This window comes from Dendrobates tinctorius, unplaced genomic scaffold, assembly GCF_039654945.1.
Source record: "Dendrobates tinctorius isolate UK_male_01 unplaced genomic scaffold, ASM3965494v1 ptg000274l, whole genome shotgun sequence".
Lineage (NCBI taxonomy): Eukaryota > Metazoa > Chordata > Amphibia > Anura > Dendrobatidae > Dendrobates > Dendrobates tinctorius.
Window position 1 is genome coordinate 769952 of NW_027361941.1, and position 72089 is coordinate 842040.

The following is a 72089-nucleotide window of genomic DNA, read 5'->3' on the forward strand; positions in this document are numbered from 1 at the left end:
TGTCACCAATATGTCACAATCACACCACTGACACGGGTGTATCAGCGGACGGAGGGATGCGGCACACGGCTATCACAGGCACAGTGGGGGCTTATCTTAGTTATCCCACCACTGGCACCATGTGACAAAAATGCAGCAAGCTAACCTTGCTCTAACAATTTGCCGCAGGGGGGGTTTATTTTGGGTGCCCCACCACTGCTAACAACCTTCTAAGAACTGCGGGGATTTATGTATGTCCCACTTTCTCAGTTCCACTTTGGAACTCGCAGCTCTCCGGCGTCCCCTTACCCTCAGGTCAGTCAGGGAACTGCACCTAGGATAATTAGTCACCGGACGGGCTGCTTGTTGTGCACGGGCAATTAGGCTACCGCAGTAAGGGAATTATCAATGCTGTGGCCGCAGCCCCCCTTTAGCAATATAAGACCCTTCTGTCCTGCCAACTAGCCTAATCAATCACACACACCACGCTGCCACCATCCACGGTTTATTTAATCAAAGAGTTAATTAAGAGGGTCCGCGGCAAGCCCCTTGAATTAGTAGCGATTATCTAAACAAGGCGTATAGATCGTTTCTAAGAGCATGAAGACAGACTGAATTATTATATCATTTATTCCCCAAAATGAGGGCAGTGATTATATAGATAAAAGTTGTTATAAAATTGAGATATAAAATATGTACAAGTATAAAACAAAAATGGATGAAAACAGAAAGTACACTCACGGTTGCTTATGACTCTTTAGGCATCCCATGTGGCTTGGGGGAGGGGCGGCAACCAAACATCTCAAGAAATGGGGGTTAGGTCTGTTCAGCATCAAAACTCAGCTCCAAGTGGCATGGGATATGGTAGGGAATGCTTATAGACTAGGGTTTGTGACCTCATGAAAGGGGCGGTCTGGAGAGGACCACCCTCCCTCTCTTTAAGTTATGATTTGGCTACAAAACTTATGAGGATCATATCTTAGCGAGGGGAGCCTGCACAAACACATATATGGTATCATTGGTTGTAGCTCATAGAATAGAGTGAAACAACTCCAAGCATGCAATAATTACGACATTCCATTTGGGAGCAATCCATATCTCGGTTTCTGGAGGTCCGAGAACTTCACCAGAGGCACCGTAGCGAAGCTGGGTCCACTCAGATAACGGAAATATCACTATTATATCTCTGTCATGAGCGGAGTACGAGCTAGGCTTCTTTTAATATTTCCTATACGTGTAACCAGCCTTTGGTTTTAAACAAAGGACCATCTTTTCACTTAGCTAATTAACATTCCTAGCTCACAGGAAATGGACGGTTTCAGGTTTCATAGAGCTGTGCAAATGAAGACACTGGTGTGTATGGGGGGAAGAGAAGGGGCGTTTGCAGCTACACAGCAGGCTGCAATGTCCTGATAAGAAAAGGGGAGACTTCTAGAAGTTTCTAGAAACATCTTTACAGTACATTACTCCCCTCTCCGGTGAGGTCTGACCCAGTGTCAGGAGATCAGACACCCCAGAGTGCTCCACACAGCCGCTGGCCGCATGGTGAATGCTGCGGTGGCCATCTTGGATTTTCTTGGGCGCTGGCACAAAGACCGGTATCCTGACCAGCGCTGCTCCCCTGCTCCTCATTGCATGCCCCATCAGTGCCCGGACCCCGTCTGAGGTCGTGGTGAGTGGAATTGCTGGTTTCCCTGACCGTTAGTTGCTGCTGGGGCATGCAGCTAGTGTTGCCTGCGCCCGCTCAGCTCCTCATCCAGACACGCCCCCTGTGTCCTCATTATATAAGCTATTCATTTATAAGTGCACAGTATCTATTCACCTTTTAAACTGATACCAAGTGATATATCTACAATCCGTTTACATATATCTATGTATGGATTTATCTTATACTCAATAAATACGGTGCACTTAATCTCATTTCCACCTTGATAGTGACGCTCTTTTAGGATACATTTTACTCTATGGTGGCACTTTTGCACATAGCCACTAGATGGAGCTACAACATTTGACATTTAAAAACATATGTGACATGCACAAGTGTGAACAAGTCGGTCAGACAGTGTTCACGCCACCCACTGGCTGAAACACAACAAGAAAACACAAAATGACAAATTTACAAAAATACTCTGCAGTAAAAAATATCACAGTAATCAGCAAGTGCTGGATAACAAATACAGGGTATTTAGTCGATACATTTCTTGCAAAAAGTGTATAGCAAGCTGCTCCACCACGTCACGGTAACCCTTCATGGAGCAGTCCCTATCTAATGTATTTAAAACCTGAACATGTGAACAGTGTCTAAATGAACAGGATACAGACAGGCGCCCCCCAGTATGGGCTCGTGGTGCAAGGCAGCTCATTTATGTGCATGTTACACAAGAGAGGGGAGGAGTCTCCCAAACCATGCTAAGCAAGGAAAAATCGGATTAAAAACATATGTCACATGCACAAGTGTGAACAAGTCGGTCAGACAGTGCTCACGCCACCCACTGGCTGAAACACAACAAGAAAACACAAAATGACAAATTTTTTTGCAAAAAATGTATCGACTAAATACCCTGTATTTGTTATCCAGCACTTGCTGATTACTGTCATATTTTTTACTGCAGAGTATTTTTGCAAATTTGTCATTTTGTGTTTTCTTGTTGTGTTTCAGCCAGTGGGTGGCGTGAACACTGTCTGACCGACTTGTTCACACTTGTGCATGTCACATTTAATAGAATAATAGAATAGAATAATAGAATCGTAGAGTTGGAAGGGACCTCCTGGGCCATCTGGTCCAACCCCCTGCTCAAAGCAGGATTCGCTAAATCATCCCAGTTAGATGTCTGTCCAGCCTCTGTTTGAAGACTTCCATTGAAGGAGAACTCACCACTTCTCGTGGCAGCCTGTTCCACTCATTGATCACTCTAACTGTCAAAAAGTTTTTTCTAATATCTAATCTGTGTCTCCTCCCATTCAGCTTCATCCCATTGCTTCTAGTCTTTCCTTGTGCAAATGAGAATAAAGTTGATCCTTCTACAATGTGACAGCCCTTTAGATATTTGTAGACAGCTATTAAGTCTCCTCTCAGTCTTCTCTTTTGCAAACTAAACATTCCCAAATCCTGCAACCTTTCCTCATAAGACAGGGTTTGCAGACCGGTCACCATTCTGGTCGCTCTTTTCTGAAGTTGCTCCAGTTTGTTGATGTCTTTTTTAAAATGTGGTGCCCAAAATTGGACACAATATTCCAGATGAGGTCTGACCAAAGAGGAGTAGAGGGAAATAATTACTTCACGTGATCTAGACTGTATGCTTCTGTTAATACATCCTAGAATTGCATTTGCCTTTTTTGCTGCTGCATCACACTGTTGACTCATATTCAGTCTGTGATCTATTAGTATACCCAAGTCTTTTTCACATGTGCTGTCACTTAGCCCTATTCCTCCCATTCTATATATGCTTTTTTCATTTTTATTGCCCAGATGTAGTACTTTGCATTTCTCCCTGTTAAAAACCATTCTGTTAGTTGCTGCCCACTTCTCCAGTTTATTTAAATCTTTTTGAATCCTCTCTCTCTCTTCTCTAGTATTAGCTATCCCTCCTAGCTTTGTGTCATCAGCAAATTTAATCAGTTTACCCTCAATTCCTTCATCTAAATAGTTGATAAAGATGTTGAACAATACAGGGCCCAGGACAGAGCCCTGTGGTACCCCACTTGAGACATTCTTCCAACTGGATGTGCAGCCATTTACGACCACTCTTTGGGTCCGATCACTAAGCCAGTTATGAATCCACCTAACAGTTGCCTTGTCCATTCCATACTTAGTCATTTTTTCAATAAGGATTGTATGAGAGACTTTGTCAAATGCTTTGCTGAAGTCAAGATATACTATATCTACAGCATTTCCTTGATCCACCCAATCAGTAATACCGTCATAGAAGGAAATTAAGTTAGTCTGACATGACTTATTAGTTACAAACCCATGCTGACTCTGTTTAATCACTTCATTCTTATCCAGGTATTGACATACATGTTGTTTAATAATTTGTTCAAAGATCTTTCCTGGTATAGAAGTCAGACTCACCGGCTTATAGTTGCCTGGGTCCACCTTCTTCCCCTTTTTGAAGATAGGAACAACATTTGCTCTTCTCCAGTCTTCTGGCACTTCTCCTGTTCTCCAAGAATTTTCAAAGATTATGGAGAGGGGTTCAAAAATTTCTTCTGCTATCTCCTTCAGTACTCTGGGGTGTAATTCATCTGGACCTGGAGACTTGAATACATTTAGGTTAGCTAAGTGTTTCCTCACTATCTTTCTGTTTATAGATATCCTGGATTCTTCTATTCCCTTAATAGGACAGTGAATAACAGTTGATGTTACATTTCCTTTCTGACAGAAAACAGATGCAAAATAGGAATTTAAAAGTTCAGCCTTCTCAACATCCTGTCTTACCATTTCATCATTTTCATCCTGTAAAAATCCTATAGCATCTTTGACTTTTCTTTTACTTTTGACATATCCCCAAAATCCTTTATTATTGCTTTTGACATCTCTTGCAAGCCTCAATTCATTTTCAGCTTTAGTAATCTGATTTGTGCCTTGCAGGTTCTGCAGACAGCATTATATTCTTCTTTAGATATGCCTCCTTCTTTCCATTTTATAAACATTTTTTGCTTCCTTTTTAGCATGTGCTTAAGTTCTGTGTTCATCCATCCTGGTTTCCTTAAATGCTTCCTATTCTTCCCTCTTTTCGGAATTGTTAACAACTGTGCTTTGAGAATTTCATTTTTCAAGATTTCCCATCCTTCCTGGACATTTTTGTCTTTAAGGATATCCAGCCATTGGATCCCTCCAATTCTCTTTCTGAATCCCTTAAAATCTGCCTTTCTGAAATCTAACCTTGACGTCTGAGTCTTCACAGGTCTTCCGCCTCTAGTTATCCAAAATTCTAAAATAGCATGGTCGCTACCTCCTAGGGTCCCAGCCACTTTTACCTCCTCAACCATTTCCTCCCTGTTTATAAGGATTAGATCCAAGGTAGCAGTTCCCCTTGTTTTCTCCTTTACCTTTTGGAAGATAAAGTTGTCAGCAAGAGAGGATAAGAATTTCCTTGACCTGTTAGTTTTGCCTGAGAGAGATTCCCAACAAATGTCTGGATAGTTGAAATCTCCCATGACAACTATGTCAAATTTTTTGGAGAACTTGGCCATTTGATGCATAAAGAGTTCATCCATATCTTCAGCTTGCACAGGCGGCCTGTAGTAAATGCCTACAATGGTGTCCTTTCCATTGTTCTGTCCTTGTATTCTTACCCAAACAGTTTCCACAGAACTCCCAGTCTCTGAAGCTTCAATCTCTGTGCAGATATACGCGTTTCTAACATACAATGCGACACCCTCTCCTCGTTTATCAAGTCTGTTTCTTGCAAATAAGTTGTATCCTTCTAGTCTTGTATTCCAATCATGTGTATTGTCCCACCAAGTTTCAGTGATTCCAATGACATCATATTTCTTTTCCTGTGTTAGTAGTTCCAATTCTCCTTGTTTGTTGCCCATGCTTTGTGCATTAGTATAGAAACATTTTAGTTTGTGATTGATTTCTCTTTCTCCAATATTTTTTTTAATTAGATTCTTTCGTCTTTGTTCTTCCTTTCCACTTCTAATAGCAGAGTTCTCAGTAGCATTTGTCAGGTGTATGGCTTTTTCTGGTCTTTTGCTTCCCTTCCCATGTTGTTCTAGTTTAAAGCTCTCCTTACAAGTGTAGCAAGGCGACTTCCAAATACCTGCTTTCCAGTCTTCGTAAGGTGCACCCCATCTCTAGCAAGTAGTCCATCGTATAAGTAGTTCACTCCGTGATCCAGAAATCCAAATCGTTGCTGACGGCACCATCGATGTAGCCAGTTGTTCACCTGCAGAATCTTATTCCACCTCCTTGTTCCATGGCCATCCACTGGGAGGATGGAAGAGAAGACCACCTGCGCTCCCAGTTCTTTCACTTTCTTGCCTAAGTCTTCAAAGTCTCTGCAGATGGTTTCCAGGTCGTTTCTTGCGGTGTCATTTGTCCCCACATGTAGTAGCAGGAATGGGTAGTCATCTGTAGGTCTGAAGAGTCCTGATATCCTGTCAGACACATCTTTAATTTTTGCACCTGGAAGACAGCACATTTCTCTTGAAGTTATATCCGGTCTGCAGATAGCGGCCTCTGTTCCTCTCAACAGGGAATCCCCCATGACCACCACTCTCCGTTTCTTCTTCACAACATTTTTCTTTCTCCATCCAGGAGCACTCTGAAGGCGTACAAGGTTGCTGTTTGTTGGCAAAGTCTTATCCTGATGTATTTCTTCATCATTTTCCTGCGTGAGAGCCTGGTACTGGTTTCTGAGCAGTATGGGTGCTGACTGCCTCCTGATCCTCCTGCTTCTCTGGGTCACATGTCTCCATTCCTCTGTTTCTTCAGGTGCACTTCGAATTTCTTCTCTTTCTGTAACATGAAGAGATAATTCTGCTCTGTCCAAGAACTCTTCACCTTCCTTAATGATCTTCAACGTAGCTAACCTCTCTTCGAGATTTTGCAACTTTTCCTCCAACAGGGTCACAAGCTTGCATTTGTGGCATGTGAAGTTTGGCTTTTCCACTGGTAAATCTGTGAACATGTAGCAAGAAATGCAGCTCACCAAATGGCTCCTGGCCTGTTCCATCTTGAGATTTCTTAAAAAGATAAAAGATGAGCCAAAATATGCAAATGATCTCCTCAAGACTCTTCCCCTGGTTTCTCCGATTTCCTCTTTTCAGCTGCAACGGCCAAAACCCAGTGATCGTTGAGCTCGCGGAGACTCTTCACTTATCCCAGAAGGCACTGGGAATATGCAAATGATCTCCTCAAGACTCTTCCCCTGGTTTCTCCGATTTCCTCTTTTCAGCTGCAACGGCCAAAACCCAGTGATCGTTGAGTTCGCGGAGACTCTTCACTTATCCCAGAAGGCACTGGGAATATGCAAATGATCTCCTCAAGACTCTTCCCCTGGTTTCTCCGATTTCCTCTTTTCAGCTGCAACGGCCAAAACCCAGTGATCGTTGAGCTCGCGGAGACTCTTCACTTATCCCAGAAGGCACTGGGAATATGCAAATGATCTCCTCAAGACTCTTCCCCTGGTTTCTCCGATTTCCTCTTTTCAGCTGCAACGGCCAAAACCCAGTGATCGTTGAGCTCGCGGAGACTCTTCACTTATCCCAGAAGGCACTGGGAATATGCAAATGATCTCCTCAAGACTCTTCCCCTGGTTTCTCCGATTTCCTCTTTTCAGCTGCAACGGCCAAAACCCAGTGATCGTTGAGCTCGCGGAGACTCTTCACTTATCCCAAAAGGCACTGGGAATATGCAAATGATCTCCTCAAGACTCTTCCCCTGGTTTCTCCGATTTCCTCTTTTCAGCTGCAACGGCCAAAACCCAGTGATCGTTGAGCTCGCGGAGACTCTTCACTTATCCCAGAAGGCACTGGGAATATGCAAATGATCTCCTCAAGACTCTTCCCCTGGTTTGTTTTCTATTCGTTTCTTCCTTGCTTAGCATGGTTTAGGAGACCCCACCCCTCTCATGTGACATGCACATAAATGAGCTGCCTTGCACCATGAGCCCATACTGGGGGGCGCCTGTCTGTATCCTGTTCATTTAGACACTGTTAACATGTTCAGGTTTTAAATACATTAGATAGGGACTGCTCCGTGAAGGGTTACCATGACGTGGTGGAGCAGCTTGCTATACACTTTTTGCAAAAAATGTATCGACTAAATACCCTGTATTTGTTATCCAGCACTTGTTGATTACTGTCATATTTTTTACTGCAGAGTATTTTTGCAAATTTGTCATTTTGTATTTTCTTGTTGTGTTTCAGCCAGTGGGTGGCGTGAACACTGTCTGACCGACTTGTTGACACTTGTGCATGTCACATATGTTTTTAATCTGTTTTCTCCTTGCTTAGCATGATTTGGGAGACCCCACCCCTCTCTTGTGTGACATGCACATAAATGAGCTGCCTTGCACCACGAGCCCATACTGGGGGGTGCCTGTCTGTATCCTGTTCATTTAGACACTGTTAACATGTTCAGGTTTTAAATACATTAGATAGGTACTGCTCCATGAAGGGTTACCGTGACGTGGTGGAGCAGCTTGCTATACACTTTTTACAAAAAATGTATCGACTAAATACCCTGTATTTGTTATCCAACACTTGCTGATTACTGTCATATTTTTTACTGCAGAGTATTTTTGCAAATTTGTCTTTTTGTGTTTTCTTGTTGTGTTTCTACATTTGACATTTGGGTGAATTTGTATATCTACACATGGTTTACACAAACTATATTTTCTTGTCTTAACTCTATACTATTTAACATTATAAGTTGTATACATGATTGATTACCACTTCTTTCTCTGTAAAGAAAATCCCCTTTAACCCCTTTCCGACATCAGGCGTAAATGTACTTCCTCTCTTTGATGTGGGCTCCGGCAGTGAGCTTACATCTTTTCCGGTACGTCAGCTGTCTTGAACAGTTGCCATTTGCCCCTAACAGCCTCTGACAGCAGCATTTAATGCGCACTTCCAGCAAGCGCGCCGGAAATCCGCCCATCGGTGACCCCGTCACATTATCATAGGTCACGGATGGGTTGGCATGACAACCAGAGGTTTCCAGCAGACCTCTATGCTTGTCACTGCCGGAATGCTATGAGCACTGCCCGCTAGCCAAAACCACATGAACTAGGGATCATCCTGCCGAACTCCAGCTCTCCTATTAGCATGGGCAAAATGCTACTCAGACAACACAGGGTGAGGGTAAAACAGTGTGGCAATGCTTTATTGTACCACAAAACAGGCAGATAACACAAAGAACAGTTTCAGAAAAATACCCAAGATGGGGCACATTACAGAGTCTCACCCTTCCATGGACCCGCCAGGAAAATAGCTTCTGTGACTTCAGATCTTCCAGGGTCACTACCCCATTTGTGGCACGCACACAGAGAGGAGGTAACGACAAGCGTAGGAAGATGACAGTCCATACAAGGCCAGCTGAACCGAGGATCATAACTTGGCTTCATATTCCAGGGTCGGATACTCCACCTGTGGCATGCACACAGAGAGGAGGTAACAACAAGTGTAGGAAGATGACAGTCCATTGAGTCCATACAAGGTACAAGGCCGGTTGATCCAAAGATCACAATCTGACATCTGCAAACGTATCCATGGTTCAGTGATGGTCAATGGAGCAGATCAGTATTCTTCCAACCGAGACTGAAAACCCCTAGGTTGTTTCCTATAGAATGATAGATCCATGTCCCTTGTGATGATGTTGTGGCTGCTGTCCTGTCTCTTGTCCTTAGGATGAATAGATGTCTTGGCAGAATCTCTCTGGCTATTTCTCTCTCTCAGTCTCTTTATACAGAGGCATGTAACCTATTTTTAGACTTAACAAGTGTCCCTCATTCAGTATTTACATAAAGGGTAAGAATGGAGGTGAGATTATTATAGCATTACTTGATTATTTAAACTATTTGCATAGTTTTTCCCTCTCTGCTTTAGAAGTCAACAAACTGGCTCCATAACACAATGCATAATTAGCATATCAGCAAACATCACCAGTGATCAAGGATAAGCGCACAATAAAAGTCAATATTCCAGGCTTACACAAACAAAAGTCTATTTTCTTGACCAACCAGAAATCAACACTTAAATTTAAAGCCAACATACAGATAACATTCTATTATTCTTCGTTTGCTAAAAAATAGTCATCAGGTTAATTAAGATACAATGCTGTATGACTTCACAATGCCAAAAGTAAAAAAAGAAATGTTTTTAAAATTATAAAAAATAATAAAAGTACAAATTATCCCCTTTCGCCCCTTTCAAAATAAAATAAAAAATCAAACATACACTTATTTGTTATAGCGGCGTTCAGAATCGCCTGATCTATCAATATAAAAAATAATTAACTCGATCGCTAAATGGCGTAACGAGAAAAAAGGTCAAAACGCCAGAATTACTTTTTTTTGGTCGCTACAACATTGCATTGAAATGCAATAAAGGATGACCAAAAGATCGTATCTGCACCAAAATGGTATTCATTAAAATCATCAGCTCGGCACACAATCATCAGCTCGGCACACAAAAAATAAGTCTTCACCCAACCCGAGATCATAAAAAATGGAGACGTGACGGGTATCAGAAAATGGTGCAATTCTTTTATACTTAACCTAATAAAGAGGAGTTATTTTTACTGATACAGTGGATATGGAAAGTATTCAGACCCCTTTAAATTTTTCACTCTTTGTTTCATTGCAGCCATTTGGTAAATTCAAATTCATACCATCTATTCCTGACACTGGAGCGGCTTATAAACTTCAGAAGTATATAGTTTGAGGTGTGGGATCTGCCAATATGGGGCTAGTTTTCTGACTGTTTCGAATAACATGATACATGATTTTAGTTTTTTTCTTTTTTCGTTTAGTCTCGCTTGAATATAGGTCAATGTTAAATAGTCTCCTGATGAGTCGCCTTTGGTGAGGACGATGAAACCCGTAGAAATGAGAGGCTTGGAGAGTGAGTGTGTAAACATCACCTCACCCTATATACTGAGATATGGGGTACATGTTTTTTCTATTAGTCACTTTCCAACTAACCTTCAGGGGGTGAATTATGGGTATAGTTTTACATTTGCAATTAATAAGGTTTAGTTTTTTCCTTTCGTCAGCAAACATGAGGAATGACAAGAGACAACCCATTTAAGAAGGTGGAATTTTGGTTAAAACTATTCCAACACTATGAACATAAAAAAGGCTTCTCCCCTATGTGACATCTCTGATGTTTATTAAGAGTTGATTTCCAAGTAAAATATTTCCCACATTAAGAAAATGAAAATGGCTTCTCCTCTGTGTGACTGCTCTGATGGCGTTCAAGATGCGCTTTCTGGTTAAAATATTTCCCACATTCTGAACTGGAAGAAGGCTTCTCCCCTGTGTGAGTTCTCTGGTGGGTAAGAAAATGTGATTTCTGTGCAAAATATTTCCCACATTTTAAACATGAAAAAGGCTTCTCTCCTGTGTGAGTTCTCTGGTGCTTAACACAATTTGATTTAGTGTTAAAACATTTCCCACATTCTGAACATGAAAAAGGTTTCTCCCCTGTGTGGATTCTCTGGTGCTTAACACAATCTGATTTATTGTTAAAACATTTCCCACATTCTGAACATGAAAAAGGCTTCTCTCCTGTGTGAATTCTCTGGTGCATAACACAATCTGATTTATTCCTAAAACATTTCCCACATTCTAAACATGAAAAAGGCTTCTCTCCTGTGTGAGTTCTCTGGTGCATAACACAATCTGATTTATTCCTAAAACATTTCCCACATTCTGAACATGAAAAAGGCTTCTCCCCTGTGTGAGTTCTCTTGTGGGAAAGAAAACTTGATTTCTGTCCAAAACATTTCCCACATTCTGAACATGAAAAAGGCTTCTCTCCTGTGTGGATTCTCTGGTGCTTAACACAATCTGATTTCGTGTTAAAACATTTCCCACATTCTGAACATGAAAATGGCTTCTGCCCTGTGTGAGTTCTCTGGTGCTTAATACAATCTGATTTATTGTTAAAACAATTCCCACATTCTGAACAGGAAAAAGGCTTTTCCCCCGTGTGATTTCTCTGGTGTCTAACAAAATGTGATTTCTGTGCAAAATATTTCCCACATTCTGAACAGGAAAAAGGCTTCTCCCCTGTGTGAATTCTCTGGTGTCTAACAAAATGTGATTTCTGTGCAAAATTTTTCCCACATTCTGAACAGTAAAAAGGTTTCACTCCTGTGTGAATTCTCTGGTGAGTAACAAAATGTGATTTCCATGTAAAACATTTCCCACATTCTGAACATGAAAATGACTTCTTTGCTTTAGGAGCAGTTTGGTTTTTATTGCCTCTTTTGTGACTTTGATTTTCCTTAGTAGTCAGTAATGAATCAGAAGATGGGACCTGTTTCATAGGATCAGATGACAGATCTTTGCTGTGAATGGATGATGATATATCTGGAGTAATAGCATTCACTTCAGTTGTATCTTGTAGGATCTCAAGATCATCAGATTTAAAAGTTGAAGATGTCAGCTGTCCCTCTGATCTCCTGTTATAGTCATCTGCGAGATAAAAAAACTATTATTTTTTAATAAAATATCCTTGAGTTTTATATTTTTGAGCATTTCTACTTAAACTGTCCATAAAAATGGCAAGCTATGTAAAAGCTTTAATTATTTACCAAGACAATGACAGTTCACAGTCTAATAGAAAACCTTGTTGGATGAACCAGTAGTGTGCGGTGTTCAACTGTTGGTTCATTCTGCCTCCCAAATATCGAATAAAAAGAAACCAATCAATGTTATGTAGGTGAAAATAATACCAATTCTCATCTCACAAAAACAAGTCCCCACTCAGGTCCATCATCTATCACTGGAAAAACAGAGATTCCCGCACTATTAGTGGCTCAAAGGCTGTTGAAAAGCAACAAGGTTTCCATAAACCAATCCAGCAAAATCCGCTCTCACTTCGGAGTCTTGCAGTGTGCGCAAACAACATTTAGGATCCCTGTATTTAGCAATATTATAGTGAGAAGAACCCACTTAATTTGCGGTGTCTCCTGGAGCACAATCTGGGCACTATGTGCTGGGTAATAAAATGGCAAATGTGTAATTTTCACTCTCCAACATCCACTGTGTGTTAATTTCCGGAAAGTGGCTGTGGAGTCAAAATATTCACTCCTCTTAAGGATTATAACCCTCAGTGAATTAATTTATAAAATGGAATCGCTTTATGGGGATTTCGACTATTCTGGTTTTCTGTCATTTAGTTATATTAGGGCTTCTGCATATGGTGTGTCCAATCTCATCTGGGATCTGTTCCTGCTGTCCAGCTGGAGTAATCTGCTCCCTACTTCAGCCAATTGGAAAGTAGCACACCCTACTAAAGCGCAAAGCACATGGCCGGAATCTGCCAGATACAGCGCTGTTCTCCTCTGGTTCAGTCCTCTGTGCTCAGCTTGTGGCTTGTGTATTTGTTTCCTGCTGTGACCGTGGCCCGTTTACTGACTACTCTTGTGTCTTCTGATTCTGCATTCTGTCCTTCTGGTTCTGACCCAGCTACCTGACCATTCTTCTTGCCATCTAATACCACAGAATAGCAGGTAACACCATGGTCCAAGCCTAGGGGTCCCTGTGTAAGTCCAGATTCCATGTAATGGTGTTAAAGGGCGATGAGCAAGGCAATCCTTGGGATATGGAAAGCAGAGAAGATAGAGCCAAGCATGTTCATGGTGGACATCTTTTGAGCTGCCAGGTGACCACGAACAGTGCTCCCAATACATTGTGTCTGCAAACTATTCCAGCTAGATCTGCATTCACATAGCTAAATGGCGCTCCTTCCCTTCTGAACACTGCCATGTGCCCAGACAGTAGAGTACAACCGTATATAGAGTATAGTGCGAAGCTGGAAAATAATTTGTAAGATCCATTTGTTTTCTATTATCCTTTGTGAAGAATTCCAAACTTACCACCACATAAAGTGACACACGTCAGATATTAATAATGGGGCCTGATTAGGAACTACTGAAATGATCAAACTCCACAGTCTCCATCAGTAATAAATGAGTAACTAGTGGTGAAACCTCTCTGGTGTAATTAGAGTATGGGGCTCGGTGACGTCACAATCTATACTATCCTAAGCTCCAATATTTTCTGTCAGATGAGTTTCAAGAAGAAATATTAGTCATTTAAAGAGAACTGTGTATAAGGCCGGTTTCACACGTCCTGATATTTCCGGTACTGGAGATGTCCGTGTGTGTAATACTTGTGGCACACGTGTGACAACTATGTCAGCATCCGTACCACATGGACGGCCGTCAGGGAAGAAGCGCTACATTAATCGCTGTTCCCCGGTGGCGGGTGCTGAAGACGCTCTCATCATTCTCCTCTGCTCTGCCGGCAGGGAGAATGATGAGAGTTATATTAAAGTGAGAATGATGATAGTAGGTGCGGGCGTTTGGGACTATTACTCCCATCAACCTACACCTGCTGCTGCCAAGAACAGTGACAGCAGGAGCGGATGATTGGAGTATTCCTCACCCACTGCCTGCGTTATAACTAAATAAATGAATGAAAAAAACGGTGTGGGTTCCCCTGTATTTTCTATAACCAGTCTGGCAAAACTCACAACTGGGGGCTGCAACCCTCATCTGTCAGCTTCAGCAAGGCTGGTTATCAAGAATAGAGGGGTCCTCACACTGTTTTTTTAATTATATAAAGAAATAATTTAAATACATGGCATGGAGTCCCCCCATTTTTGACAACCAGCCTTGCTAAAGCTGACAGTTGGGGGCTGGTATTCTCAGGCTTGTAAAGGGCCATGGATATTGACCCCCCAGCATAAAAATAACAGCCTGCAGCTGCCCAGAAAAGGCACATCTATTAGAGGCGCCAATGCTGGTGCTTTGCCCGGCTCTTCCCACTTGCCCTGCGTTTTGTTTTATTTCTAATAAAAGACTTTATTCTGGCTGCATCTTTATTTATCATATAATTATAGGATTAGTTATGGATAGGTGTCTTACTTTGATACCTGGCGATGAAATCTTTATTTGTAGCTTTCCGTTAGTGAGACTCTCGTGCTCTGGGGCCGGGCTGTGGTGGCCTGTGGGCGGGGCTTTATGTGGTCTGATTACATATTTATCTGTACTGGGTTATGACAGGTCGCTGATCCCTCACTGACCTGCCCCCCATTATTACATAATGCATATAATAGCATTGATATTATTGGTGATAATGCCTATAATATTGTGGCTATTGTGAGGCTTAGAAAAAAATTACATCCAGTAAAATGTCACCAGCGGCGCCTGCACAGTAGCCTCTGTCTCTTACTTATAGATGCTACTGTGCAGGCGTCGCCATCACCGGTGACATTTTGCTGGATGTAATTTTTTTCTAAGCCTCACAATAGCCACAATATTATAGGCATTATCACCAATAATACCAACACTATTATATGCATTATGTAATAATGGGGGCAGGTCAGTGAGGGATCAGCGACCTGTCATAAGCCAATACAGAGGAATATGTAATCAGAGCACCACATAAAGCCCCGCCCACAGCCCCGCCCCAGAGCACGAGAATCTCATTAACTGAAAACTACAAATACAGATTAAACAACAACCACAAGACGGATTTCATCACCAGGTATCATTGTAATCAGTATAACGGTGCTGACCTGACAGTGTCTGTAGGTTACTGAGCACAATCCTGCTGACAGGGGCACTTTAAATTTAGCTCTTAGGCATTTGGAAGAGGCAATGGAGAGATTTTTTGAAGATCATCAGGGAGTTACTGACTCACATTAGGCAGGAAGGCCGATCCCACCACAATCAAACCATCATACAGAATGAACAGGTTAAAAAAAGACAGAATAAAAAAATATGTTACATCCCCAACAACAACGTATGTACGAGGGGAGAACACTAAACTGGAGTTGCCCTCATTTATGGTGGACCATTGGAGCCACTATGGATCCTGAGCAGAAGAGCAGAGAACGTATTTGTTCTCCCCATTTCAGGAGAGATTGTGCAGTAATCTGAATTCCTTAGGATGGAAAACATAATGGAATTCATGACGTTTAGTAAATCTATGAAACCAGGGCTGGAGCCAACACATCTCCTGCAGGCGGGAATAACTGTATATTACAGCCATCAGCCACGCACAGCTTAGAGATCTATCATGGCACAGGTGTAATGTTTGTCCTGTAGATTATCACAATCCTCCTTGAAATTACTGTATATTTTGGACCATAAGACGCACCTAGGTTTTAGAGGAAATAAGGAAAAAAAATTGAACCAAAAAATGTGGTCAATTCTGTACTTAATATCCCCTATCCTGGTATATATGGCCCCCTCATCCTCATTCTGAAACACATGGCCCCCTCATCCCTACCCTGGTATGCATGGCCCTCTCCTCCCCATTCTGATACACATGGCCCCCTCATAATAATAATAATAATAATAATAATGATAAATTTTATTTCTATAGCGCCGACATATTCCACAGCACTTTACATTTCAGAGGGGATTTGTACAGACAATAGACATTACAGCATAACAATAATCACATAGATCATAACAGATAACAAGAGGAATGAGGGCCCTGCTCGCAAGCTTACAATCTATGAGGAAAAAAAGGGGAGACACGAAAGGTGGGTGGTAACAATTGCCCTGATTGTATGGACCAGCCATAATGTTAAGTGTGTAACAGTACAGACACAGAGGGCTAATGGATGCATAAAGCATGTGGGAACATGATGAGGGGAACCTGGTTATGGTAAAAAACTTTTGGCTGTGCCACATAGGGATAGATTAGGTTAATGTGTTGAGGCGGTAGGCCAGTCTGAATAATTGCGTTTTCAGGGCACGCTTAAAATTGTGGCCTCATCCCCCCCCTCATCCCTATCCTGGTATGCATGGCCACCTCATCCTTATCCTGGTATGCATGGCCCCATCCCTACCCTGGTATGCAGGGTCCCTATCTCATCCTAGTATGGAAGGTCTCATCTCTATCCTGGTATGCATGGTCCCATCCCTATCCTGGTATTCAGGGCCCCATCTCGTCCTGGTATGCATGGCCCCATCTTGTCCTGGTATGCAGGGCCCCATCTCATCCTGGTATGCAGGGCCCCATCCTTATAAGTGGGCCCCATCCACATTCCTATCCTGGTATGCATGGCCCCAACAGAAAACATAAGAAAAACCAAACCATTACACTTACCTACCCGACGCTCCCTTGCAGCATCCTGCTCCGGTGCCAGCAACTGCTTTATGCTTGTAAGCAGCACTGATAACAGTGAGTATTCACAAATATTCATTTCTCTTAAGTAGCGACACACGTGACCGCAGGTAGCAGCAGGAAGCCGGTGGCTGACACTGCGCGCTACTGAAGAGCAAAGAATACTCACTGCCCTTTGCGTGCACAGTCCTGGCAGCTGTGCTCTGCTTGGGAGCAGCACATGACGTTCCTGCCATGCACTGCTTACAAGCATATAGCAGTTGCTGGCACCGGAGCAGGACGCTGCGAGGGAGCGCGGGGTAGGTAAGTGTAATGGTTTGTTTTTAATGTTTTCTGAAGGGGCCATGCATACCAGGATAGGGATGGGGATGGTGGTGTGGGCCAATTATAAGGATGGGGCCATGCATACCAGGACCGGGGTTGGGGGCCAGTCATATCAAGATACTATTATTAAAGAGAAATGAATATTCATTGCCCTCCAAGCCCATTGGCGTGGAATGCAGTGAATATTCATTTCTCTTTAGCAGCGGGAACAGGAGTTAGCCGCAGCCACCTGCTCCAGCCTCCTGTGACCCGCTGCTCCGCCGATGCCGTTCCCCCACCTCAGCCAGAGCCGGTACATCTGGACTATAAGACACCCCCCATTTTCCTCCACATTTTCGAAGGAAAAAAGTGTGTCTTATAGTCCGAAAAATATGGTAGTTTTAACACAAATTGAAAAGTCAGGAAAAAGGGAAACTCTGCTGTTATTGTACAGAAATTCACACTTGGCCTCACTGCACATTTACTGTTGTCGCTCATAAAAGGGAAGTTTGGCCCGAAAGACTGGACCTGGTCTTGTAGGGACCATGAGACATTCAGCAGCACAGAAGGGAGAGAAGATTTATCCGATAAGATCTCAGGGATCTAGGAAGCCAACAGCATCATTACCCTCCGCTTTCTCTTACAGGCCCAGCATAATATTTTTCTTCAAGTGATTTTCTAACTTTTCAGCACATTCTACGTACGCTGTCATTTGGCTTTATAGTTACAGATCTGGGCAGGTAACGGTCAGTGTCTTCTAATCCCAGAGGGGTAGGTGGATCCTCCATGTCATAAGGTCTATAGAAAAGGGCTTTCAATGCCCAAAGTCATTTGAACAGTTTTAGGTGTAGGAGAATGTTGTGGTCTAGAGGCAAAATGGTGATCATGGTAATACGGCCGGACTACACCACCGATAAAGCATCCACAGCCGGTGACTGAGAGGAATCTGTGACTTCTCTGCATTCAGTGGTTACTACTCACCTGGGTAGTCATACGTGGGAATCTCCTCTTTACACCACTCATCATCTCTCACATATGTCTCTGTAGTATTAACATGGGTCAGATCTTCACCCTGAAACAAATATTGTAAAAGTCACCGACAGATGGAGAAGTCCCATCTATGATCAGCTCTAATCCTGCCATCTCCACCGTTCTCATTACACAAGTATAAAACATATAATACTGGTGGATAAAACAAGACTGAGCACAAGACCTTCACAGCCGTCTACACATCATAGGGGAGATCTCCTGACACCTTCTCTCCATCTACCTGATGATCCTGAGGAGCACTGGGATCTTCTGGGTTACAGTCCTGTGGAAGAAGAGGATGGGGACATCTCTCTGGTGTTGTCCTCTTACTGGATAGATCAGGAGGAAACACATACAGGGACTGAATTCATTCTCTACATACAGATAATTATAGGCCGTGTGTATTTATTCCTGTCTATTACCTGGTGATGTGAGGGGCTCGGGAACCTCCATTATGACATTCTTGTACAGATCTTTGTGTGCTTCTAAATACTCCCACTGCTCCATGGAGAGATAAACAGCGATATCCTGACACCTTATAGGAACCTGACACATACAATGATACCGTCATCCCCCCGATCCCTTCATAGTGTTACTGTATAATGTCCCAGCATTCCCAGCAGTGTCACCTCTCCAGTCAGCAGCTCAATCATCTTGTAGATGAGTTCTAGGATCTTCTGGTCATTGATGTCCTCATGGATCAGGGGGTGAGGTGGAGGCCCCGTGATTGGGCTCAGGGGTCTTCCCCATCCCTCAGACACAGGGTCCTGACAGCGATCACTAGAGGTCTTCTTCACCACTGTGTAATCCTGGTTATGGAGAGACACATTAATAAATCTCACTACAGACATTTCCAGAGTCCTCACCTCTCCAGTTCTGTCCATCTGTTATTCCCATAGATAAGAATGATGTAATGTGAGGTCTTCAGAATCTCTCACCTCTCCAGTGAGACGGAAGAGGATCTCTAGGGTGAGGTGTAACATCCTCTCCGCCATCTTGTCTCTGTCCATATCCATCCTTGATGGGTAAATCAGGAATATTTTCTTTTGCAGAAGATCTTCACTGAGAGGATCTGATATTGTAGAGAACTGAATGAGAAGAAGATGATGCGATGTAACACTGTGTTTGAGAGCGGGCCCACCTGGAGCTACTGTCAGGGCTGGCGTTTGTACTTCACATGTATCAGAGTGCAGGGAGTGAGTCATGTGACCGCTCTTCAGTCTGTGGAGGAGAGGGGGAAGGAAGGTCACCCACGCAATCCAGGATGAGCACGCTCTCCTTCAAAGCTCCCTGATGCAGAGAAGTCATCAGCCCCAAACGCCTGGACGCAGCGGGGCTTGCTCTGCCTCTGACTGTGAGCTGAGCTCACTGTCTGCACTCTTCTGCCTGGAAGGAGCCTGACAGCCAAGGAGGCTAGGAGCAGCACTGAGGACCAGGGACACACTGGACACAGCATGAGGACTGATGAGTATCTTGGCACATGTCATTTACTATTTGATATGTCTAATCTGTTGGTCGAATATATACATACAGATATATAAAGCAATGAAGGTTCTTAAAGGGGTTGTTCACTACTTTAAATTAAACCCCCAATGTATCCCCCTGGCGCCCCTAATGAATTTTTGTAAATACCTCATGTTGCCTATTCTGCCTGTGAGCGTCGCTATCGCTGGCCGCTCACAGGCAGCACATGACCCCTGGCTGCAGCCGGCTCTTGCTTCCGCTGACGTCCCGACAAGTGCTGGCAGCAGCCGGGGGTCCATCTTCCTCCTTCCGCGCTGTCTGCCAGGCTGTGGGCAGGGATATCCCCCCGCGTCACACCCGGCATCTACCAAGCGCCCATTCATTGATAAAGCGTGCAGTGGATGCTGGGTGTGACCTCGGGGGTAACCACGCCCACAACCCAGCAGCCACTGCGGGACCCAGCGCTGAGTCACGCCTCACTTGTGACGTCAGCGCTGGGTTACGTGCTGCCTGTGAGCGGCCAGCGATAACACCGCACACAGGCAGTATAGGCAACATGAGGTATTTACAAAATTCATTAGGGGCCCCGGGGGGGTACATTGGGGGTTAATTTAAAGTAGTGGACAACCCCTTTAAACTTTTATGTCTTGTTTATCCTGCAAGCTGGACAGAGACTAAGGGTATGTGCACACGTTGCTTATTCCATTGTGGATTTTTCTGCACGGACTCTGCAGAATCCGCAGGTAAAGCGACCTGTGTTTTACCTGCGGGTTCCTGCGGATTTAGTGCAGATTTGATCTGCGTTTTTACACTGCGGATTCCTATAATGGAATAGGTGTAAAAACGCTGCGGAATCCGCACAAAGAATTGACATGCTGCAGAAAATAAACCGCTGTGTTTCCGCTCTGAATTTTCCGCAGCATGTGCACAGCGGTTTTTGTTGCTCACTATGGGCCTGATTCACCGTCTCTCCTGCCTTGATTGACATGGCTGACGTCTCCTGTGTCATCCACTGTCTGTCCAGCTCTCGCACCTGCACAGGAGGGAACAGGAGCTGCGCAGCGCAACAGACTGGATGACATAGGAGGCGTCAGCCACGTCAGTAAAGGCAGGAGGATGGCAATTGTGGGGTCAGAGGAGGCGCTGAGCAGGGACCATAGACACTCATCCGACTGGACGCTGCCGATTAGCTTACGAGAAGGAGAATGATTATTTTCTTAAGTTTGCGAGCGGCTGGAATCTTGCAGGATGGCTTTTTAAATGTGGCTAAAAGGCGGTGGCTACAGGTCTTACAGATTAAAGGGAGCCTTTCAGCATGCTGTCCCCATATAAGGTCCGGCCAGCATCGCCCTCACATACAGTGTTCTAGAATGCTCTCTATATGTCCCCAATCCTCTATGCAAGGCACAAAAAAGAGCTTTTATTATACTCACAGACGGCGCGGTCTGGGCATCTCTAGTCTTGATCCGGTGCCTACCCTCTTCTTGTGATCGCTGTCCTGCTTCGTGTGGAGGATGCGTCCTACATCATGCATTCAGTGTCCTCTAGCGCACTCCTGTGCAGGCGCACTTATCTTTGCCCTACTGAAGTCAGAGCACAGTATTGTAGTGCGCATGCGCCGGCTTTACTTCCAGGTCATCAGCGCCCTTTAGCCTTTCCCAGCGCATACGCACTACAGTACTTAGCTCTGCTTTCAGCAGCCCAGAGAAAAGTGCGCCTGCACAGGAGCACAATGGGTGACACTGTGTGGATGACTAAGGACGTGTCATCCAGATGATGCAGTTAAGGAGAATGGCGATCTTAAGTCAAGACCAGCTATGCCTTGGTGAGCGCCCTTGGTGAGTATAATGAGAGGTCATTTTTATGCCTTGCAGAGGCGATTGGGAAGCATTACACTATAGAGTCTGCCTATGGGGAAGCATTACACTATAGAGGCTGCCTATGGGGATGCATTACACTATAGAGGCTGCCTATGGGGATGCATTACACTATAGAGGCTGCCTATGGGGGTGCATTGTACTATATAGTCTTCCTATGGGGGTGCATTACACTATAGAGGCTGCCTATGGGGATGCATTACACTATAGAGGCTGCCTATGTGGATGCATTACGCTATAGAGGCTGCCTATGGGGATGCATTACACTATAGAGTCTGCCTATGGGGATGCATTACACTATAGAGGCTGCCTATGGGGATGCATTACACTATAGAGGCTGCCTATGGGGATGCATTACACTATAGAGGCTGCCTATGGGGATGCATTACACTATAGAGGCTGCCTATGGGGGTGCATTATACTATATAGTCTTCCTATGGGGGTGCATTACACTATAGAGGCTGCCTATGGGGATGCATTACACTATAGAGGCTGCCTATGGGGATGCATTACGCTATAGAGGCTGCCTATGGGGAAGCATTACACTATAGAGGCTGCCAATGGGGAAGCATTACACTATAGAGGCTGCCTATGGGGATGCATTACACTATAGAGTCTGCCTATGGGGAAGCATTACACTATAGAGGCTGCCTATGGGGATGCATTACACTATAGAGGCTGCCTATGGGGATGCATTACACTATAGAGGCTGCCTATGGGGGTGCATTATACTATATAGTCTTCCTATGGGGGTGCATTACACTATAGAGGCTGCCTATGGGGATGCATTACACTATTGAGGCTGCCTATGGGGATGCATTACGCTATAGAGGCTGCCTATGGGGAAGCATTACGCTATAGAGGCTGCCTATGGGGATGCATTACACTATAGAGGCTGCCTATGGGGATGCATTACACTATAGAGGCTGCCTATGGGGATGCATTACACTATAGAGGCTGCCTATGGGGATGCATTACACTATAGAGGCTGCCTATGGGGATGCATTACACTATAGAGGCTGCCTATGGGGGTGCATTATACTATATAGTCTTCCTATGGGGGTGCATTACACTATAGAGGCTGCCTATGGGGATGCATTACACTATAGAGGCTGCCTATGGGGATGCATTACGCTATAGAGGCTGCCTATGGGGAAGCATTACACTATAGAGGCTGCCTATGGGGATGCATTACACTATAGAGGCTGCCTATGGGGATGCATTACACTATAGAGGCTGCCTATGGGGATGCATTACACTATAGAGGCTGCCTATGGGGATGCATTACACTATAGAGTCTGCCTATGGGGAAGCATTACACTATAGAGGCTGCCTATGGGGATGCATTACACTGTAGAGGCTGCCTATGGGGATGCATTACACTATAGAGGCTGCCTATGGGGATGCATTACACTATAGAGGCTGCCTATGGGGTTGCATTATACTATATAGTCTTCCTATGGGGGTGCATTACACTATAGAGGCTGCCTATGGGGATGCATTACACTATAGAGGCTGCCTATGGGGATGCATTACGCTATAGAGGCTGCCTATGGGGAAGCATTACACTATAGAGGCTGCCTATGGGGATGCATTACACTATAGAGTCTGCCTATGGGGAAGCATTACACTATAGAGGCTGCCTAGGGGGAAGCATTACACTATAGAGGCTGCCTATGGGGATGCATTACACTATAGAGTCTGCCTATGGGGAAGCATTACACTATAGAGGCTGCCTATGGGGATGCATTACACTATAGAGGCTGCCTATGGGGATGCATTACACTATAGAGGCTGCCTATGGGGTTGCATTATACTATATAGTCTTCCTATGGGGGTGCATTACACTATAGAGGCTGCCTATGGGGATGCATTACACTATAGAGGCTGCCTATGGGGATGCATTACGCTATAGAGGCTGCCTATGGGGAAGCATTACACTATAGAGGCTGCCTATGGGGATGCATTACACAATAGAGGCTGCCTATGGGGATGCATTACACTATAGAGGCTGCCTATGGGGATGCATTACGCTATAGAGGCTGCCTATGGGGAAGCATTACACTATAGAGTCTGCCTATGGGGAAGCATTACACAATAGAGGCTGCCTATGGGGATGCATTACACTATAGAGGCTGCCTATGGGGATGCATTACACTATAGAGGCTGCCTATGGGGGTGCATTATACTATATAGTCTTCCTATGGGGGTGCATTACACTATAGAGGCTGCCTATGGGGATGCATTACACTATAGAGGCTGCCTATGGGGATGCATTACGCTATAGAGGCTGCCTATGGGGAAGCATTACACTATAGAGGCTGCCTATGGGGATGCATTACACTATAAAGGCTGCTTATGGGGATGCATTACACTATAGAGGCTGCCTATGGGGATGCAATACACTATAGAGGCTGCCTATGGGGATGCATTACACTATAGAGGCTGCCTATGGGGATGCATTACGCTATAGAGGCTGCTTATGGGGAAGCATTACACTATAGAGGCTGCCTATGGGGATGCATTACACTATAGAGTCTGCCTATGGGGAAGCATTACACTATAGAGGCTGCCTATGGGGAAGCATTACACTATAGAGTCTGCCTATGGGGAAGCATTACACTATAGAGGCTGCCTATGGGGATGCATTACACTATAGAGGCTGCCTATGGGGATGCATTACACTATAGAGGCTGCCTATGGGGGTGCATTATACTATATAGTCTTCCTATGGGGGTGCATTACACTATAGAGGCTGCCTATGGGGATGCATTACACTATAGAGGCTGCCTATGGGGATGCATTACGCTATAGAGGCTGCCTATGGGGAAGCATTACACTATAGAGGCTGCCTATGGGGATGCATTACACTATAGAGGCTGCTTATGGGGATGCATTACACTATAGAGGCTGCCTATGGGGATGCATTACACTATAGAGGCTGCCTATGGGGATGCATTACACTATAGAGGCTGCCTATGGGGGTGATTTATACTATAGAGGCTGCCTATGTGGATGCATTACACTATAGAGGCTGCCTATGGGGGTGCATTACACTATAGAGGCTGCCTATGGGGAGTGCATTACGCTATAGAGGCTGCCTATGTGGATGCATTACGCTATAGAGGCTGCCTATGGGGGTGCATTACACTATAGAGGCTGCCTATGGGGAGTGCATTACGCTATAGAAGCTGCCTATGGGGAGTGCATTACGCTATAGAGTCTGCCTATGGGGGTGCATTATACTATAGAGGCTGCCTATGGGGGTGCATTACACTATAGAGGCTGCCTATAGGGAGTGCATTACTCTATAGAGGCTGCCTATGTGGATGCATTACATTATAGAGTCTGCCTATGGGGATACATTATACTATATAGTCTGCCTATGGGGATGCATTACACTATAGAGGCTGCCTATGGGGATGCATTACACTATAGACTCTGCCTATGGGGAGTGCATTATATTATATAGAGAGGTGTGACAGGGAGAGGCGGTGGCATGACAGGGGCAGATGGCGGCAGCATGACAAAGAAAAGGGGTGCGGGGAGGAATCTGAGGTACCGGCCATGGTAAAGTGCCCGAGTCAGCTGGTTGTGGGGCAGAACGCTGCTTACAGGGGCATAATGGGGGCATTACACTGTGTGGGGCCAAGAAAGGGGCCCTGTACTATGGGAACACTCCGTCTCCTCACTGCCTGTCCTCCATAGTGGGGTCGTATGTATCTATTACAGGAAACAGCACAGAAACGTGATGATTCTTATAAAGAGTCTCAGTGCAGAAGGGGTTAATGTCCCCCCCGCGCTCAGTAATGGGGGGAATCTCCACATACCTCCACCTGCAGAGCCGCACTCCACATATATGGCTGCTCTGTGCACAGGACCTGTGATGAGGTCACAGGAGGGGAGGAGTCAGGGGTCACATGATCTCCGGAGTGCAGACCTCCATGGAGCCTTCTCCTCAGTCAGTGACATTCCTGCCATTATTCCCCCTCACTACTGGCACAATTACCCCGCGCCGCCTTCTCTACACAGTGTTATGTGTGGAATGTGACGTGTGATTTCTCTGGAGGGAAATAGACCCCACACAGGAGGGAATTCTCACCAGTTACCGGCCGTCTACTATATGGCGGCATATGATTGTGCTATCGACTCCACACCAGGAGCTAAAATGCCCAAATCTCGGTTATTTCCCCCCTTCCAGAGTCCGGCTGAGGCCGGGGTCACACATAATGTATAAAAAATCGGTCGGTGTTTCAGGGCCGAGAATCACAGAAATGTTCCCTGATCAGTGATCCGTGTGTCCTCCGTGTGCAGAGCGAGGATGCGATCTCCTCACATCAAAGTGTCCGTGTGGAGAGATTTTACTGCAGAATGGACATTTCACTGATCCATGGCCTGAAATATTATAGGTCTTTATAGTTCATACAGATATAGATGGCAGAATCGCCGATAATTCTGTAAAATCATTACAGAACCCGACAGGAGAGGAGACATAGTTCACATACAATAAACCATTGCAGAACCATTAGATTTATAGATGTCAGTGACTAATAGTGTCAGTACTATGTGTACTATGGCTAGAGGAGCGCTAGGGTGAGGGCAAAGGACACTGCTTCCGAGACACGGGAAGCCTGCCCCTCTAGACCCATTACCCCGGAACCGCTACTGCGGAGCCAGGGAAGGTTCCCCCTGGAACGCTGTGCCCTGTTAACCGTCACAGGGCGCAGCACACATTAGACTGCCGCTCTGAGCATGTACTGCCTCTGCACTTACAGTCGCCACTAACCAGCCTGAGCTTGGTGCTGGAAAGCACACTATCTGTGCACGGCGCCGTACAGACGGACACTGCTACACAAGCGGTACTGTGATGCCTGTGCTGACTGGCACTAACGGATGAGAGAGCTGAATGCACTGCGGCATTAGGCAGTACCAGTACTAGGTGCTGACTCTAACTCTGTGACCCTAACTCATACACAACCGAGGGAGGGGAGTCATAATGAGTCATTCACCTGTCTCATACAGCCATCATCACATACACCACTATAACAATAAGAATTAATCTCTATCAAACCACATAGCGGGGCGGCCATGTGAGGCTTTTATAGCCACGACCTTCCGGGACCTTCCTGATGGTCGAATCAGAGCAGGAGCTGGACCTAAGCATGTGACCTCCAATCTTCAATGAGAGATCGTCCCACAGGCATTCTCAGTGGAACGAAAGGAGGACTTAGTCCCTGGAGTAGCTCGCTGCTGACCAGCATGCATTGCTATAGCTGGACCAGAGGTGGCAGCAGCAACCAAACCCACAGTGCTAATCTGAGCAGGGCACTGGGATTGACGACCCTGGTGAGCAGCCTCCTCTGTGGTAGGAGAGTAATGGGAGACCGCAGAAGGCAAGGCTCAGGATTCCTCCTATGCAGCAGCAGGAACCTGATGCCTAACATTACCGCCCCCTCCTCCCTGAGCCTCGCTATGTTCAAATGCCACAATGAGATGGGGAGCGCGGATGTTCTCCACTGGCTCCCAGGTTCGATCATCTGGGCCATGACCCTTCCAGTCCACCAGATAAAACTTTTTTCCAAGTACCACCCTGCATCCCACGATGGCATTAACCTCAAACTCGTCCGAGGACAAGTCTGATGTCCCGGCAGATGACTCGGAGAACCGGGACATGTGGACAGGCTTAATAAGGGACACGTGGAAGGTGTCAGTGATAGCCAAGTGTGGCGGAAGGGCCAGACGGTCGACCACAGGGTTGATCTGCTCAAGGACCTTGAAAGGGCCAATGTAGCAAGGTGCGAACTTAGTGGACTCGACCCGCAGCCTGATGTTATGGGCAGAGAGCCACACTAAGTCACCAGGAGCAAAGGTCGGAGCAGCATGCCGGTGCATGTCAGCGGAGACCCACATTTTCTCCTTGGAGGCCTGGAGGGCATCCTGAGCGGAATCAAAAAAAATTTCACGAGCCTCCACCACCCAGTCTGCCACCCTGGAATTGGTGGACAACACGGGCATAGGGACAGGGACGCGCGGAAGCTGGCCATAATTAAGGAGGAATGGGGTCTAGCCGGTGGAATCGGCCACAGCATTGTTCAAAGCAAACTCCGCCCATGGTAGCAGGGATGCCCAGTCATCTTGCCTGGCCGAGATAAAATTTCATAGGTATGTGACCATGGTCTGGTTGGCTCTCTCTACCAACCCGTTCGTCTCGGGATGATAGGCCGAAGAGAGATTTAGCTCAAAGCTGAGCAGACTACAGAGTTCTCTCCAGAATCGAGACGCAAACTGGGGACCCCGGTCACTGACTATCTTGTCTGGCATTCCATGCAAACGAAAGACAAGTTTAACAACGCTGCCAGGTCTTGTGCAGAAGGTAGCCGCGAGAGTGGCACCAGGTGCACCATCTTGGAGAAATCATAGAATCGTAGAGTTGGAAGGGACCTCCTGGGCCATCTGGTCCAACCCCCTGCTCAAAGCAGGATTCACTAAATCATGCCAGACAGATGTCTGTCCAGCCTGTTTGAAGACTTCTATTGAAAGAGAACTAATCACCTCTCGTGGCAGCTTGTTCCACTCATTGATCACTCTAACTGTCAAAAAGTTTTTTTCTAATATCTAATCTGTGTCATCCCATTGCTTCTAGTCTTTCCTTGTGCAAATGAGAATAAAGATGATCCTTCTACAATGTGACAGCCCTTGAAATATTTGTAGACAGCTATTAAGTCTCCTCTCATTCTTCTCTTCTTCAAGCTAAACATACCCAAATCCTGCAACCTTTCCTCATAAGACAGGGTTTGCAGACCGGTCACCATTCTGGTCGCTCTTTTCTGAACTTGCTCCAGTTTGTTGATGTCTTTTTTAAAATGTGGCGCCCAAAACTGGACACAGTATTCCAGATGAGGTCTGGCCAAAGAGGAGTCGAGGGCAATAATGACTTCACGTGATCTAGACTGTATGCTTCTGTTAATACATCCTAGAATTGCGTTTGCCTTTTTTGCTGCTGCATCACACTGTTGACTTATATTCAGTCTGTGATCTATTAGTATACCCAAGTCTTTTTCACATGTGCTGTTGCTTAGCCCTATTCCTCCCATTCTGTATATGCTTTTTTATTTTTATTGCCGAGATGTAGTACTTTGCATTTTTCCCTGTTAAAAACCATTCCATTAGTTGCTGCCCACTGCTCCAGTTTATTTATACCTTTTTGAATCCTTTCACTTTCTTCTCTAGTATTAGCTATCCCTCCTAGCTTTGTGTCATCAGCAAATGTAATCAGTTTACCCTCAATTCCTTCATCTAAATCGTTGAAAAAGATGTTGAACAATACAGGTCCCAGGACAGAGCCCTGTGGTACCCCCCCTTGAGACATTCTTCCAACTGGATGTGCATCCATTTACGACCACACTTTGGGTCCAATCACTAAGCCAGTTATGAATCCACCTAATAGTTGCCTTGTCCATTCCATACCAAGTCATTTTTTCAATAAGGATTGTGTGAGATACTTTGTCAAATGCTTTGCTGAAGTCAAGATATACTATATCTACAGCATTTCCCTGATCCACCCAATCAGTGATTCTGTTATAGAAGGAAATTAAGTTAGTCTGACATGACTTGTTAGTTACAAACCCATGCTGACTCTGTTTAATCACTTCATTCTTATCCAGGTACTTACATACATGTTTTTTAATAATTTGTTCAAAGATCTTTCCTGGTATAGAAGTCAGACTCACCGGCCTATAGTTGCTTGGGTCCACCTTCTTCCCCTTTTTGAAGATAGGAGCATTTGCTCTTCTCCAGTCTTCTGGGACTTCTCCTGTACTCCAAGAATTTTCAAATACTATGGAGAGGGGTTCAAAAATTTCTTCTACTATCTCCTTCAGTACTCTGGGGTGTAGTTCATCTGGACCTGGAGACTTGAATTCATTTAGGTTAGCTAAGTGTTTCCTCACTATCTTTCTGTTTATAGATATCCTGGATTCCTCTATTCCCTTAATAGGACAGTGAAGAACAGTTGATGTTACATTTCCTTTCTGAGAGAAAACAGATGCAAAATAGGAATTTAAAAGTTCGGCCTTCTCATCATCCTTTCTTACCATTTCATCATTTTCATCCGGTAAAAATCCTATAGCATCTTTGACTTTTCTTTTACTTTTGACATATCCCCAAAATTCTTTATTATTGCTTTTGATGTCTCTTGCAAGCCTCAATTCATTGTCAGCTTTAGCTAATCTGATTTGTGCCCTGCAGGTTCTGCAGACAGCATTATATTCTTCTTTAGATATGCCTCCCTCTTTCCATTTTATAAACATTTCATTCTTCCTTTTTAGCATGTGCTTAAGTTCTGTGTTCATCCATCCTGGTTTCCTTAAATGTTTCTCCTATTCTTCCCTCTTTTCGGAATTGTTAACAATTGTGCTTTGAGAATTTCATTTTTCAAGATTTCCCATCCTTCCTGGGCATTTTTGTCCTTAAGGATATCCAGCCATTGGATCCCTCCAATTCTTTTTCTGAATCCCTTAAAATCTGCTTTTCTGAAATCTAACCTTGACGTCTTCCTCCTCTAGTTATCCAAAATTCTAAAATAGCACGGTCGCTACCTCCTAGGGTCCCAGCCACTTTTAGCTCCTCAACCATTTCCTCCCTGTTTATAAGGATTAGATCCAAGGTACAGTAGCAGTTCTCCTTGTTTTCTCCCCTACCTTTTGGAAGATAAAGTTGTTAGCAAGAGAGGATAAGAATTTCCTTGACCTGTTAGTTTTGCCTGAGAGAGATTCCCAACAAATGTCTGGATAGTTGAAATCTCCCATGAAAACTATGTCATATTTTTGGAGAACTTGGCCATTTGATGCATAAAGAGTTCATCCATATCTTCAGCTTGCACAGGCGGCCTGTAGTAAATGCCTACAATGGTGTCCTTTCCATTGTTCTGTCCTTGTATTCTTACCCAAACAGTAAGTAAGTCCTTGTATTCTTACTCTCAACAGGGAATCCCTCATGACCACCACTCTCCGTTTCTTCTTCACAACATTTTTCTTTCTCCATCTAGGAGGATTCTGAAGGAGTACAAGGTTGCTGTTTGTGGGCAAAGTCTTATCCTGATGTATTTCTTCATCATTCTCCTGCGTAAGAGCCTGGTACTGGTTCCTGAGCAGTATGGGTGCTGACTGCCTCCTGATCCTCCTGCTTCTCTGGGTCATATGTCTACATTCCTCTGTTTCTTCAGGTGCACTTCGAATTTCTTCTCTTTCTGTAACATGAAGAGATAATTCTGCTCTGTCTAAGAACTCTTCACCTTCCTTAATGATCTTCAATGTAGCTAACCTCTCTTCGAGATTATGCAACTTTTCCTCCAACAGGGACACAAGCTTGCATTTGTGGCATGTGAAGTTTGGGTTTTCTACTGGTAAGTCTGTGAACATGTAGCAAGAAATGCAGCTCACCAAATGGCTCCTGGCCTCTTCCATATTGTTATTGTTAAAGAGATTTCAAAGCAATGAAAAATTAGCCAAAATTTACCGATTTCCTCTTTTCAGCTGCAACGGCCAAAATCCAGTGATCGTTGAGCTCGCGGAGACTCTTCACTTATCCCAGAAGGCACTGGGAATATGCAAATTCTCTCCTCAGGACTCTTCCCCTGGTTTGCTAATTTCCTCTTTTCAGCTGCAATGGACAAAATCCAGTGATCGTTGAGCTCGCGGAGACTCTTCACTTATGCTAAAATTTTGCCCGTTTGTTTCCCTGCCAGTAATATTTGGCTTTACTATTCCGTAGATTGTGCTCGTATTTGTGTTGGAGCAGTTGGTATAGTTCATACCTTAGTTTCTGTAATGTTTGGAGGATTGTTTGTGTGACTACGTTTGTGTGCCTCTTCTAGTGCGCTATGTTTTGATTAATTTTCTCTATTTGGTGTAGTGTCGCTTTTTTATTCTGGGACGCTATTTTACCCTGGATGTCGGCCTTGTGGGCGCACCATACTGTAGATACGGACACATCAGGTGTGATATTAATTGTGAAATATTCTGATAATGCTTCCTGCAATTGGGGCCTAATTTTATGGGATGTGATTCAGTAGTTATTTACTCTCCATAGGGAATATGTCAGATAGTTGTGTCCCTCTGTAATTTAACAGGAATCATAGAATCATAGAATCGTAGAGTTGGAAGGGACCTCCTGGGCCATCTGGTCCAACCCCCTGCTCAAAGCAGGATTCGCTAAATCATCCCAGTCAGATGTCTGTCCAGCCTCTGTTTGAAGACTTCCATTGAAGGAGAACTCACCACTTCTCGTGGCAGCCTGTTCCACTCATTGATCACTCTAACTGTCAAAAAGTTTTTTCTAATATCTAATCTGTGTCTCCTCCCATTCAGTTTCATCCCATTGCTTCTAGTCTTTCCTTGTGCAAATGAGAATAAAGTTGATCCTTCTACAATGTGACAGCCCTTTAGATATTTGTAGACAGCAATTAAGTCTCCTCTCAGTCTTCTCTTTTGCAAACTAAACATTCCCAAATCCTGCAACCTTTCCTCATAAGACAGGGTTTGCAGACCGGTCACCATTCTGGTCGCTCTTTTCTGAACTTGCTCCAGTTTGTTGATGTCTTTTTTAAAATGTGGTGCCCAAAACTGGACACAATATTCCAGATGAGGTCTGACCAAAGAGGAGTAGAGGGAAATAATGACTTCACGTGATCTAGACTGTATGCTTCTGTTAATACATCCTAGAACTGCATTTGCCTTTTTTGCTGCTGCATCACACTGTTGACTCATATTCAGTCTGTGATCTATTAGTATACCCAAGTCTTTTTCACATGTGCTGTCACTTAGCCCTATTCCTCCCATTCTATATATGCTTTTTTCATTTTTATTGCCCAGATGTAGTACTTTGCATTTCTCCCTGTTAAAAACCATTCTGTTAGTTACTGCCCACTTCTCCAGTTTATTTAAATCTTTTTGAATCCTCTCTCTCTCTTCTCTAGTATTAGCTATCCCTCCTAGCTTTGTGTCATCAGCAAATTTAATCAGTTTACCCTCAATTCCTTCATCTAAATCGTTGATAAAGATGTTGAACAATACAGGGCCCAGGACAGAGCCCTGTGGTACCCCACTTGAGACATTCTTCCAACTGGATGTGCAGCCATTTACGACCACTCTTTGGGTCCGGGAGACCGGGGCGTGGTCCGACCAGGTTATGTTCCCTATCGTGGCCTTTTGGATGTCCTGTAATAACCATTTATCTTTGACCATTAGGTCAATTCTGGAGTCACCTCTATGGGAGTGTGAATAGAAGGTGTAATCCCGCTCGGAGGTGATGGTAAAGTCCCCGCAGACTAACAGGGCGCCTTTTTTAACCTTTGCTACTACCACCAGGGTACCTTTAAGAAATGAAATCTGCTTGGAGTTAGGGGCATAAATAGAGACAATTGTGTAGGTCTCGTTATTTATAGTGCAGACTAGGATGACGTATCTGCCCTCGTCGTCCACTAGGCTGGTGATTAGCTGGAAGGTGACGGTGTTCTATATCGCGATTACTACTCCTCTTTTTTTGTCAATTGCAGGGGAATGAAAGACATTTGGGAAATTTCTATTCTGCAATCTATGGACGTCAGTGCTATTTAGGTGGGTTTCCTGAATGCACAATACATCTGGTTTTAGGGATTTGGCCTCTTTCCATAGAAGGGATCTTCTGAATGGACTATTCTGTCCCTTTACATTAATGCTAGAAATGTGAAGAACCATGTACAGATTACAGATACAATCTATGTGTCACCACTAGACAATTAGGAAAAAATGGGGGAATAACAAAAAGCAAATTTTAATTTTGTGAAAAAACTGTAACAGCTTCAAAAATAGAGTTTGGTTCTAAGTGAACCTCCTGGAGATGCTCCTCTATCCAGTATATAGTGGGGGCATTGGAGGCTGATATGCTCCTCTATCCAGTATATAGTGGGGGCATTGGGGGCTGATATGCTCCTCTATCCAGTATATAGTGGGGGGTATTGGGGGCTGATATACTCCTCTATCCAGTATATAGTGGGGGGTATTGGGGGCTGATATGCTCCTCTATCCAGTATATAGTGGGGGCATTGGGGGCTGATATGCTCCTCTATCCAGTATATACTGGGGGGTGAAGAGAAACAAAAAAACCTCTCCTCTCGTGCCTCCGCAGGCCATGGTGAAAAATAGTCTTGTATTCTCTTCTTTTGTTCATGTCCACTCCTTCATCAGGGTGGGTGGCATCTTCTTCAGCGGGGAGCTGGTATCCTCATCCACCGTCGTCAGCGACCACTTCTGCAGAAGAGGCATGGCCTCTCAGGGGGAAGTCAGGACCTGTGTGACCCCATTCTTGGTGAAGATCACCGGGTAGCCCCACTTGTGCGGGATCCCGTTGTCCTGTAGGATCTTGGTGGCTGTGGAGAACTTCCGCCTTCTGTTCAGGGTCACGGCGGATAGGTCAGTGAACACCATGATGTTCTTGAACCTCTGGGAGCTCCGGTCCACCCGCTGCAGCTTTGCTAATGGCTTCTTTAAAATGATAAAAATAAAGCCTGGCAATTACATCCCTGAGCACAGAGGCGGGGGCACTTTTAGGTTTTGGAGATCCTGTGCGCTCTATTATGAGGTCTCGCTGCTCCGCCTCAGGAACTAGTGCGGTAAAGAAATCTGTTAGGAACTCCTACAACGCGTCCGCAGCAACGCTTTCCGGTATCCCCCTGAAGCGCAGATTGTTGCGCCTGGAGCGGTCCTCCAAATCCACCAGCTTTAGTTTTAGGGTGGTGGTCTCCTCATCTGCCTCATAATCAGAGTCCACTAAATGGTTGTGGGCTGTGGTGAATTCCTCCAGCTTCTCCTCAATATGGGCTGTTCTATCCCTTATGTGCCCAATGTCTTTCTGTAGTGCAGTGAGGGCTGAGGTAATGTCACTATCTATAGCCTGCTTTAGATCTCCGAACAGGGACTTCAGTGTGGCCTCAGTGATGGAGGTGGAGGGGTGCCCTGTATCAGGTGCACATACTTGCAATTTGTTGCTCTGCTTCTCCGGGCTCCTGGATGAAGAGCTGCCCAATCTCTCCTGTGCCTGCTCCACTGCACTCATGCCCCTCTCCGGTGAGGTCTGATCCAGTGTCAGGAGATCAGACACCCCCAGAGCGCTCCACACAGCCGCTGGCTGCATGGTGAATGCTGCGGTGGCCATCTTGGATTTTCTCGGGCGCTGGCACAAAGACCGGTATCCTGACCAGCGCTGCTCCCCTGCTCCTCGTTGCCTGCCCCATCAGTGCCCGGACCCCGTCTGAGGTCGTGGTGAGTGGAATTGCGGGTTTCCCTGACCGTTAGTTGCTGCTGGGGCATGCAGCTAGCGTTCCCTGTGCCCGCTCAGCTCCTCATCCAGACACGCCCCCGTGTCCTCATTATATAAGCTATTCATTTATAAGTGCACAGTATCTATTCACCTTATAAACTGATACCAAGTGATATATCTACAATCCGTTTACATATATCTATGTATGGATTTATCTTATACTCAATAAATACGGTGCACTTATCTCATCCCCACCTTGATAGTGATGCTCTCTTAGGATACATTTTACTCTATGGTGGCACTTTTGCACATAGCCACTAGATGGAGCTACAACATTTGACATTTAAAAACACATGTGACATGCACAAGTTTGAACAAGTCGATCAGACAGTGTTCATGCCACCCACTGGCTGAAACACAACAAGAAAACACAAAATGACAAATTTGCAAAAATACTCTGCAGTGAAAAATATGACAGTAATCAGCAAGTGCTGTATAACAAATACAGGGTATTCAGTCGATACATTTTTTGTAAAAAGTGTATAGCAAGCTGCTCCACCACGTCACGGTAACCCTTCACGGAGCAGTCCCTATCTAATGTATTTAAAACCTGAACATGTGAAGTGTCTAAATGAACAGGATACAGACAGGCGCCCCCCAGTATGGGCTCGTGGTGCAAGGCAGCTCATTTATGTGCATGTCACACAAGAGAGGGGTGGGGTCTCCCAAACCATGCTAAGCAAGGAAAAAACGGATTAAAACATATGTGACATGCACAAGTGTGAACAAGTCGGTCAGACAGTGTTCACGCCACCCACTAACTGAAACACAACAAGAAAAAACAAAATGACAATTTTTTTTGCAAAAAATGTAACGACTAAATACCCTGTATTTGTTATCCAGCACTTGCTGATTACTGTCATATTTTTTACTGCAGAGTATTTTTGCAAATTTGTCATTTTGTGTTTTCTTGTTGTGTTACAGCCAGTGGGTGGCGTGAACACTGTCTGACCGACTTGTTCACACTTGTGCATGTCACATATGTTTTTAATCCATTTTTTCCTTGCTTAGCATGGTTTGGGAGACCCCACCCCTCTCTTGTGTGACATGCACATGAGTTGCCTTGCACCACGAGCTCATACTGGGGGGCGCCTGTCTGTATCCTGTTCATTTAGACACTGTTCACATGTTCAGGTTTTAAATACATTAGATAGGGACTGCTCCGTGAAGGGTTACCGTGACGTGGTGGAGCAGCTTGCTATACACTTTTTGCAATAAATGTATTGACTAAATACCCTGTATTTGTTATCCAGCACTTGCTGATTACTGTCATTTTTTTTACTGCAGAGTATTTTTGCAAATTTGTCATTGTGTGTTTTCTTGTTCTGTTTCAACATTTGACTGAATTTTTATATCTACACATGGTTTACACAAATTATATTTTCTTGTCTTAACTCTATACTATTTAACATTATAAGCAGTATACATGATTGATTACCACGTCTTTCTCTGTAAAAACAATCCCCTTTAACCCCTTTCCGACATCAGGCGTAAATGTACTTCCTCTCTTTGATGTGGGCTCAGGCGGTGAGCTTACATCTTTTCCGGCACGTCAGCCGTTTTGAACAGTTGCCATTTGCCCCTAACAGCATCTGGCAGCAGCATTTAATGCGCACTTCCAGCAAGCACACTGGAAATCCATCCCATTGGTGACCCCGTCACATTACCATAGGTCACGGATGGGTGGGCATGACAAAAAGAGGTTTCCAGCAGACCTCTATGCTTGTCACTGCCGGAATGCTATGCGCACCATCCGGTAGCCAAAACCACATGAACCAGGGATCATCCTGCCGAACTCCCGCTCTCCTATTAGCATGGGCAAAACGCTACTCAGACAACACAGGGTGAGGGTAAACAGTATGGCAATGCTTTATTGTACCACAAAACAGGCAGATAGAACAGTGTCAGAAAAATACCCAAGATGGGGCACATTACAGAGTCTCACCCTTCCATTGACCCGCCAGGAAAATAGCTTCTGTGACTTCAGATCTTCCAGGGTCACTACCCCATTTGTGGCACGCACACAGAGAGGAGGTAATGACAAGCGTAGGAAGATGACAGTCCATACAAGGCCAGCTGAACCGAGGATCATAACTTGGCTTCATATTCCAGGGTCGGTTACTCCACCTGTGGCCCGCACACAGAGAGGAGGTAACAACAAGTGTAGGAAGATGACAGTCCATTGAGTCCATACAAGGTACAAGGCCAGTTGATCCAAAGATCACAATCTGGCTTCTGCAAACGTATCCATGGTTCAGTGATGGTCAATGGAGCAGATCTGTATTCTTCCAACCGAGGCTGAAAACCCCTAGGATGTTTCCTATAGAATGATAGATCCATGTCCCTTGTGACGATGTTGTGGCTGCTGTCCTGTCTCTTGTCCTTTGGATGAATAGATGTCTTGGCAGAATCTCTCTGGCTATTTCTCTCTCTCAGTCTCTTTATACAGAGGCATGTAACCTATTTTTAGACTTAACAAGTGTCCCTCATTCAGTATTTACATAAAGGGTAAGAATGGAGATGAGATTATTATAGCATTACTTGATTATTTAAACTATTTGCATAGTTTTTCCCTCTCTGTTTAGAAGTCAACAAACTGGCTCCATAACACAATGCATAATTAGCATATCAGCAAACATCACCAGTGATCAAGGATAAGCGCACAATAAAAGTCAATATTACCGGCTTATACAAAAGTCTGTTTTCTTGACCAACCAGAAATCAACACTTAAATTTAAAGCCAACATACAGATAACATTCTATTATTCTTCGTTCGTTTGCTAAAAAATAGTCATCTGGTTAATTAAGATACAATGCTGTATGTCTTCACAATGCCAAAAGTAAAAAAAGAAATGTTTTTAAAAATATATAAAAAAAAAAGTTCAAATTACCCCTTTTCAAAATAAAACAATAAAAAATCAACCATACACATATTTGTTATAGCGGCATTTAGAATCGCCCGATCTATCACTATAAAAAAGAATTAACCCGATCGCTAAATGGCGTAACGAGAAAAAAAGTAAAAACCCCAGAATTACTTTTTTTTTGGTCGCCACAACATTGCATTGAAATGCAATAAAGGATGATCAAAAGATCGTATCTGCACCAAAATGTTATTCATTAAAATCATCCGCTCGGCACACAAAAAATAATCCCTCACCCAACCCAAGATCATGAAAAATGGAGACGCGACGGGTATCGGAAAATAGTGCAATTCTTTTTTACTTTACCTAATAAAGAGGAGTTATTTTTACTGATACAGTGGGTATGGAAAGTATTCAGACACCTTTAAATTTTTCACTCTTTGTTTCATTGCAGCCATTTGGTAAATTCAAATTCATACTATCTATTCCTGACACGGGAGGGGCTTATAAACTTACGAAGTATATAGTTTGAGGTCTGGGATCTGCCAATATGGGGCTAATTTTCTGACTGTTTCGGATAATACATGATTTTAGTTTTTTTTTTTCCGTTTAGTCTCGCTTGAATATAGATCAACATTAAATAGTCTCCTGATGAGTCGCCTTTGGAGAGGACAATGAAACCCGTAGAAATGAGAGGCTTGGAGAGTGAGTGTGTATACGTCACCTCACCCGATATACTGAGATGTGGGGTATATGTTTTTTCTATTAGTCACTTTCCAACTAACCTTCAGGGGGTGAATTATGGGTATAGTTTTACATTTGCAACTAATAAAGTTTAGTTTTTTCCTTTCTTCAGCAAACATGAGGAATGACAAGAGACAAACCATTTAAGAAGATGCAATTTTGGTTAAAACTATTCCAACACTATGAACATATAAAAGTATACTCCGCTATGTGACGTCTCTGATGTTTATTAACAGTTGATTTCCAAGTAAAATATTTCCCACATTAAGAAAATGAAAATGGCTTCTCCTCTGTGTGACTGCTCTGATGGCGTTCAAGAAGCGTTTTCTGGTTAAAATATTACCCACATTCTGAACTGGAAGAAGGCTTCTCCCCTGTGTGAGTTCTCTGGTGGGTAAGAAAACGTGATTTCTGTGCAAAATATTTCCCACATTTTAAACATGAAAACGGCTTCTCTCCTGTGTGAGTTCTCTGGTGCTTAACACAATGTGATTTAGTGTTAAAACATTTCCCACATTCTGAACATGAAAAAGGCTTCTCCCCTGTGTGGATTCTCTGGTGCTTAACACAATCTGATTTGTTGTTAAAACATTTCCCACATTCTGAACAGGGAAAAGGCTTCTCTCCTGTGTGAATTCTCTGGTGGACAACAAAATGTGCTTTCTGTGCAAAACATTTCCCACATTCTGAACAAGAAAAGAGTTTCTCCCCTGTGTGAATTCTTTGATGGGTAACAAAATGTGATTTATGTGCAAAATATTTCCCACATTTTAAACATGAAAACGGCTTCTCTCCTGTGTGAGTTCTCTGGTGCTTAACACAATGTGATTTAGTATCAAAACATTTCCCACATTCTGAACATGAAAAAGGTTTCTCCCCTGTGTGGATTCTCTGGTGCTTAACACAATCTGATTTAGTGTTAAAACATTTACCACATTCTGAACAGGGAAAAGGCTTCTCTCCTGTGTGAATTCTCTGGTGGACAACAAGATGTGCTTTCTGTGCAAAATATTTCCCACATTCTGAACAAGAAAAGGGTTTCTCCCCTGTGTGAATTCTTTGATGGGTAACAAAATCTGATTTATGTGCAAAATATTTCCCACATTCTGAACATGAAAAAGACTTCTCCCCTGTGTGAGTTCTCTGGTGCATAACACAATCTGATTTATTCCTAAAACATTTCCCACATTCTGAACATGAAAAAGGCTTCTCCCCTGTGTGAGTTCTCTTGTGGGAAAGAAAATGTGATTTGTGTCCAAAACATTTCCCACATTCTAAACATGAAAATGGCTTCTCTCCTGTGTGGATTCTCTGGTGCTTAACACATTCTGATTTAGTGTTAAAACATTTTCCACATTCTGAACAAGAAAAAGGCTTCTCCCCTGTGTGGATTCTCTGGTGCTTAGCACAATCTGATTTAGTGTTAAAACATTTCCCACATTCTGAACAGGAAAAAGGCTTCTCCCCTGTGTGGATTCTCTGGTGCTTAACACAATCTGATTTATTGTTAAAACATTTCCCACATTCTGAACAGGAAAAAGGCTTCTCCCCTGTGTGAGTTCTCTGGTGTCTAACAAAATGTGATTTCTGTGCAAAACATTTCCCACATTCTGAACAGTAAAAAGGCTTCTCCCCTGTGTGAGTCCTCTGGTGCCTAACAAAATGTGATTTCTGTGCAAAATATTTCCCACATTCTGAACATGAAAATGACTTCTTTGCTTTAGGAGCAGTTTGTTTTTTATTGCCTCTTTTGTGACTTTGATTTTCCTTAGTAATCGGTAATGAATCAGAAGATGGGACCTGTTTCATAGGATCAGATGGCAGATCTTTGCTGTGAATGGATGATGGTATATCTGGAGTCACTTCAGTTGTATCTTGTAGGATCTCAAGATCATCTGATTTAAAAATTGAAGATGTCATCCGTCCCTCTGATCTCCTGGTACAGTCATCTGCTAAGATAAAAAAAATTATTTTTTAATAAAATATCCTTGAGTTTTATATTTTTGAATGTTTCTACTTAAACTCTCCATAAAAATGGCAAGCTATGTAAAAGCTTTAATTATTTCCCAAGACAATGACAGTTCACAGTCTAATAGAAAACCTTGTTGGATGAACCAGTAGTGTGCGGTGTTCAACTGTTTGTTCATTCTGCCTTCCAAATATCAAATAAAAAGAAACCAATCAATGTTATGTAGGTGAAAATAATACCAATTCTCATCTCACAAAAAACAAGTCCCCACTCAGGTCCATCATCTGTCATTGGAAAAACAGAGGTTCCCACACTATTAGTGGCTCAAAGGCTGTTGAAAAGCAACAAGGATTCTATAAACCAATCCAGCAAAATCCGCTCTCATTTCGGAGTCTTGCAGTGTGCGCAAACAACATTTAGGATCCCTGTATTTAGCAATATTATAGTGAGAAGAATCCACTTAATTTGCGGTGTCTCCTGGAGCACAATCTGGGCACTATGTGCTGGGTAATAAAATGGCAAATGTGTAATTTTCACTCTCCAACATCCACTGCGTGTTAATTCCCAGAAAGTGGCTGTGGAGTCAAAATATTCACTCCTCCTAAGGATTATAACCCTCAGTGAATTAATTTATAGTATGGAATCACTTTATGGAGATTTTGACTATTTTGCTTTTCTGTCATTTAGTTATATTAGGGCTTCTGCATATGGTGTGTCCAATCTCATCTGGGATCTGTTCCTGCTGTCCAGCTGGAGTAATCTGCTCCCTACTTCAGCCAATTGGAAAGTACCACACCCTACTAAAGTGCAAAGCACATGGCCGGAATCTGCCAGATACAGCGCTGTTCTCCTCTGGTTCAGTCCTCTGTGCTCAGCTTGCGGCTTGTGTATTTGTTTCCTGCTGTGACCGTGGCCCGTTTACTGACTACTCTTGTGTCTTCTGATTCTGTGTTCTGTCCTTCTGGTTCTGACCCAGCTACCTGACTATTCCTCTTGCCATCTAACACCACAGAATAGCAGGTAACACCATGGTCCAAGCCTAGAGGTCCCAGTGTAAGTCCAGATTCCATGTGAGGGTGTTAAAGGGCGATGAGCAAGGCAATCCTTGGGATATGGAAAGCTGAGAAGATAGTGCCAAGCCTGTTCATGGTGGACATCTTTTGAGCTGCCAGGTGACCATGAACAGAGCTCCCAATACATTGTATCTGCAAACTATTCCAGCTAGATCTGCATTCAAATAGCTAAATGGCGCTCCTTCCCTTCTGAACACTGCCATGTGCCCAGACAGTAGTGTACAACCGTATGTAGGGTATAGTGCGAAGCTGGAAAATAATTTGTAAGATCCATTTGTTTTCTATTATCCTCTGTGAATAATTTACCACCACATAAAGTGACACACGTCAGATATTAATAATGGGGCCTGATTAAGAACACAAAACTGGCTGCAGGAAGAGGTTAAATCAGAGTATTTTGGACACTACTGTAATCAAACACTGTGACTATAGACAATAACATCTACTGAAATGATCAAACTCCACAGTCTCCATCAGTAATAAATGAGTAGCTAGTGGTGAAACCTCTCTGGTGTAATTAGAGTATGGGTCTCGGAGACTTCACAATCTAAACTATCGTAAGCTCCAATATTTTCTGTCAGATGAGTTTCAAGAAGAAATATTAGTCATTTAAAGAGAACTGTGTATAAGGCCGGTTTCACACGTCCTGATATTTCCGGTACCGGAGATGTCCATGTGTGTAATACTCGTGGCACACGCGTGACAACTATGTCAGCATCCGTACCACATGGACGGCCGGCAGGGAAGAAGCGCTACATTAATCGCTGTTCCCCGGTGGCGGGTGCTGAAGACGCTCTCATCATTCTCCCCTGCTCTGCCGGCAGGGAGATTGATGAGAGCTATATTAAAGTGAGAATGATGATAGTAGGTGCGGGCATTTGGGACTATTACTCCCATCAACCTACACCTGCTGCTGCCAAGAACAGTGACAGCAGGAGTGGATGATGGGAGTATTCCTCACTGCCTGCGCTATAACTAAATAAATGAATGAAAAAAAACGGTGTGGATTCCCCTGTATTTTCTATAACCAGTCTGGGAAAACTCATAACTGGGGGCTGCAACCCTCATCTGTCAGCTTCAGCAAGGCTGGTTATCAAGAATAGAGGGGTCCTCACACTGTTTTTTTAATTATATAAAGAAATAATTTAAAAACATGGCATGGAGTCCCCCCCATTTTTGACAACCAGCCTTGCTAAAGCTGGCAGTTGGGGGCTGGTATTCTCAGGCTTGTAAAGGGCGATGGATATTGACCCCCCAGCATAAAAATAGCAGCCTGCAGCTGCCCAGAAAAGGCACATCTATTAGAGGCGCCAATTCTGGTGCTTTGCCCGGCTCTTCCCACTTGCCCTGCGTTTTGTTTTATTTCTAATAAAAGACTTTATTCTGGCTGCATCTATATTTATCATATAACTATAGGATTAGTTATGGATAGGTGTCTTACTTTGATACCTGGTGATGAAATCTTTATTTGTAGCTTTCCGTTAATGAGATTCTCGTGCTCTGGGGCGGGACTGTGGGCGGGGCTTTAAGAGGTGTGCTGATTACATATTCATCTGTATTGGCTTTTGACAGGTCGCTGATCCCTCACTGACCTGCCCCCCATTATTACATAATGCATATAATAGTGTTGATATTATTGGTGATAATGCCTATAATATTGTGGCTATTGTGAGGCTTAGAAAAAAATTACATCCAGTAAAATGACTCCAGCGGCCCCTGTCCAGTAGCCTCTATCTCTTACTTATAGATGCTACTGTGCAGGCGCCGCCATCGCCGGTGACATTTTGCTGGATGTAATTTTTTTCTAAGCCTCACAATAGCCACAATATTATAGGCATTATCACCAATAATATCAATGCTATTATATGCATTATGTAATAATGGGGGGCAGGTCAGTGAGGGATCAGCGACCTGTCATAAGCCAATACAGATGAATATGTAATCAGACCACATAAAGCCCCGCCCACAGCCCCACCCACAGTGCCGCCCCAGAGCACGAGAATCTCATTAACTGAAAACTACAAATACAGATTAAACATCAACCACGGTATCATTGTAATCAGTATAACGGCGCAGACCTGACAGTGTCTGTAGGTTACTGAGCACAATCCTGCTGACAGGTTCCCTTTAAATTTAGATCTTAGGCATTTGGAAGTGGCAATGGAGATATTTTTTTCAAGACTATCAGGGAGTTACAGACTCACATTAGGCAGGAAGGCCGATCCCACCACAATCAAACTATCATACAGAAGGAATAGGTAAAAAAAAAGACAGAATAAAAAAATATGTTACATCCCCAACAACAACGTATGTACGAGGGGAGAACACTAAACTGGAGCTGCCCTCATTTATGGTGAACCATTGGAGCCACTATGAGTCCTGACCGGAAGAGTAGAGAAAGTATTAGCACCCCCATTTCAGGAGAGATTGTGCAGTAATCTGAATTCCTTAGGATGGAAAACATAATGGAATTCATGACGTGGAGTGAATCCATGAAACCAGGGCTGGAGCCAACACATCTCCTGCAGGCAGGAATAAATGTATATTACAGCTATCAGCCACGCACAGCTTAGAGATCTATCATGGCACAGGTGTAATGTTTGTCCTGTAGATGATCACAATCCTCCTTGAAATTACTGTATTTTTTGGACCATAAGACGCACCTAGGTTTTAAAGGAAATTAGGAAAAAAAATTGAACAAAAAATGTGGTCAATTCTGTACTTAATATCCCCTATTCTGGTATATATGGCCCCCTCATCCCTATCCTAGTATGCAGGGCCCCCTCCTCCCCATTCTGATACACATGGCCCCCTCATCCCTATCCTGGTATACATGGTCTCCTCATCCCTACCCTGGTAAGCATGACCTCATCCCCATCCTGGTATGCATGGCCCCCTCATCCCTACCCTGGTATGCATGGCCCCCTCCTCCCCATTCTGATACACATGTCCCCCTCATCCCTATCCTGGTATGCATGGCCACCTCATCCTTATCCTGGTATGCATGGCCACCTCATCCTTATCCTGGTATGCATGGCCCCATCCCTACCCTGGTATGGAGGGTCCCCATCTCATCCTAGTATGGATGGTCCCATCCCTATCCTGGTATGAATGGTCCCATCCCTATCCTGGTATTCAGGGCCCCCATCTCGTCCTGGTATGCAGGGCCCCATCTCATCCTGGTATGCAGGGCCCCATCTCATCCTGGTATGCATGGCCCCATCTCGTCCTGGTATGCATGGCCCCATCTCGTCCTGGTATGCAGGGCCCCATCTCGTCCTGGTATGCAGGGCCCCATCTCGTCCTGGTATGCAGGGCCCCATCTCGTCCAGGTATGCAGGGCCCCATCTCGTCCTGGTATGCAGGGCCCCATCTCGTCCTGGTATGCAGGGGCCCATCCTTATAAGTGGCCCCCACCCACATTCCTATCCTGGTATGCATGGCCCCAACAGAAAATATAAAAAAAAACCAAACCATTACACTTACCTTCCCGGCGCTCCCTTGCAGCGTCCTGCTCCGGTGCCAGCAACTGCTTTAAGCTTGTAAGCAGCGCTGATAATAGTGAGTATTCACAAATATTCATTTCTCTTAAGTAGCGGCACACGTGACCGCAGGTAGCAGCGGGAAGCCGGTGGCTGACACTGCGCGCTACTGAAGAGCAATGAATACTCACTGCCCTTTGCGTGCACAGGCCTGGCAGCTGTGCTTTGCTTGTGAGCAGCACATGACATCCCTGCCATGCGCTGCTTACAAGCATATAGCAGTTGCTGGCACTGGAGCAGGACGCAGTGAGGGAGCGTGGGGTAGGTAAGTGTAATGGTTTGTTTTTTAATGTTTTCTGAAGGGGCCATGCATACAAGGATAGGAATGGGGATGGTGGTGTGGGCCAATTATAAGGATGGGGCCCTGCATACCAGGACCGGGGTTGGAGGCTAATTATATCAAGATACTATTATTAAAGAGAAATGAATATTCATTGCCTTAAAAGCCCATGGGAGTGGAATGCGGTGAATATTCATTTCTCTTTAGCAGCAAGAACAGGAGTTAGCAGCAGCCACCAGCTACAGCCTCGTGTAACCCGCTGCTCCGCCGATGCCATTCCCCCACCTCCCCACCACAGCCAGAGCCAGTACATCCGGACTATAAGACGCACCCCCCATTTTCCTCCACATTTTTGAAGGAAAAAAGTGCGTCTTATAGTCCGAAAAATACGATAGTTTTAACACAAATTGAAAAGTCAGGATAAAGGGAAACTCTGTTATTGTACAGAAATTCACACTTGGCCTCACTGCAGATTTACTGGTGTCGCTCATAAAAGGGAAGATTGGCCAGAAAGACTGGACCTGGTCTTGTAGGGACCATGAGACATTCAGCAGCACAGAAGGGAGAGAAGATTCATCCGATAAGATCTCAGGGACCTAGGAAGCCAACAGCATCATTACCCTCCGCTTTCTCTTACAGGCCCAGCATAAGATTTTTCTTCAAGTGATTTTCTATCTTGTCAGCACATTCTACGTACGCTGTCATTTGACTTCCAGGGAGTAGGTGGATCTACCAGGTTGTAAGTTCTATAGAAAAGGGCTTTCAATGCCCAAAGTCATTTGAACAGTTTTGGGTGGAGAAAAATGTTGTGGTCTAGAGGCAAAATGGTGATCATGGTAATACGGCCGGACTACACCACCGATAAAGTAGCCACAGCCGGTGACTGAGAGGAATCTGTGACTTCTCTGCATTCAGTGGTTACTACTCACCTGGGTAGTCATATGTGGGAATCTCCTCTTTACACCACTCATCACCCCTCACATATGTCTCTGTAGTATTAATATGGGTCAGATCTTCACCCTGAAACAAATATTGTAAGAGTCACCGACAGATGGAGAAGTCCCATCTATGATCAGCTCTAATCCTGCCATCTCCACCGCTCTCATTACACAAGTATAAAACAGATAATACTGGTGGATAAAACAAGACTGAGCACAAGACCTTCACAGCCGTCTACACATCATAGGGGAGATTTCCTGACACCTTCTCTCCATCTACCTGATGATCCTGAGGAGCACTGGGATCTTCTTGTTTACAGTCCTGTGGAAGAAGAGGACGGGGACATCTCTCTGGTGTTGTCCTCTTACTGGGTAGATCTGGAGGAAACACATACAGGGACTGAATTCATTCTCTACATACAGATAATTATAGGCCGTGTGTATTTAGTCCTGTCTATTACCTGGAGACGTGAGGGGCTGGGGAACCTCCATTATGACGTTCTTGTAGAGATCTCTGTGTCCTTCTAAATACTCCCACTCCTCCATGGAGAAATAGACAGCGATATCCTGACACCTTATAGGAACCTGACACATACAATGATACCGTCATCCCCCCGATCCCTTCATAGTGTTACTGTATAATGTCCCAGCATTCCCAGCAGTGTCACCTCTCCAGTCAGCAGCTCAATCATCTTGTAGATGAGTTCTAGGATCTTCTGGTCATTGATGTCCTCATGGATCAGGGTGTGAGGTGGAGGCCCCATGATTGGGCTCAGGGGTCTTCCCCATCCCTCAGACACAGGGTCCTGACAGCGATCACTAGAGGTCTTCTTCACCACTGTGTAATCCTGGTTATGGAGAGACACATTAATAAATCTCACTCCAGACATTTCCAGAGTCCTCACCTCTCCAGTTCTGTCCATCCGTTATTCCCATAGATAAGAATGATGTAATGTGACGTCATCAGAATCTCTCACCTCTCCAGTGAGACAGAAGAGGATCTCTAGGGTGAGGTGTAATATCCTCTCCGCCATCTTGTCTCTGTCCATATCCATCCTTGGTGGGTAAATCAGGAAAATTCTCTTCTGTAGAAGATCTTCACTGAGAGGATCCGATATTGTAGAGACCTGAATGAGAAGAAGATGATCCGATGTAACATCATAAGAATCCTGTGTAATAATACAATTACTGGAGACAATAAGGGAAACATATGCGGAGATTTATTATCTTACAGGGTTTAGTTTTCTCCCCTGACATCTACTAATAAAACCTATATATTTAGGCCACAGACAACAAGCAGTTTCCTCCTCAGAGTCGGCAGCTGAACACGTTCCTCATAGACTCATCTTCCATAACGCTAATTCTCGTCTCATTACCGACACTGGAATCGGCATTAGCAATACTGCAGGAGATATTCATTACACGCGACATGAGAAATAACTCCTTCATGATGAGAACGACATCTTCATCTTCTACTGCGGCTCTAGAGACAGATGTGGCCAGAGTCGGTCACTGCCTCCATCCCCACCGGCCGTCTATATGAAGGTTTCCCGTCTTCCCCGCACTGGAATCTTCTATCACGTTAGATCTCAGCTCTGAGTCACACACAGAAGTTTGAGGCTTTTAGAAAAGATTTTTTGTTTCCACAAACACAACGGACAGAAATGATCTGATCCCAAAGTCTCCATGTACAGTGATTTATGGGGATTATTTCTGGCCTTAGGCTTTCCTATATTACAAGATGGATGTGAAGACTTTTCTGCCCAATGATGATATAAGTATGAGCCCCCCAGAGGTGGAGGGGGTAACATGGGGCCACTTGTGGGGTCTCTGCTGTTCTGGTGTCAGAGCTCTTCACACGTCACACGGCGTCCGCCGTCTATCCCCGCCACAATGGCGCCCCTTCCCTCCCGAGCCTGTGGGGTATCGGCACTCAGGAGACACGGCGCACCGTGCGGCCTCAGCGCTCCTGTCACCTTTAGGACAATGATACATTGGGGGGAAAGTCACATTTCTGTGAGGAAAACAGTAAAATTGTCATTTTTTCCTTCCACATTGCTGAAATTCCTGTCACACTGTCCGAATTCAGAGATTGTCCTGTCAGAAAGGAGAACACAGGGAGCGAAAGGGTTAATAGGACTCACAGGAGGAACCGGCCCAGAAAGCGGAAGGTCCAGGAGTGTCTGCCTCATATATGGCGGCTCTGTGCGCACAGGACCTGTGATGAGGTCACAGGAGGGGAGGAGTCAGGGGTCACATGATCAGGGGCCTCAGTGTGTGCAGGACTCTGCTGTGCTGGTTGTCATGGTGCTGGATGAGGGGAAGTTTCTGTGTGGAGTCAGGAGGGGTTTATAGGGTGGATGTAGCAGAGCCGTGTGTGTGTACAAGGTGTACGGAGCGGAGCCGTGTGTGTACGAGGTGTACGGAGCAGAGCCGTGTGTGTACGAGGTGTACGGAGCAGAGCCGTGTGTGTACGAGGTGTACGGAGCAGAGCCGCGTGTGTACGAGGTGTATGGAGCGAAGCCGTGTGTGTACGAGGTGTACGGAGCGGAGCCGTGTGTGTACGAGGTGTACGGAGCGGAGCCGTGTGTCTACGAGGTGTACGGAGCGGAGCCGTGTGTGTACGAGGTGTACGGAGCGGAGCCGCGTGTGTACGGGGTGTATGGAGCGGAGCCCTGTGTGTACGAGGTGTACGGAGCAAAGCCCTGTGTGTACGAGGTGTACGGAGCGGAGCCGTGTGTGTACGAGGTGTACGGAGCGGAGCGTGTGTGTACGAGGTGTAAGGAGCGGAGCCGTGTGTGTACGAGGTGTACGGAGCGGAGCCGTGTGTGTACGAGGTGTACGGAGCGGAGCCGTGTGTGTACGAGGTGTACGGAGCGGAGCCGCGTGTGTACGAGGTGTATGGAGCGGAGCCGTGTGTGTACGAGGTGTACGGAGCCGAGCCGCGTGTGTACGAGGTGTACGGAGCGGAGCGTGTGTGTACGAGGTGGAAGGAGCGGAGCCGTGTGTGTACAAGGTGGAAGGAGCGGAGCCGTGTGTGTACGAGGTGGAAGGAGCGGAGCCGTGTCTACGAGGTGTATGGAGCGGAGCCGTGTGTGTACGAGGTGTATGGAGCAGAGCCGTGTCTACGAGGTGTACGGAGCGGAGCCGCGTGTGTACGGGGTGTACGGAGCGGAGCCGCGTGTGTACGGGGTGTATGGAGCGGAGCCGTGTCTACGAGGTGTATGGAGCAGAGCCGTGTCTACGAGGTGTACGGAGCGGAGCCGTGTGTGTACGAGGTGTACGGAGCGGAGCCGCGTGTGTACGAGGTGTACGGAGCGGAGCCACGTGTGTACGAGGTGTACGGAGCGGAGCCATGTGTGTACGAGGTGTACGGAGCGGAGCCGTGTGTGTACGAGGTGTACAGAGCGGAGCCGTGTGTGTACGAGGTGTACGGAGCAGAGCCGTGTGTGTACGAGGTGTACGGAGCGGAGCCGTGTGTGTACGGGGTGTACAGAGCGGAGCCGTGTGTGTACGAGATGTACGGAGTGGAGCAATGTCTGTACAAGGTGTACGGAGCAGAGCCACGTGTGTTCGAGGTGTACGGAGCGGAGCCGCGTGTGTACAAGGTGTACGGAGCGAAGCCGTGTGTGTACGGAGCAGAGCCCTGTGTGTACGAGGTGTACGGAGCAGAGCCGCGTGTGTACAGGGTGTACAGAGCGAAGCCGTATGTGTACGGAGCGTAGCCGTGTGTGTACGAGGTGTACGGAGCGTAGCCGTGTGTGTACGGAGCGAAGCCGTGTGTGTACGGAGCAGAGCTGTGTGTGTACAAGGTGTACGGAGTGGAGCCGTGTGTGTACGAGGTGTATGGAGCGGAGCCGTGTGTGAATGAGGTGTACGGAGCAGAGCCGTGTGTGTACGAGGTGTACGGAGCAGAGCCGTGTGTGTACGAGGTGTGCGGAGCAAAGCCGTTTTTATGCGGACCCCTCTGTGTAGTTTGTATACCCCCAGCTTCAGTCGCAGACCCCTGTGTACACTGTATACACCCATATACCCCCAGCTTTGGTTGCAGACCCCTGTTTATGCTGTATACACCCGTATACCCCCAGCTTAGGTCACAGACCCCGCATCTCTCACACTGTAGAACTGATGTAGGACACCAGGGGCGTATCCAGGGGGGGCAGCCGGGGCATTTGCCCCAGGCGCAGCTGACAGGGGGCGCCATCGGGCTGCCTGATGCGGCGGTCCAAAGAGGAGATTCCCCATTGACAGCTGGAGCAGAGAAAGTGCTGCGCATCTGTGTACTAGTACATACAGTGTCTGACTCACTTGGAGAGGTGTAAGCGTCGCTGTGCCACCACTGCCAGTGGTGCCTCACCGCCGCCGGCACTTCCGCATGCGCCAGCAACGTGATCAGGTCACATGATCACGCTGCTGACGTCACACACCGGATCTTCAGAGGCGAAGACTCGGGCAGTGAGGCAGCGTTGCGGTTGGTGCGGTAAGTGCTCCAGACAGGTAATGGAGCTGAAGACACCAGCAACTGTGCAAGGGAAGATTGGGGGATGGCTGCAGAGTCTCATAGAATGGATAGGGAGAGAGCAGGGAGAGTAAATTTACCGAGGACAGTGTGTGAGGACTCGGAGCAAGGCCAGGGTGTAGACATATTCATGTGGTGTGGTGAAGAAAGATGAGGAACATATGGAGGGAGGAGGGGGAAACCTGAGGACATTATGGGGGTTACTGTGGGGAAGGGGGTTAATGAGGGGGGAAGGGGGTTAATGAGGTGGGAAGGGGTTTAATGAGTGGGGGGTTAATGTGGGGAAGGGGGTTAATGAGTGGGGATGGGGGTTAATGAGTTGGGATGGGAATTAATGTGTGGGGGGTTAATGTGTGGATGGGGGTTAATGAGTGGGGATGGGGTTAATGTGTGGGGGGGTTAATGAGTTGGGATGGGAGTTAATGTGTGTGTGGGTGGTTAATGAGTGGGGATGGGGGTTAATGTGTGGGGGTTAATGAGTGGGGATGGGGGTTAGTGTGTGTGGGGGTTAATGAGTGGGGATGGGGGTTAATGTTTGGGGGGGTTAATGAGTGGGGATGGGGGTTAATGTGTGGGGGGATTTGGAATGGGGGTGCATAATGTGTTGGGGGATTTGGGAGTAGGAACGGTGGGTTATTGAGTGGGGATGGGGTGTTATTTAATGTGGGGGATTTGGAGTGGGGATGGGGTGTTATTTAATGTGTGGGGGGATTTGGAGTGGGGATGGGGGGTTATTTAATGTGTGTGGGGATTTGGAGTGGGGATGGGGGTTATTTAATGTGTGGGGGGATTTGGAGTGGGGATGGGGGTTATTTAATGTGTGGGGGGATTTGCAGTGGGGATGGGGGGTTATTTAATGTGTGTGGGGATTTGGAGTGGGGATGGGGGTTATTTAATGTGTGTGAGGGACTTGGAGTGGGTATGGGGGATTTAATGTGTGGGGGGACTTGGAGTGGGGATGGGGGTCCTCTTAGTGTGTTGGGGATTGGGGATGGGGGGATTTAATGTGTGTGTGGAGATTTGAGGACACAAAATGACAGTGTATGTATGAGGAAACAGTATGGGGGATGGGTGCAGACACTATGGGGAGCAAACTGGTTAATGTATGTGGATACAGTATGGGGAGTGAGGGTGATGGGATGTGTGCAGACACAGTATGGGGAGTCAGGGGTATGTGTGAGCAGACAGTATAGAGAGTGAGGGGGTAAATATATGAGGAGACAGTATGGTGAACAGGTGGGATATTAGAGGAGACAGTATGAGGAGGGAGGGGAATAGTGTGAGGCGACAGTATATTGCAGACATTTTTATTCAGGAGCATTATAATGACACTTCTATCTTTATGTAGAGATTTGCTGCAGAAGACCGGAGAAGATGGACGTCTGCAGAGACGGCTGTGGATGAGAAAACTCATCATGGGGTCTGGACAAGAAGAAAAGAAGAACAAGTCCAGAGACGACGTCATCTATAAGGTACCTGGATGTGAATGTTATTTGTGACACTGACTTATTCTCATGTTTTTATTACACATGTTGAATCAACCAATATCCCAAACAGAAATACAGCAATTAGAGGGATGAAAAATAATAAGTCCCCCGGCCACGACGGTCTAACGAGCGAGTACTTCAAAATATTCCAAGATATGACATCAATTTTCCAAAATATTATCCTTGTTTAACTCCCCGAAAAAGATCAATTGATGGCGCATCGTATCCATTGACTGACACCTGAGTATAAGGTTTGCATGGAGGTAGTGAACATATTGTAAGAACTTCGGGCTGAGATTTTCCCTATCCAGGACTCTGTATAGAAGAGGCCATGACACTTTGTCAAAGGCCTTTTCGGCATCGAGACTGATCAGCATTGCAGGTGGCCTCAATACATCTTGAGCCAGGACCGTGGCTGTGACTGCCATGCGAATATTTGCCACACTGCTCTGTCCCTGACTAAATCCTGTTTGAGCCTCACATAGGAGGCCAGGTAGCAGCATCTGCAGTCACTTCACCAGGATCCTCGCCAAGAGTTTATAGTCGTGGTTGAGGAGTGAGAGTTGGCGATAAGACTGTGGCAATAGTGCGTCTCCTGAAGAAAAATCACATCTGGTCGGAATCATTTTATGTGTATTAAAACTGTTTTGCATTTAAGGGTGGTGTTAAGGCCCGCCACGTTCCATGGCAAGAACAATGTGTGGTGAGGTGTAAATGGTAAAAACACATTTGAAAGGTTAACTCACCAAAACCCTGACTAATGCACTAGCAGGATGCAGCAGACCTCCACTGATAAAGGCTGGGGCAGCACAGGTGCAAACCACTGATGAGAACAGCCAGTAACCCAATATGGTCTGGCTGCCTAGTGGAAAAAAATGCACACAAATAGGGATTGCATAGGACAGTAGTCACACAGATAAGTGTGGTGCAAAGTGTCTGAACAACCTATTAATGACGCCCATAGTATTAGCAGGTGGGCTGCTCAGCACTATATATATGCATCACACAGAAAAAACCAAGCCAACAAGAAGAGGTCTAGCTGCATCCTGCAAAAATGATAAAAAGTGCAAAAAGATAAAAAGATATGGGGTATTAGTTACTATTATGGCCAAAGTAGATTAGCTCACAACCCAATTTCAAGGGTCCCCAGATATGTGAGTCCCTAACACTAAATCTGAACAGCGCACATAAGGAAAAAGTTCCCCAAAATTTTTCCACTAGGCAGCCAGACCATATTGGGTTACTGGCTGTTCTCATCAGTGGTTTGCACCTGTGCTGCTCCAGCCTTTATCAATGGAGGTCTGCTGCATCCTGCTAGTGCATTAGTCAGGGTTTTTGTGAGTTAACCTTTCAAATGTGTTTTTACCATTTACACCTCACCACACATTGTTCTTGCCATGGAACGTGGCGGGCCTTAACACCACCCTTAAATGCAAAACAGTTCTAATACGCCTAAAGTGATTCCGACCAGATGTGATTTTTCTTCAGGAGACGTGTTTTTTTGGGTGTCAGAATATGATGTGTGGGATATACTTATCCTGGGTCCCAGGGCGAGGTCAGTGCGGTGTATAGTAGTACGGTGTGTCCTTCCCATTCGGTCCCAGGAAGCCGCAGGCATGAACAGGTATTAAAGGTGGGTCCCGTATCCATTGGTGTCTGATCTAAGAAGGGGGAAACACAAGAGGATAGAGGTAACAGAGAACAATAAAAAATAAACATAGCTAACTTTACAAATCGGTGGTGGGAGCTCGCCGGGAATATACTAGGAGAGCCATGCCACCACCAAAGAGAACACTCTATAACAGAAACAACAGTCCTCCTAGAGTGAGAAATAACATATAGAGCAGGTTTCATAAATCATCCCACTGTGATTTCTCCAGGGCGTTGGAATCTTCTGTATGCCATTGTAGGGAGATGGGCCGGGCCAGTAACATTCCTAATAATACATCTGGTACTACCCCCCCATGGCCAGCTAGGGTTGGTAAATGTTCCAATGACATTTCCCAGTGAATGCATTTGTATTGGTTGAAAGCAATGTTAAAGTTGAAAAACGCATAAAAAACGCTGCGTCTGAACATAACCCAAGTGGTGGAGGAAGATTTTGGTCTGGGGTTAATTATTTTGCCTTATATAAAAGTCATTAACCTGGAAAGGATGCACCTTAACATATTTCCCAGCAAAATCCATTTTGGTTTCGTTTTTGTACGTTTATTGGTGAACCTGTAAAAATGGCAAGAAACTCTGACAACATTGTTTACAACTGTGACCTAGGAGTCAGGAATGCTTCCAGGGGCGATCCCCATGATGTTCCCATGTCATTTGAGCAGTGTTTTCTATCATTTTCAGATGTTTTTAGACCTTAAAAGGACCCCCGGGGGGATCGTGGTAAAAATGCTCGGGTCTCCCATAGACTTACATTGGGCTCGTTGTTCTGTCCAAGTACCTGAGTATTCCAATTTGCTTGACCCGAGCAATGAGCACCCGAGCATTTTAGTGCTCGCCCATCACTAGCCATAACCAATGTGGACATGTCCAGTTCAATAATGTTGCAATGCTTACCCATAGTAAGGGAGGATAAGATAAACCTACCACGCTCCCCCGACGCACGTTTAGCGTATTATCTTTCTCAAGAGGAATTGCCATTGGAGTCCTGTCCCATTAGCTATTTATATGATAATCTCATCTGCCAATTAAAGTGGAGCTTGGTTACTGTTGCCCGCGTCATTATGATTTGCTTCTACCCACCACCATCATAGCGGCGTGCGTGTCGGGTAAATCAAACCCAGTGACACCATAGACACGCATGAGTCACATAACAGATGACCTGACAGTGCAGAAAGGCACAGGAGCGCAGGGTGCAGGCGCACATTGGCGGCCATTTTTAAGAATTCAGCTGGAAACAGCCATGTATAAGGACATTGTTCTGGCATAAAAGGCATGGAATCACATCGTAAGAAAAAACAGACTTGAAGGAATGGGGAGGGAACAGAAAGAAAGCTGTTATCAGGCACCAATCAAAAGGATTATATGTAACAAAAATTGTACAAAGTGCTGAGTGCCAGAGTCGGTGAATAAAAGTTATTAATGTGCACATACATTATGGTAAGGACTTGTGGAAATATTTGCAAATAATATCTAAATGAACAAATACCGACACTGTGTGAAAGGGTCAGGACAAAGGGAGAAATAATGAGAAGAAAAAATTAAAGTATGTGAAAAAGCGAAAATGAATGAAAAATAAGAATAAAATAAAAAGTGAAAATACAAGTACAAGTGAGTGTAAGAAGATGAGATACAGTAGGTCTGTCAGTTGCTGAGCTCAATTCCCTCAATATCCATGGGTGAATGCCATCTGGGCCGGGGGATTTGCCACTGTTCAGTTTGCTCAGATGCTGGCGACCTTCTCTTGTGTTACACTAGCTACAGTAGTGTCCAATATAACAGCAGTCCAGTATGACTAACCCGATTAATCCCTGTTTTTGGTGTAAATTAAATTACGTGTCACACAATTTACCAGTTGGTGCAGTAGATTCTAAGAAAACCACCAGACTCCGCATTCATCATCTGCGGGTTTTTGAGTCTGTGTATTAGAATAATTGAAAGGCGGTGATCACAATAATAGCTGTGTGGAGATCAATCAGTGAGGGCAATCATTCTGTGAAGAGACCGGTGGGAATCCGGTGGCCCTTATCTAAGGGTGAGGCCAGGACATGTTGTACATGCATTTCTCCTTGAAACCCTGAGAAATATGGGTCATTCAAGACATTGTGCAGAAGAACAGAGTACTTTGATTAAAAAGTTGATTGCAGAAGATAAAACTTATAAAGAAGAGGAGACAATGATTGGCTGTTCAGCTAAAATGATCTCCAATGCTTTACCATGGAAAGCCAAACCAGAGAGACATGGAAGAAATTGGAAGACGACCATTCAAATGGATGGAAGAATAGCCAGAGTGGCAGAGGCTCCGCCAATGACCAGCTCCAGGATGACCACAGACAGTCTCACGTTACCTGTAAGGACTGTGACAGAAGACGCTTGTGTGTAATCTCTTACCAAGAAGTCCCCGCAAAATTCCACTGTTAATAAAACACATGTACGGAAGCGGATACAATTTGCCAAAGAACACATCAACTGGCCTAAAGAGAAATGGAGAAACATTTCATGGGCTGATGAAAGTGGAATTGTTCTTTTTGGATCCAAGGGCCGCAGACAGGTCGTCAGACATCTCCAAACTCTGCATTCTAGCCTCGGCACACTCTGAAGACAGTGACGCATGGTGGTGCCGGCATCATGATATGGGCATGTGTCTCTTACTATGTGTCATGTCGGACGCTGTTCACACCACAGCATCCGGCAGGCAGAGGTAGTTCCACCTCCAGCCACTATAGCCTCAGTGGCGCCGGCCTGATCTTCAGGCTCTCGGGGGTTAATCCTGCTGGAGACCAGGTTGGATGGTTAGTCACGCCCACGGTCTTTAAATAGTCATGCTGGCCTATGGGCGTCGCCGATTATAGCTTGTGTTTCATACCAAGTGGTTCCGGTCTGGAGTGGAGGTGTTCAAGAGAGAGAGATTCATATCTGGTGTTGTATGATCCGTCGTTATCCTTTCTCCTTCCCATATTTGTGTTTAGTTGTGCCCTGTTCACATTACTGTTTATTCCTGTGTGTGTGCGGCGCAGTGCAGTTTAAGTTCTCCCTGTCTGTCATTATTTGTGTGGGAGCTTTGGTGGTGACTTCTCACTGGGTGGAGGGTGGAGGGTTAAGTGCAGGGCTGAGCAGGAGATAAGGAAAGGTCGGAGGCTCAGGCATTTGCACCTTCAGCAAAAACCCTGGGTTGAGGGTCAGACAGGGTTTCCCCTAGTAAAGGGACACCACAGGGGCCCCGGGTATTTCAGCCTTAGTTGAACTAAGCCCCCGTGACATTATAATCGGCCCACATTTTTTCAGGAGTCCATGGATCCCATGGATTCCATAACCCGCCAGTTGGCGGCGCTGTCCATACAGGTCTCCGAGTTGAATGGGGCAGTTCAGCAGCAGGGCCTGGTAGTAGCAAAGGTGCAAACGGCATCTGCAGGTATCGGTGCAGAGCCGAAGTTTCCGCTGCCAGAACGATTTTCAGGCGATCGCAGCAAATTTGTCGTATTTCGGGAGGCCTGCAAATTATACTTCCGCATGCGGCCAATATCCTCAGGTAATGAGGCCCAGCGAGTAGGGCTGGTGTTGTCATTACTGAGTGGTGACCCCCAAGCATGGGCATTTTCCTTACCACCTGACTCTGCTACATTTCATTCGGTCGATAATGTTTTTTCTGCCCTCGGGCTCATTTACGATGACCCTGACCGACTGGCTCTAGCGGAATCTAAAATCCGCGCCCTCCGCCAGGGGGAGCGCTTGGCAGAAGACTATTGTTCGGAATTTCGCCGCTGGGCTGTAGACACACAGTGGAATGACCCAGCACTGCGGAGCCAGTTTATTCATGGGGTATCAGGGAGGGTGAAACAAGCCCTCCTGATGTATGAGACTCCGGCATCATTGGAGTCTGCCATGAGTTTGGTGATACGTATTGATCGCCGTTTTCGTCAGGGGGCACAGGAGACGCTACCTCTGGGGGAAAACAGAGGTGCAGGTGTGGTTGAAGTAGATGAGTCCCCTGAACCTATGCAGATTGCTGGCGTGGCACAGGTTCAGCCTCGCGCTCCGGGAGTCCGGAAGTCCGGAGCATGTTTCTACTGTGGTAAAGGTGGTCATTATGTTAACGTTTGCCCGGTACTACCTAAGAGGGTCACACCGGCGGAAAACTGTTAAGCTCAGAGGGTATGGAGGAGACCCAACTGAGCGTATGCATATCCTCCATGATGGTATCTCAATGTATGCTCCCTGCCAAGGTTATTGTCGCCGGCAGAGAGCTACCTATATCAGTGTTTGTGGATAGCGGTTCCGCCACCAATCTCATAGATGAGGAGTTTGCACACACCGCCGGGTTTAAGATTGAAAAACTTCCTCACCCCATACAGGTGGTGACCATTAATGCTGTTCCCCTCCCTCAAGGGGAGATTACTGAGTTTGTGGCAGAGGTGAAACTCCACATTGGGGTCCTACATTCTGAGTCGGTTACATGTAGGGTCCTCCGTAATCTCCCAGCTCAAATGGTCCTGGGTTTTCCATGGCTGTCCAGGCACAACCCGGTAATTGATTGGAAAACTCAGGACATAGTACAATGGAGTGGTTTCTGCCAAGACAATTGCTTGGCCACATGTGTGTCCGCCGTGACGCCCAGCCTGCCGGAGGCTTTGCAGGATTTCGCGGATGTTTTCTCTGAGAAGGGTTGCTCAGAACTGCCTCCACATAGAGCCTATGACTGTGCTATTAGGCTAAAACCCGGGGCCAAATTACCTAAGGCCAGGATGTTTAATATTTCTGGCCCTGAGAGACAAGCTCTGAAAGACTACATCGCGGAGAGTCTGAGCAAAGGTCACATCCGGCCTTCGTCCTCGCCTGTAGCCGCGGGGTTTTTCTTCATTAAGAAGAAAGATGGGGGGTTACGCCCGTGTCTGGATTTCCGAGAGTTAAACCAGATTACTATCCGTGATCCCTACCCAATGCCGTTGATCCCGGATTTGTTCAACCAGGTAGCGGGGGCAAAATGGTTTTCCAAGCTGGACCTCAGGGGGGCGTATAACCTCATAAGGGTCCGTCAGGGGGATGAGTGGAAGACGGCGTTTAACACTCCTGAGGGTCATTTTGAGAGTCTGGTTATGCCGTTTGGGTTGACCACCGCGCCTGCCGTTTTCCAACATTTTATTAATGATGTCTTTGCTCATGTCCTGGGGAGATTTGTGATTGTATACCTGGATGATATCCTCATTTATTCTAGCGATTGGGACACTCATTTGCAGCATGTTAGGCAGGTGTTACAGTTGCTCCGGGAGAACCAGCTCTATGCTAAGCTGGAAAAATGTTTATTTTTTGTCCAGGAGTTGCCCTTTTTGGGATATATTGTGTCCGCAGCTGGTTTTAAAATGGACACCGCTAAGGTGCAAGCGGTGTTGCAATGGGAGAGGCCGGAGAGTCTGAAAGCACTCCAGCGGTTCCTGGGGTTTGCGAATTATTATAGGAAATTTATAAAACACTTTTCGACTGTCGCCAAACCGCTCACGGACATGACAAAAAAGGGTGCCGATCTGGCGAACTGGCCTGAGGTGGCTATACGTGCATTTGAGCGTCTGAAGAATAGTTTTGCTTCAGCCCCCATTCTGGTGCAACCAGACGTGTCTAAACCTTTTGTGGTAGAGGTTGATGCGTCGGAGGTGGGAGTGGGGGCAGTACTGTCTCAAGGCTCGTCCTTGAGCGAGATGCATCCATGCGCCTACTTCTCCAAGAAGTTGTCGCCGGCCGAACGGAATTATGATATCGGCAACAGGGAGTTGTTGGCCATCAAGCTGGCTTTTGAGGAATGGCGACACTTCTTGGAGGGGGCGGCTCACCAGGTCACAGTTATCACCGACCATAAGAATCTGCTCTACCTGGAGTCGGCCAAGCGTCTGTCTCCTAGGCAGGCTCGCTGGGCATTGTTTTTTACTCGTTTCAATTTTCTTGTGACGTACCGTCCCGGGGCTAAAAACACCAAGGCGGATGCTTTGTCTAGGTGTTTTCCGGGGGGAGAACCTCGGGAAGAGCCGGTACCCATCCTCCAGAAAGGGGTAGTGGTCTCGGCTCTCACGACTGAGGTAGAGGCGGAGATTGCCGAGGCCCAAGAGGAGGTACCACCAGGACTTCCCGCCAACAAATCATTTGTACCCCTGCATCTTCGGCCTAAGGTGTTGAAGGAACACCACGATTCGGTACTGGCTGGTCACCCAGGGGTGAAGGGCACCTTAGAGCTGGTATCGCGTCGTTTCTGGTGGCCCAAAATCCGGCAGGACGTGGTCTCGTACGTGGCAGCTTGCATCACGTGCGCTAGGGCTAAGTCACCCCGAACCCGTCCTGCTGGCACGCTACAGCCTCTGGGGGTACCCAATAGGCCATGGACAGAAATCTCCATGGATTTTATCACTGACTTGCCAGCCTCGGCAGGGAACACGGTCATCCTGGTGGTGGTTGACCGTTTTTCAAAGATGGCGCATTTTGTGGCGTTGTCTTCTTTGCCCAATGCTAAGACGTTGGCTCAGGTATTTGTGAAGGAGGTGGTCAGACTCCACGGAGTACCGTCTGACATAGTATCTGATAGGGGTACGCAATTTGTGGCGAGGTTTTGGAAAGCTTTTTGCTCAAGGTTGGGGATCAAGTTGTCACATTCATCGGCGTTTCATCCACAGTCTAATGGACAAACTGAGCGCATGAACCAAAATCTTGAACAGTATTTACGATGCTTTGTGTCCGACAACCAGGAGGAGTGGTCTACTTTCCTTCCTCTGGCCGAATTCGCATTAAATAATCACCGCCAAGAGTCATCAGGAGAGTCTCCATTCTTTTGTGTGTACGGTCAACATCCTCAGTTTTGTACCTTACGTCAGGGTGACTCCGGGGGTGTCCCGGAGGAGGATCAGCTAGGAGCCCAATTGTCATCAGTCTGGAGGCGGGTGAAACAGCGTTTGTTGAGCATGAGTGCCAGGTACAAACGGGTGGCTGACAGTAGACGCGTGCCAGGTCCGGACCTGTGTGTGGGTGAATGGGTGTGGTTAGCTACGAAGAACATAAAACTCAAAATCCCTTCTTTAAAACTGGGTCCAAGGTTTATTGGGCCTTTTAGGATTTCTGCCATCATTAACCCAGTGGCTTATCGGTTGGAACTTCCCGCAGTGTACAAGATACACAACGTGTTTCACAGGGCTTTATTGAAAAAGGTGGTAGGCTCTGTGGACACAACGCCGATGCCACCTCCAGTCATGGTGGATGGCGAGTTAGAGTTCGAGGTCGCCAAGGTAGTGGACTCTCGAGTAGTACGCCGTACTCTTCAGTATTTGGTGCACTGGCGGGGGTATGGTCCAGAGGAGAGGTCTTGGGTTCCAGCCTCAGACATACATGCGGATCGGCTGGTCAGTTCTTTTCACCGTCGTCATCCGGACAAGCCGGGTCCTATGAGTCTTGAGGGCCCTGGGGTCCCTCGTAGAAGACGGGGTACTGTCATGTCGGACGCTGTTCACACCACAGCATCCGGCAGGCAGAGGTAGTTCCACCTCCAGCCACTATAGCCTCAGTGGCGCCGGCCTGATCTTCAGGCTCTCGGGGGTTAATCCTGCTGGAGACCAGGTTGGATGGTTAGTCACGCCCACGGTCTTTAAATAGTCATGCTGGCCTATGGGCGTCGCCGATTATAGCTTGTGTTTCATACCAAGTGGTTCCGGTCTGGAGTGGAGGTGTTCAAGAGAGAGAGATTCATATCTGGTGTTGTATGATCCGTCGTTATCCTTTCTCCTTCCCATATTTGTGTTTAGTTGTGCCCTGTTCACATTACTGTTTATTCCTGTGTGTGTGCGGCGCAGTGCAGTTTAAGTTCTCCCTGTCTGTCATTATTTGTGTGGGAGCTTTGGTGGTGACTTCTCACTGGGTGGAGGGTGGAGGGTTAAGTGCAGGGCTGAGCAGGAGATAAGGAAAGGTCGGAGGCTCAGGCATTTGCACCTTCAGCAAAAACCCTGGGTTGAGGGTCAGACAGGGTTTCCCCTAGTAAAGGGACACCACAGGGGCCCCGGGTATTTCAGCCTTAGTTGAACTAAGCCCCCGTGACACTATGGTGCCGGACCTATTTACCGCACACCAGGGATCATGGACCAGTTTGTATATATTACAATACTTGAAGAGGTCACGTTGCCTTACGCTGAAGAGGATATGTCCTTAAAATGAGTGTTTCACCAAGACAACGACCCTAAACACCCCAGTAAACGAGCAAAATCTTGGATCCCATCCAACAAAATTGAGGTTATGGAGAGGCCAGCCCTAATCCTGGACCTCAGTCCGATAGAACACTTGTGGGGCAACATCAAAAATGCCGTTTCTGAGGCAAAGCCAACAAATGCCAAAAAATTGTGTGGGATGTAGTCCGAGCATCCTGGGCTGGAATAACAGCTGACAGGGGCCAGAAGTTGGTTTACTCTATGTAACATAGATGTGAAGCCGGTCTAAAAATCTGTGAGTAACAACTAGTGATGAGTAAATTTGTCTGAAAAATGATTGCCAAACAGAAATTTGGCACAAATATGGTGCATTCGGATTTGTGATCGGAAACCCAAGAAAAATTAAAAAAAAAAATCAAGAGAAATCGGTAACATTCAGTACAAAGTGCAGGAAAATATTTGCGTTGCCACAAAAATATTTTCAGCACTTTAGTAACGATAATGGTGGTGTATCATGAGCGTTTGGCAGATGTTTGATGAGGGGAGGGGTGTGCAGAGCTCAGAGGCGCGGCGTTCTTGTAAGCACAACAGTCAGCCAATCAGGGTGCAGGAAACACAACGTCCTGACACTACGGCTTGTGTCATTGGCTGCTGAAATCACATGTCGCTCTCCATATAAATAGCGGACATCTTGTTTTAGCGCCATTTGTACATTGTAACAGCGCAGAGAGGCTGTTCCAGACGCTGCCACTGTTTACAGCAAGATTTCAGCTATTTAGTTAGGCGGTTGTATATCAGTCATAGAATCATAGAATCGTAGAGTTGGAAGGGACCTCCTGGGCCATCTGGTCCAACCCCCTGCTCAAAGCAGGATTCGCTAAATCATCCCAGTCAGATGTCTGTCCAGCCTCTGTTTGAAGACTTCCATTGAAGGAGAACTCACCACTTCTCGTGGCAGCTTGTTCCACTCATTGATCACTCTAACTGTCAAAAAGTTTTTTCTAATATCTAATCTGTGTCTCCTCCCATTCAGTTTCATCCCATTGCTTCTAGTCTTTCCTTGTGCAAATGAGAATAAAGTTGATCCTTCTACAATGTGACAGCCCTTTAGATATTTGTAGACAGCTATTAAGTCTCCTCTCAGTCTTCTCTTTTGCAAACTAAACATTCCCAAATCCTGCAACCTTTCCTCATAAGACAGGGTTTGCAGACCGGTCACCATTCTGGTCACTCTTTTCTGAACTTGCTCCAGTTTGTTGATGTCTTTTTTAAAATGTGGTGCCCAAAACTGGACACAATATTCCAGATGAGGTCTGACCAAAGAGGAGTACAGGGCAATAATGACTTCACGTGATCTAGACTGTATGCTTCTGTTAATACATCCTAGAATTGCATTTGCCTTTTTTGCTGCTGCATCACACTGTTGACTCATATTCAGTCTGTTATCTATTAGTATACCCAAGTCTTTTTCACATGTGCTGTTGCTTAGCCCTATTCCTCCCATTCTGTATATGCTTTTTTCATTTTTATTGCCCAGATGTAGTACTTTGCATTTTTCCCTGTTAAAAACCATTCTGTTAGTTGCTGCCCACTTCTCCAGTTTATTTATATCTTTTTGAATCCTCTCTCTCTCTTCTCTAGTATTAGCTATTCCTCCTAGCTTTGTGTCATCAGCAAATTTAATCAGTTTACCCTCAATTCCTTCATCTAAATCGTTGATAAAGATGTTGAACAATACAGCGCCCAGGACAGAGCCCTGTGGTACTCCACTTGAGACATTCTTCCAACTGGATGTGCAGCCATTTACGACCACTCTTTGGGTCCGATCACTAAGCCAGTTATGAATCCACCTAACAGTTGCCTTGTCCATTCCATAATTAGTCATTTTTTCAATAAGGATTGTATGAGATACTTTGTTAAATGCTTTGCTGAATTCATTTAGGTTAGCTAAGTGTTTCCTCACTATCTTTCTGTTTATAGATATCCTGGATTCTTCTATTCCCTTAATAGGACAGTGAAGAACAGTTGATGTTACATTTCCTTTCTGAGAGAAAACAGATGCAAAATAGGAATTTAAAAGTTCGGCCTTCTCAACATCCTGTCTTGCCATTTCATCATTTTCATCCTGTAAAAATCCTATAGCATCTTTGACTTTTCTTTTACTTTTGACATATCCCCAAAATCCTTTATTATTGCTTTTGACATCTCTTGCAAGCCTCAATTCATTTTCAGCTTTAGCTAATCTGATTTGTGCCCTGCAGGTTCTGCAGACAGCATTATATTCTTCTTTAGATATGCCTCCCTCTTTCCATTTTATAAACATTTTTTTCTTCCTTTTTAGCATGTGCTTAAGTTCTGTGTTCATCCATCCTGGTTTCCTTAAATGCTTCCTATTCTTCCCTCTTTTCGGAATTGTTAACAATTGTGCTTTGAGAATTTCATTTTTCAAGATTTCCCATCCTTCCTGGACATTTTTGTTTTTAAGGATATCCAGCCATTGGATCTCTCCAATTCTCTTTCTGAATCCCTTAAAATCTGCCTTTCTGAAATCTAACCTTGACGTCTGAGTCTTCACAGGTCTTCCTCCTCTAGTTATCCAAAATTCTAAAATAGCATGGTCGCTACCTCCTAGGGTCCCAGCCACTTTTACCTCCTCAACCATTTCCTCCCTGTTTATAAGGATTAGATCCAAGGTAGCAGTTCCCCTTGTTTTCTCCCCTACCTTTTGGAAGATAAAGTTGTCAGCAAGAGAGGATAAGAATTTCCTTGACCTGTTAGTTTTGCCTGAGAGAGATTCCCAACAAATGTCTGGATAGTTGAAATCTCCCATGACAACTATGTCATATTTTTTGGAGAACTTGGCCATTTGATGCATAAAGAGTTCATCCATATCTTCAGCTTGCACAGGCGGCCTGTAGTAAATGCCTACAATGGTGTCCTTTCCATTGTTCTGTCCTTGTATTCTTACCCAAACAGTTTCCACAGAACTCCCAGTCTCTGAAGCTTCAATCTCTGTGCAGATATACGCGTTTCTAACATACAATGCGACACCTCCTCCTCGTTTATCAAGTCTGTTTCTTGCAAATAAGTTGTATCCTTCTAGTCTTGTATTCCAATCATGTGTATCGTCCCACCAAGTTTCAATGATTCCAATGACATCATATTTCTTTTCCTGTGTTAGTAGTTCCAATTCTCCTTGTTTGTTGCCCATGCTTTGTGCATTAGTATAGAAACATTTTAGTTTGTGATTGGTTTCTCCTTCTCCAATATTTTTATTAATTAGATTCTTTTGTCTTTGTTCTTCCTTTCCACTTCTAATAGCAGAGTTCTTAATAGCATTTGTCAGGTGTATGGCTTTTTCTGGTCTTTTGCTTCCCTTCCCATGTTGTTCTAGTTTAAAGCTCTCCTTACAAGTGTAGCAAGGCGACTTCCAAATATGTTTTCCAGTCTTCGTAAGGTGCACCCCATCTCAGGCAAGTAGTCCATCGTAAAGGTAATTCACTCCGTGATCCATAAATCCAAATCGTTGCTGACGGCACCATCGACGTAGCCAGTTGTTCACCTGCAGAATCTTATTCCACCTCCTTGTTCCATGGCCATCCACTGGGAGGATGGAAGAGAAGACCACCTGCGCTCCCAGTTCTTTCACTTTCTTGCCTAAGTCTTCAAAGTCTCTGCAGATGGTTTCCAGGTCATTTCTTGCGGTGTCATTTGTCCCCACATGTAGTAGCAGGAATGGGTAGTCATCTGTCGGTCTGAAGAGTCCTGATATCCTGTCAGACACATCTTTAATTTTTGCACCTGGAAGACGGCACATTTCTCTTGAAGTTATATCCGGTCGGCAGATAGCGGCCTCTGTTCCTCTCAATAGGGAATCCCCCATGACCACCACTCTCCGTTTCTTCTTCACAACATTTTTCTTTCTCCATCCAGGAGGACTCTGAAGGTGTACAAGGTTGCTGTTTGTGGGCAAAGTCTTATCCTGATGTATTTCTTCATCGTTCTCCTGCGTGAGAGCCTGGTACTGGTTCCTGAGAAGTATGGGTGCTGACTGCCTCCTGATCCTCCTGCTTCTTTGGGTCACATGTCTCCATTCCTCTGTTTCTTCAGGTGCACTTCGAATTTCTTCTCTTTCTGTAACATGAAGAGATAATTCTGCTCTGTCCAAGAACTCTTCACCTTCCTTAATGATCTTCAACGTAGCTAACCTCTCTTCGAGATTTTGCAACATTTCCTCCAACAGGGACACAAGCTTGCATTTGTGGCATGTCAAGTTTGGCTTTTCCACTTGTAAGTCTGTGAACATGTAGCAAGAAATGCAGCTCACCAAATGGCTCCTGGCCTCTTCCATATTGAGATCGTGTAGCTAGATAGTGTCCAGTGCGGCTGTAAAATTTACATTCCGGAATATTTTATTTTTTGGGGGCCATTACTAGGGTCCACAGACAAAGCCAGGAGCACATGTCCTACAAGTGTGTTGTGCACTGCTTCTATAGTGCTCCATGCACGACTATAGCATTCTAAATAAGATTATATCAGTAGGTAAATGTGATAAAGCCTGCCGTATCCACATTGTAGCTAGTTAGCGAGGTGGTTGTATATCAGTCAGATACTGCAGGTAGCTACTGTCCAGTGCGGCTGTTACATTTACCTTCTCGCATTTCTTTTTCTTTTTTGGACATTACAGAGGTCCACAAACAAATCCAGCCGATCACGTGTTGTGCACGGCTTCTATTGTGCTCCATGCACGAGTATTGTATTCTAATTCACATGTAGCTAGTGACAAAATATTAAACAGCCTGCTGTATCCCACCTTGTCATTCAGTGCTGTGGTGATAAAAAACCTAAGGCACATATAAAAAAAGAAATTTAATTGCAAAAAGTTTGACAGCCCCGTACACATACACACAGCCCCACAGACCACTGCACACAGATACAGCCCCACAGACCACTGCACACAGATACAGCCCCACAGACCACTGCACACAGATACAGCCCCACAGACCACTGCACACAGATACAGCCCCACAGACCGCCGCACACAGATACAGCCCCACAGACCACTGCACACATACACACAGCCCCACAGACCACTGCACACAGATACAGCCCCACAGACCACTGCACACAGATACAGCCCCACAGACCACTGCACACAGATACAGACCACTGCACACAGATACAGCCCCACAGACCACTGCACACATACACACAGCCCCACAGACCACTGCACACAGATACAGCCCCACAGACCACTGCACACAGATACAGCCCCACAGATCACTGCACACAGATACAGCCCCACAGACCACTGCACACATACACACAGCCCCACAGACCACTGCACACAGATACAGCCCCACAGACCACTGCACACAGATACAGCCCCACAGACCACTGCACACAGATACAGCCCCACAGACCACTGCACACAGATACAGCCCCACAGACCACTGCACACATACACACAGCCCCACGGACCGCCACACACAGATACAGACCACTGCACACAGATACAGCCCCACAGACCACTGCACACAGATACATCCCCACAGACCACTGCACACAGATACAGCCCCACAGACCACTGCACACAGATACAGCCCCACAGACCACTGCACACAGATACAGCCCCACAGACCACTGCACACAGATACAGCCCCACAGACCACTGCACACAGATACAGCCCCACAGACCACTGCACACAGATACAGCCCCACAGACCACCTCCGTCACACACATTCTCTGCCCATTAGACTTACATTGGACACTATGAGTACCCGAGTATTAGGAGCTACTCACTAATCCCTATCCCTGATCTGTGTGAATACCTCTCTAAGGCTGATGTCTGAATTCCTGGGTGAATGTGGATACCTCTGTCAGCAATGCCTGCATTTATGGGTAAGTAGGGAGCTGCTGTAATTAAAATCACCACCTGGTGGAGGGCAGAGTGCTCGGTCAGTAAGCTAACATACAAAAGACAAAAAAACTGACTGGCACATCCAGACTAGTGTGAATAGGTGCATACCAAGAGGAGCTACCCTCATATACAATATACAAAGAAAGGTTGCACTCTAGCATGCTAAAGCATGTCAATGTGAAATATGTGAAATTTGACATATTCCACATTGACATGCTTTAGCATGATAGAGTGCAACCTTTCTTTGCATACTTTGCCTGCTCCAGTCAAGGTGACCGAGATGCTGTCTTCAGCTGTAAAGGAACCGGACAAGCCTGCTTTTTTTGACTGATCAGAGAGAACGATCACACCACAAGTTTCTCAATCCACATTAACATCTCTGCCTGCAACTCTCTCATGGTCCAGCAGTTTGTCCGGTTCAACGTACTTCACCCTCTCTCAGCAGTGCAGGCAGCCCATGGTTCCGCAGTTGTGGTCACGTAAAAGATAGCTTTGTCATGCATAGGAGGAAACAAAGAGGTTGAACTCCACCATCTCCAATTTGTTGGCCACGGAAATGCTGCCTTTCTGCCTAATAGATACAGACATTTTCTGAAAGCGGATAGCCGTTGCATTCCCCCACTACCAATTACCCAGTTGCTATTACTTTTCTAAGAAAGCTGTGCCTGTGCTACACCAGCATATCTCAGACATCACCCGTTCCTTGACAAAATCGCTGCCTGCCAGAATGCATTTCACCACAGACACTTGGACGAGTAAGCATGGCCAAGGGCATTACATCTCGCTGACTGGGCACTGGGTGACTCTGGTGGCTGTGGGAACAGGTGCTGCTCCACAAGTCTTGGAATCCCCAAGGCTTGCAGGACAAACCTCTACATTTAACACTTCCTCCACTGCTTCTGCCTCCTCTATCTCCTCTAGGGCCTCCACCTGTGCCCTCAACCTCTGCCTTAACGAGACACGCATTCCAAATGCGGTGAAAACCCCCACCACCTCTGTACAGCTCAGCCAGGGCTCTCTGCAATCAGGCAGTCTTAAAATGGATGTCTTGGAGATTGCAGTCATACAGCTGAAGAGTTGTGGACAGTTCTCCAGGCTCAGTTTGATCAATTGCTGTCTCCGCTGACCCTGCATGCCGGGAAGGTGATAACGGTGCAAACCTGGTGGCGGCCCTACGGCAAGTCCACACATGTGCCTTGCATGGCTCATGTCCTCAACCTGGTGGTACAGTGTTTTCTCAGCCACTATCCTGGCCTGGGTGAGCTGCTCCAGAAAGCACGCAAGTTGTGTGCTCATTTCCGCCATTCGCACCCCTCTCCTCATCGACTTGCATTGATACACGGTGGAATTCCACCCTGCACATGTTGCGGCGACTGTGGCAGCAGCAACAAGCCCTGATGCAGTATGTCATGTCATATAGCCTGGGCCAACACAGTATGGACATGGCGCATGTCACATTTACAGGGTGCACACAGATTAAGGACCTCTGCACCCTTCTGCACAGTTTTGAAATGGCTACTGAGATGGTTATCACTGATGCCACCATCATCAGCATCACTATTCTGGTCATCTATATGCTGGAGAAGACTTTGAATAGCAAGCGGGAAGAGATGGTGGTCCCAGAAGAGGAGGAAGCAGTGGAGGATGCAGAAGGGATAATATTGTCTTTAAGTTCAAGACTGTCGCCACACAGGTGGGTGCCAAGGGAGGGTGGAGTAGTGTGATCGAAGAAGGCTGGTGATAACAGACAAGTTGTTATTGAAGGGGCAAGATCCAAGGAACAAATGGAGGAGAAAGAGGTGATGGGCGAGTAACTGTCAGATGAAGAGGATAATCCTCCCTTCTCTGTTGTTTGTGGTTGGCGGGATGGGATGGAGGAAATGAGCCTCATTGTTACCCAGCCACCAACACAGCATGGGCTTGGACCTCATGGTAGAGCCCGACATATGAGCGCCTTCTTGCTGCACTATCTGCAACATGATCCCCGTATAGTTATGATTAGGAATAATGCTGACTACTGGGTTGCCACTTTATTAGATCCACATTATAAAAACAAATTTTGCCAGATGATCCCTGCCCTAGAAAGGGAACAGTGAATGCTGGAGTATCAAAACACGCTTTTACACAACCTTAAGAGAGCTTTTCCCCAAGACAGCAGTGAATCACACCGTTCACATCGCAGCTGTAGACTTCCAACCTCCGGACCGTCAATTCTTCAACGCCAAAACATTAGCAGCAGCAGCAGTGGTGGAAGTAGAAGAAGCAATTTCTGTGAGTCCTTTGACACTTTTTTAGGCCAACGCATGACGTGGGTTACTTGCTTACGTATTTTACCCAAAATATTAACTAATACCTCTCATATTTTTTATATGTTTTTGCACTTTATTTTTTAGGGTGCAGTTGGGCCCATTCAGTCTTGTAAACTGTGGTGTCTGTTCACATTGGATGCATTTGGATGGCGCTAGGCAGCCCGCCTGATCTAATAGTATGGGTGTAACTAATATGCTGTTAGCCTGGATGCTGTGCATTCCCATTGTGTGAGCAGCAGAGCATACAAGTCTTCATTGTGCATTAATATACCAAGCAACCGCCCCTCCACACATTGGTAGGTTGTGAGCGGTTGTCTCATCGGTATTCTTGCACCTGTGTTGCCCCCATCCTAACTATATGGGCCCACTCACCCTGACAGTGCATTTGTTTGGAGGTCTGGGCAGGTCAGCATCTCTGCCTCTTTGCTGTTTTTGAACATTTGACATTTGCCTGAATTTTTATATCTACACGATTTACACAAATTATATTTTCTTGTCTTAACTCTATACTATTTAACATTAGAAGTTGTGTATTTTTGTAATTATTTGTACGTATACATGATTAATTACCACATCTGTCTCTGTAAAAACAATCCCCTTTAACCCCTTTCTGACATCGGGTGTAAATGTATGCTGATGTCGGACTCCCTCCTTTTGATGTGGGCCCCGGCGCTGAGCCCACATCTTTTCTCGCACATGATAGGTCATAAACCCCGCACTTCAGTGACCGTCACGTGATCGCGGGTCACCGATGGGTTGACATGACAACCAGAGGTCTCCAGCAGACCTCTATGGTTGTCACTGCTGGATCCTATGAGTGCTGCCCAGTGGTTGGCGCTCATAGCAAGTGAGCAACTCTGCTACATGCAGGTGATCTGAGCATTGCCTGTATGTAGCAGAGCCGATCGGGTTATAGCAGCTTCTAGCCTCCCATTGAAACTATTGAAGCATGCCTGTGGAGACATTGGGTGGTCAGCGCGTACCCCGATCCGCTGGCCGAAACCACATGGATCAGGGATCATCCCACCGAACGCCGGCTCTCCCTTTAACATGGGCATAACGCTACTCAGACAACACACAGTGAGGGTAAAACAGTGTGGCAATGCTTTATTGAAGGCTTTACCACAAAACAGGCAGATAACACATAGAACAGTCACAGCAAAATACCCAACAGAGTGAACATTACAGAGTCTCACCCTTCCGATGATTCACTCCCAGGGTCGCTACCCCACCTGTGGCACGCACAGAGAGGAGGTAACAACAAGTGTAGGAAGATGACAATCCATACAGTCCATACAAGGTAAAAGGCCAGTTGATCGGAGGATCACAACCTGGCTTCTCCAAACGTATCCATGGTTCAGCGATGGTGAATGGAGCAGATCTCTATTCTTCCAAGGCTGAAAACCCCTAGGTTGTTTCCTGTAGAATGATAGATCTGTGTCCCTCATAATGTAAAAACTATACGAAGTATATAGTTTGAAGTCTGGGATCTGACAATATGTGGCTAGTTTTCTGATTTGGATAACATGATACATGATTTAAGTATTTTAGTCTAGTCTCGCTTGAATATAGATCAATATTAAATGTCTCCTGATAAGTCACCTTTGGTGAGGACAAAGAAACCCGTAGAAATGAGAGGCTTGGAGAGTGAGTGTGTATATGTCACCTCACCCTACATACTGAGATGTGGGGTACATGTTTTTTCTATTGGTCACCTTCTGACTAACCTTCAGGGGGTGAATTATGGGTATAGTGTATATTTGGAATTGATAAAGTTTA

General features: G+C 45.5%; 2 protein-coding genes across 2 annotated transcripts; both read right to left on the reverse strand.

Moving 5' to 3' along the window:
* Positions 1-10790: 10790 nt before the first annotated feature.
* LOC141072524 (uncharacterized) lies at positions 10791-34669 on the reverse strand. The gene is made up of 5 exons (XM_073559796.1): positions 34232-34669; positions 33805-33999; positions 18379-18498; positions 18090-18180; positions 10791-12131 (listed from the first exon to the last, which is right to left on the reverse strand). Exons 1-5 carry the CDS (start codon positions 34667-34669, stop codon positions 10858-10860), a joined length of 2118 nt encoding a protein of 705 aa, XP_073415897.1. The 3' UTR covers positions 10791-10857.
* Positions 34670-36682: 2013 nt separating this feature from the next.
* Positions 36683-40388, reverse strand: LOC141072503 (uncharacterized). The gene has a single exon (XM_073559779.1). The coding sequence runs from the start codon at positions 40360-40362 to the stop codon at positions 38782-38784; it is 1581 nt and encodes a 526-aa protein (XP_073415880.1). The 5' UTR covers positions 40363-40388; the 3' UTR covers positions 36683-38781.
* Positions 40389-72089: the final 31701 nt, after the last annotated feature.

What these genes read in the sequence shown, in the direction of transcription:
- LOC141072524 (XM_073559796.1), bottom strand. Translation starts at nt 34,669, where the DNA reads ATGGCCACCGCAGCATTCACCATGCAGCCAGCGGCTGTGTGGAGCGCT. An exon ending in CCACCCTAAAACTAAAGCTG is followed by an intron (nt 34,000 to 34,231) that starts GTGGATTTGGAG and finishes ATCATTTTAAAG; the next exon opens with AAGCCATTAGCAAAGCTGCA. An exon ending in TCCCACGTATGACTACCCAG is followed by an intron (nt 12,132 to 18,089) that starts GTGAGTAGTAAC and finishes TTTATCTCGCAG; the next exon opens with ATGACTATAACAGGAGATCA.
- LOC141072503 (XM_073559779.1), bottom strand. Translation starts at nt 40,362, where the DNA reads ATGACATCTTCAATTTTTAAATCAGATGATCTTGAGATCCTACAAGAT.